The 72089-nt window shown below is 35.6% G+C and overlaps 2 pseudogenes across 1 annotated transcript; one reads left to right on the plus strand and one right to left on the minus strand.

Annotated features, from left to right (window-relative positions):
- The first annotated feature begins 4712 nt into the window (after window positions 1-4712).
- On the plus strand, window positions 4713-5572 carry LOC116538882 (annotated as a pseudogene). Its single transcript, XR_004263824.1, has one exon. The product of XR_004263824.1 is annotated as a 40S ribosomal protein S6 pseudogene (transcript).
- A 3367-nt stretch (window positions 5573-8939) lies between these two features.
- LOC116537696 lies at window positions 8940-39958 on the minus strand (annotated as a pseudogene).
- Between the last annotated feature and the right edge of the window lie 32131 nt (window positions 39959-72089).

A 72089-nucleotide genomic window follows, 5' to 3' on the forward strand; every position in this document is an offset into this window, starting at 1 on the left:
ATACAATGGTATGTGCTCATAATTTACATTGAGTTAACTATATCAAAATTTTAGAAATGCTGGAGAGATATTTTTAGTTCATCATCTTATCTTCAAACATGGTTCTTTATTTTCTCTTTTGTTCTACAATACCATACAATGTTTTTGATTTTACAAACACTGCTACATACTGATCAACTACAGAGGCCCAGATGCTTTGCTAATTTTTATGATACTGATTGAAAGAGAAGCATTCTCTATAGCCAGGACTTTTTCTTTCAGGTGGCAAATGTGGTCTAAAGATCTTATGGAATATACTGCACTATCAGAGCACAAAAGATCCTGGGGCCTTTCAACAAAATAGTCATAGTGGTTTTAACCATACTTCTTCTCCATTTAATTTTCTCCTAGTCAGTCTGAACACATTTCCCTTTTTTGTTGTTTTTTTTTTAGAGGGAGTCTTGCTCTTGTTGTTCAGGCTGGAGTGCACTGCAACCTTCGCCTCCCTGGTTCAAGTGATTCTCCTGCCTCAGTCTCCTGAGTAGCTGGGAATACAGGCTGAGCCACCACACTGGCTAATTTTTGTGGTTTAGTGGAGATGGGGTTTCACCTTGTTGGCCAAGCTAGTCTCTAACTCCTGCCCTCGAGTGATCCTCTCCCTTAGGCTTCCCAAAGTTCTGGGATTACAGGTGTAAACCACCACGCCTGACCAATTTCTTGCTTCCATTTCCTGGCATTGATATCATTTTATAATATCATTTCACATTATGATCTTCTGAACCGAACATGCTAAACTCATGTATAAAGTCCTGAAAAAAAACAAAATATTCAACTTCCTTAGTTTGTGCTTTTAAGCATTCAGTTACCAATCTGAAACAATTGTATTCATTTTTCATATCTAATTAAATACAGTTTCATTATGTTTTTGGAGACTCAATATTCATTCAGAATTAATTTCAATTGCTATAGTTTCATATTTAGTTCTATATAGTTAATACATACTCTTTATTTTAAAAGCACAAGGAATCGAAATTGTTTTTTTTCTGTAAATTTTGTGGCACAATATACTTTACTCATTTTTTAATGGAAGAGAAATGGACCCCAATGGACTCAGTGCTAAAAGTTAGAGACCAAAGGAGGAAACCATAGAGCCAGATATTTTAGCCTATTTAGACAAAGCTTTGAGAAAATTTATTAGGATAAGGCAGAGTATTATTCTCACTATGAGTTTGTGATTAACACCATTTTATTTTATGTAATGCCATGGGTACTGAGGACAGTTAAACATTTGTGACGGGGAGTTTATACGTGGGGAAAGAAAAAAATTCTGCAATCGAGATATTCCCAACAAAAAGAAAATAAGTCAAGACCTTTGAGTTAAATTATATTATATTCATGTTGGTGCAAGGTAGATCACATATGGTAGGTACTCAAACTTTGAAGAGTGAACAAATACAAGAATGTTAAATACTCTAGGTGATGAGGAATAAAATAAACCAGTATTTGACAGGTATATATCTTTTGTAAAACACTTTTGAATAGATAATCCACCCATTTTTATTGCAAGGACCTGTGAACTAAGTTGAATGACCATTAATTACTAAATCCCTTTCAAAAAAGAGAGAGTTAAACCTCAAAAAATTTAAGCAAAGGTACAAGATTCAAAGTTGCAAAACAGATTTGGTTCCACTGCCACAACACCAAATTCTGTTTTTAAAATAGCCCCAGGTGCCTCAATAAAACATGTGCTAAGTATTTCAAACAAAAATGTGTTCAAGATAAAACAGTGGTTGAAAATATTATTTAGAAATAGTTTTAATTTCTGGTGTAATTTGCATAGCACTAGAAAATCTTTTGTAAGAAATTATGTTATAATTTTAAAAATATAGTTGTTATACATTAAATATAATACAACTCACATACTATTGTGTTGTAAACTATTATTTATATGCATAAATGTTGCATTCTCATTAGTCACAATGCAAGTAATCTTGTCCTTGAATACAAATTATTGGAAAAAGTATTCACATTTTATCAAGGTCATTTGTAAATATTTTTGAATATATACATAATCACTTTTAAATATATTTTATTAAATAAATTTTATGGTAACTCATTAAAATATTTAGAAAATATAGCCTTTCTAAGAAGAGGCTTTATGTTTATTGGAGAATGAATCCATTTTACATGAGAAAGCTTTCAGTTCAGTTCCATTCTCATAGCACAATAGGTTTAATAATGTGAACTGTTTTTTAAGTGGATCTTTTGGTCATTGTTTATCATCATTCATTCATTCCATAATTTTATGTTGAGAAAATACTATGTACAGGCAGTTATCTGGTTATTAATAATACAGTGGTGAAGGAAGGAGTCAACATCTGTGCCATCATATAACTTATCACGTGAAGAGGACATATCAGAAATACATAAATAATAACATGTAATATGTCCGTTGATACGAGATACATAAAGATCTAAGGAGAGAAGACAGGAAGAGGAAAAAAAAAAAAGCAATAATGGTACTGGGGGTTATTTGAATTTGTAGAGTCAAGAAATTCTCACTGTTTGAGAAACTATTTGGAGCCATGTAGGGAAGAGAACAGACAGTGTAGTATGTAGTACTGTAAGGAGAGGGAGATGGTGGTGGTATTCTAGGTACCTGCAAATGCAGTGCCTTGAGTTTGCATTATGCTGGAGAAAAGAAAGCAAAGATAGTTGAGTAGAAGATGAAGTCAAGAGACAGGGTGGGAATAGATCACCTAGGACCTTGCAGGTGTGTTAGTGACTGCATTAGTGGCTAAGAAGGATCTTTATACTGTCTTCCCTCATTTTATTTTATAGGTAATAATGAAGTGGTCAAATTTAATATGAATAGTGAAAATGTGGATAAACATGTGCTGCTGAGAGTGCAAATGGCTCAATCATTTTGGAAGGCAATGTAATACTATACTTTGAGGTTGAACATTTATATACTATATAAGGAACTAATTCTGTTAATAGGTATACTCCACAAAGAAACTTGCAAATGCATGTTAGAATACATGTACATGCTGTTTCTTATCATCACTGTTCACGGTTGCAAAAAATCTGAAAAAACATAAAATATTCATTGACAGGGAAATGCATTATGATGTACGAATTATTATGCAGAAGTGAAAATGTATGAGCTAGTTGTCAATGCAGCAACATACATAGATCTTATAATCAGTGGAGGGTAAAATCAGCAACTTCCAGAAGATTACACAGAGTATGGTAGTATTTTTATAAGTATCTGTACAAATAAAGAGTTTATTTGATAACTACATATGTAACCAAGCTAAATCAAAAAAAGTAAACAGAATGGTGAACAACACACAACAATTAAGGGGATGAGATGACTGAAAAATACATATATACATGCAATAGTATTGAACATTTTCCAATTCATAAAATTGAGGGTAATTTAAAGGTGTTTGTTCATCATTTATATATTTTATGTATCAAACATTTTATAAGACTGAATTAACTAACATATTTGCTTTGAAATATTAGCAAAATATTAACTGATGCAAATAATTTTAGTACAATAAAAATTAGAAACATGCCCTCAGTATATAAAAAAATTGATCAGGAAAATGCACATTTGGGATCTGAAAAATAATGCCAAAATGCATGAAAGGCACTGTATAGTTTTGAGCAGAATAATAGGGTCAGACTTTCATTTCAAGGTATTGTGGGATTGCTATGTAAAAAAAAGACCACAGGTAGACAGAGATTGATGGGGGGAAACTAATTAGGCGAGTCTTTCAGATGAGGGATGATTGTAGCTGGAATAAACATAGTGGTGAATATGGTGAGAAATGTTTGGATTCTGGATATTTTTCACAGTTATATCTATGAATGTCAACATTAAAAGAAAAGAGATATCAAGGTTATGGACCTTGAAATTGGAGTAGAATGGAGTTGTCATATAATGAAATGGGGAAGACTGTAGGTAGGGTAGTTGATGACACAAAAGAGTGTGGTTTTAAACATTTTAGACTTGTGATGTCTATTACACAGAGAAGAAAAGAGAGATCAGTGTCTAAGTTCAAGGGAGGCATTAGAGCTCCAGCTATAAATGTGGATGCCATCAGTGAGGATTCAATATTTACAGTCAGGAAACTACAGTTGAAATGATTTAGAGGTTAAGCCTTGACAACTCAAGGAGACTGAACTCATGAGGCCAGAGAGTGAATACATAGAGGGAAGGCAGTCCTGATGTCCAAAAAGTATACTATTTGAGAAAGAGTAAATGACCAGTTCTGTTAAATGTGGCAAATATTATATCAGAGAAAGTTGAGAACCGATAAAGGGCATTGATTACAGTGACAATGGAGGACCACATACTCCACCTAAGTATTCACAAGTTATAAATCAAAGCAGTCAATTCTTAAATCTCTTCATTTCCAGCTTTAAAAATGTATCTTCTTAATAAAAAAATACAAAAATATATGAGTTTATTTGGTCAAATTATTGAGGAAGAGTCACAAACCAGATTATAAAGAAAAAAGGAAAAGTAAAGGGAAAAAATGACATGGTGTCACTAAGAAACTATACAATTTTCTACAAGAATCTACTGTATTCATTCTGAGAGGAGGGATTTGTGAAGCTAACTTGACTTTTCTACAACTTAAGTACTGTGTTCAAATCCACTATTCAGTTCAGATTATCTGAGTCAGTCACTGAGGACAGCAGATTCAAAAGCCACAGACTCTCTTTTCCGTGGCGCCTGGAAGGCGTATAGGTGCTTCAAGATGAAGCTGAACATCTCCTTCCCAGCCACTGGCTGCCAGAAACTCATTGAAGTGGACGATGAATGCAAACTTCATACTTTTTATGAGAAGCGTATGGCGACAGAAGTTGCTGCTGATGCACTGGGTGAAGAATGGAAGGGTTATGTGGTCCGAATCAGTGGTGGGAACGACAAACAAGGTTTCCCCATGAAGCAGGGTGTCTTGACTCATGGCCGTGTCCACCTGCTACTGAGTAAGGGGCAATCCTGTTACAGACCAAGGAGAACTGGAGAAAGAAAGACAAAATCAGTTCGTGGTTGCATTGTGGATGCTAATCTAAGCGATCCCAACTTGGTTACTGTAAAAAAAGGAGAGAAAGATATTCCTGGACTAACTGATACCACTGTGCCTCGTCGCCTGGGGCCCAAAAGAGCTAGCAGAATCCGCAAACTTTTCAATCTCTCTAAAGAAGATCATGTCCGCCAGTATGTTGTAAGAAAGCCCTTAAACAAAGAAGTAAAAAACCTAGGACTAAAGCACCCAAGATTCAGCGTCTTGTTACTCCACGTGTCCTGTAGCACAAACGGCGGCGTATTGCTCTGAAGAAGCAGCGTACTAAGAAAAACAAGGAAGAGGCCACAGAATATGCTAAACTTTTGGCCAAGAGGATGAAGGAAGCTAAAGAGAAGCGCCAGGAACAAATTGCGAAGAGACGCAGACTTTCGTCTCTGCCAGCTTCTACTTCTAAATCTGAATCCAGTCAGAAATAAGATTTTTTGAGTAACAAATAAATAAGATCAGACTCACAAAAAAAAAAAAAAAAAAAAAAAAAAAAAAAAGCCACAGACTTTCAGGGCATCTGGTTGCTGGCACATAGTTTTTTGAAAACAGAAAGCAGGAGATGTGGAGAAGTATTCTTCAAGGGCTGAAGAGTGTTTAGTATGTGAATGAATGTTTTAGGTCACAGTGTGCCATACCAAAGATCAGCTGCCAAGTGATGAAGGCATCCATATGTTCTTTTTTTTCCTGTGGGTAGAAGTGGTAAGCTTTACTACCTGTATATCCCTCCATGCAATAAATACGATTATTCCTAAAGCTTGTCATCTGTACTTCAAGGTTGGCATGGCGGAAGGTGAGAATCAGGAGTACTGGAGCCTTTGCTTCCTTTACTGCATTCTCTCATTTCACTGCTTCAGAACAGGGAGCACATGGAACTCAGAGGTTGTTTGTGGGCGTGAACAGCTCCAAATGCCATAGTTGAAGCTGGATGCTTTTTTTTTTTTTTTTTTTGTCTTTAAAAGGATGTAAATATTAAAAAAAAACTCACGGGCTTGTACGTTAGTTAGTTCCTTCCTTCTTTACTTTATGACACTTTGTATTTCCTAGCACTAAACAGATAATCTAGCGTGATTTCTATGCATGATTTCTATGAATTGAATCAAGACCTACTTTCTAAGGACTGAGATGGAAAAACTGCATATTTTGTTAAGGTTACTTCTCAGTTACTTATTTTTTTTGTGACAAGTGAAAAAACTGAATTAGAATGAGGAGATTTGAGGAGAAAAATAATTTCTTTGCTAAGTGGAATTCAATATAAGTGCCACTTAGAATTTAGATATTTTCAGATAACTTACTTTTCTATGCGTGCGAAGTTAAATATTATGCTGAATATGAGAGTCAAGAAAATATTTTTTAAAAGGAATTTAATCATTTTTAGTTTGGTTGCATAAAAATATGTTATCAGATGCTATGGCAAATTGATTTTTGGATGGAGAGGGATTTCCAAGACATTAAGCAATTTGCCTTTGCTTGTCAGCAACATGGAAGCACGAAACATTTTATCTCATTTGGGCTAGTTCTTGTCTGGTTCATTAGTTTTCATTCAAGTTCATCTACTTGCCACAGTTAATACACTAATGCTTTAATGAGTGTGTATAAATAAGCTGAGGCTGAATTTGGCCTATAAATTCCTAAGATGTAATTGCCTCTAGAATATACATACATCGTTTTCTTTCTTGTAATTATTTCCAATTAGTATAGAATATAAGCCAAAGTAGTACTTTTTACATACAAATGTGTGTGTGTGTGTGTGTGTGTGTGTGTGTGTGTGTGTGTGTGTGTGTCACTGCATTATTCAGAACACTGGAAATTGGTTAATTAGAGTTTAAGTACTTGAGAGTTTAACGAGCATGAAATCTAACTATTATGAAATTAGAAAACTTTCAAACACAGTTGATCACGTATCAACTTCCTTCTAAAAATTTTTAAATTCTTCACCTCAGCACAGGTACAAATATCTTCTTCATTCCATGGAAACTTTACTAACTTTTCTATTTTAACAGACACATCATGTTTACTATAATTTTAATGTCATTGTCACAAAGAAAACATGGGCTTCTTGCGGGCAGGAACAATAAAGCATTCACTGATGTTTTCAGTAAAGAACTGCAATGGATAAAGCCAAGTAAACATAGCAAATATTTATTGACTCATTATAATCCTCTTCCTCTTACTCCCTCCTTGTAAATAGTTTACCTCTTATTTCTTTGTCCCTCCTCCCAATATTTAGTACTAAAGCTTATAGCCTTATCCATGTTTATTATATCTGTCAGAGTTCATCTCTTTTCCTAGCTACAGCTGCTACCTCTAAAGCAGAGAGCCATGTATTCAGCCTGTCCTCTCAATTGCATCTTCTCTCATATTGAGCTTGTCACAGAAGAATTCTGTATCTGTCTGATACATTCCTATGTTTTCTTCAATGCTTTTCTTTCTAAAATCTGGCCTACTGGTGTAACCGCCTTTTAGTTTGTCTTCTTCACTTTAATACCTTTCCTTCAGTCTATCTTTATTGTTTGTTTGGAGATTATAAAACTGATTTTATTAAGATAAAAACTGACAGCATGGTATGAAATTTACAATGAAACAAGGTTTTCACAGAAACCTAACAAATGACTAAAAATTTTTTACAACGTAGTAGTAGATTCAGGTCTAAACAATGTCAAGAGCTAGTTGTTTCATGATTCAAGACAGAGCATTTTGGGTATCAGCTAATTCTTAGAATATTTTTAAAAAAATGTTTTTCTGGTGTGTGTGTGTGTGTGTGTGTGTATTAAAGTGAACCAGTAACCCAGTATGAAATTTTAAACTTCTCTTGAGGACAGAACTTTTGAAATTATTCAACCTTTGAGTAGAATTAATGAAAATTGTGCTCTCTGTGGCTGAACCCTTCCACCAGTGGTTAGAGTTTTATATTAAAAAAGCAGAGAAGCCTCAAGAGGTCTAAGAGTGTGGGGTTTTCCTTTTCCTGCTCTTCCGTCTCCTATGCCACTTTTTCTCCTCCCCAAATACCTCAGCCAGTGCGTTTGATGAGCAAGCTAAAACGTATAACTTCATAATTAAAAATCAAGGATCTTCGTGTCTAATTTCAAGAATTAGCACCTCTAAAACAGAAGGATACACCTATTTACACTCTCCAAAGACTTTCCCTCCACAGGAAGTTATTATCTTCAAAACAGCAGCTTTGGTAAATTAAAAATGGTCTTTGTGGAGAAGAGCATTAAGCTTAGGCAGGGAACACTTTGGCTTATAGAGTTCAGGTATTTACAGCATCTAAACAGTCTATCATAGTCCTCATTTATGAAGCCAGTGACATTTTTTGAAAAGATAAAGTATCATGACCATAGAACATAGTTATCTGTTCTTTCCATTGTTTTACCATTTCCCCAGTCAGGAACCAAATTTTAACCCAAAAGATCCTATCCAGCTTCCATTCTCCGTCCACATCCTTCCCAACCCCAAATAATACACTGGTAATGGCCCCAAACTATACACACACTGTACTATAGAAATGCATAGTTAACACTATTGGGAAGAGGACTGTGGGTCGTAGAGACACCATTGAAGATGGACAATGCCATTTTTGCTCTCCCACACACCCACATCTGCAAATTTTGTTCATCATCAAAGACCCTTTGCTTTTCTCAGCAAAGTGCAAAACTGCCTTGAAACACATATCCCCTTTCCCTTTCACTGGGATGGGTGTGCACACTATATAACTTGGAAGGATGTTAAAGCACTGGAGCTGCTTCCTTACTCTTCAAAGGACAGCTTCTCAACCCACTTCTATGGTGTCAAGACAAATAGAACTCTTTCCCTTCCCTCTTGAAACCCACAGTAAGGTGTGTCAGACTCTGGTACTCAGAAGAGTTAGTTCTTATCATCATTCTCATTATCACCCTCTGAGGAGTAGAAATGCCACCCTGACCTTTCATCATATGAGGATATGTCAACCTGTGAGCACTTGACTTTGGCTTCCTTGGCAGAAGCCAGGTCAGCCTCATCAGAGGCTTTCCACTTCATCAGGAACATGAGTGCTCTTTCTACTGGAGTTGGTAGCTCCATAATCCTCTGTGACTCAAAACCCGGGGAAACATCTCTCGGCTTTTCTGACTCACTTCTTCTTAGGTCTGCCCTCCTCTCCCTTACTTTCAGAATCAGAAACAGCTCTGTGCTTGCCTCCCTCTGACTCATCTGTCTCGTGCTGTTTTTTGTGACTGCAGAAACTCAGCAATGAGGTTCTCATCTGAGAAACCCTCCCACTTAAGTGGATATTCCACTTTACCCTTTACCACACAACAGTGGATAACTTCTTCCACCACATACTCTTCTTCCTCATTCAGCAACTCTACCACATTTTTTTCTTATTTAAGTTTTTCCACATGGTGCCTGCCAGCTTTCTGGTCATGCTGAAAGGGTGACGCTGCTCAGAGCAGCACCCAAGAACCAGAGAAGAGTCGGTGCTGTGCTGTTGGCTTGATGCGGGGCTCACTGGGGACTGGCGCCCAGGAAAGCAACAAGCCTGGTTGGTTGCAGTGGAGCACCTCACTGAAGCTGTGAACCGCAGGCCCTGGACAATGGCTGTCTCGTCTGCTGAGCCCCTTCTATCTACCTTCTATCCTAACACAAATATTTTTATCTAAAATACATAATATACCTGTTCTTTCATAGCACCATAGGGCGACTATCATCACTGATAACTGTATATTTTTAAAGTAACTTAAGAAATATAACTGGATTATTTGTACCTCGAAGGATAAATGCTTGAGAGGATGGATACCACATTCTTCATGATGTGTTTATTTCACACTGCACATTTGTAGCAAAACATCTCATGTACCTCATGTATATATTTCTCATGTACCCCAATTAAACATATAACACACTTTGTACCCATAAAAATAATAAAATGAAGTATTCAAAAGAAAAAAATAAAATACATATGAAATTATATCACTTTTCTGTTTCAAAAATCTACCACAGATAGCCCTCTGACATCCACCATGAAACTAAATCCACATTTCCTGATTCATATCTCAAAACTTTAATTCACTATTCTCTAAATATTGTCATGTTATTATTTCGCTTGATGTATTTTATTATGATTTATTTTCTATTTCAAAAAATTCTCTCATCTATTAGTGATTTTTAATCAGCTAGCTTAAACATGAAGACTTTTCTGCAGCTGGATTTAATCTTTTTTTTTTTTTTGAAAATCACACTTTCTTTGAGCTTCACATTATACCTTAAAAATAATCATTTATGTTAATATGTATCTTTCTTACTGTATTGTAATCTCCCTAAAGACAGGTAAGGCAATGCTTATTGGAACATTGGCCCAGTGTGAGTGATGAAAATGTTATTAGGTGTAACAATATAAGGTTATAAATGTTATTAGATTGTATTCAAGTAACATAACATTTAGATATCCTAGCAAAATGAGGAGTCGTCCACATGAACATGTGACATTGGGTAATAACAATGTTGTGAGTGGATATCCTTGCTCTGTTCCAGATCTTAGAGGAAAGGCTTTCAGTTTTCCCCCATTCTGTGTCATATTAGTTATATGGCTTTTATTGTGTTGAAGTATTTTTCTTCTAGACCCCTTTTTTTAGAGTGTTTATCATAAAGATATGTTGAAGATTTTAATGCTTTTTCAGCATCAATTAGAATCCCCTTATGGTTTTTCTTTTTTTTTTTTTTTTTTTTTTTTTTTCATTTTATTGGTAGGGTGTATCACACTGTTCAATTTGCATATATTGAACCATCCTTGCATCCCTGGGAAGAATCTCATTTGGTCATGATGGGTTCTCTTGTAGGTGACCTGCCCCTTCTATCTAGTTGCCTTTAAGATTTCTTCTTTTGGATTTATCTTAGAGATATGATGGCTGTGGGTCTAGTGATGGTTATCTTGTATGGTATCTCAGAGTGATTCTCTGAATTTCTTGAGTTTGAATGTTGTCCCCTCCATTGAGGAGGAAATTTTCTTGGACAATATCCTCAAATATGTTTTTGAAGTTGCTTACTTTCCCTCCATCTCTTGCAGTGATGTTAGTGAGTTGTATTTTGTTTCTTTCTGCAATCCCATTATTTTTCAGAAGTTTTGTACATACTCCTTTCTACTTTGCTTTTGTTTGACTGAGTTGATTTGGAGAACTGTTCTTTGCTCTAAGATTCTTTCCTCATCTTGATCTATTCTCATGTTAATTCTTGATTCTGTATAAAATTCTTGTAATCAGTTTTTAGCTGTCTCAGGTCAGTTTGATTCTTTCTTAAAATGACACTTGTGTCTTTCAGATCTTGTATCACTTTATTGGATTCTTTAGATTTCTTGGATTGGGTTTCAACTTTCTCCTGAATCTCAATTTATCTTTGTTTTCTTCCAGATTTGAAATTATATGTTTGTCATTGGAGTCATTTCAGCCTGATTAAGAAACATTCCTGGTGAGCTAGTGCAGTCATTGGGAAGAAGACACTCTAGCTTTTTGAGTTGCCAGAGTTATTGCACTGGTTCTTTGTTATCCATGTGATCTGATGTCCCTTTTAAGTTTCTGTTCATGGGCCTTTTTGTTTTTCATATTATTTGATGCCCTTTAGGATTTAACTCTGGTGTAAGTTGGGTACAGTCAATAGGCTCCATTACTGGATGATTTTAGGGAGTAAAGACTCAGCTCAGCACTCCTGGGCTGTGTGTTCTCAGCCTGCAGTGGAGCCAGGCCCACAGGTTGGTTCTCTGTACCCTCTAGGTTAAGCACCTGCTGCACTGGAGGGTCTGAGGTGTTCCTGGTCACTACCAACAACACTCAGATGGTAGCTGCCAGCAAAAGCACTTTGTTGTGACAGTGGAAGTGGGGTACACTATCATGTGTGAATGTGCCAGTGGGGGTTGGGCAGTGGAAGCAAGGCCCATGCAAGCATGTATTCCAGCCAAGCAGAGGGGGTAGTGGTGGGCAGGTGCATTCCAGCAAAGCAGTGGATATAGGCTTTTGGTTGAGCGTGTTAACAAAATAATGGCAAGAAGCTGTGGGCAGGTACATGATGGTGGGGGGCTTGTCTACAGATGCTATCTGATGGTTTTGTCTGCTGGCAAAGGAGCTATGGTGGTAGTCATGGTGAAACATGCTGATTGGCCATCTGAAGCTATGCTGCAAGTGGCCATGGCCAGGCAGGGATCCCAGCAGAGGACACCAGACGGAGGAGTGATTACCTAGACTGGCACCATCCCAAGTGCAAGACAACTCTGCTCTTTCTAGGTCTGACAATCAACCAAAGACCAAAGCCATCTAAAGGAACATGGCAAGCCTCAGGTGATAGGTGTTCCTGGCTTTGCTCCACTGCAGCTGTTCCCGTGAGCTTCACAAAGCCTGGAGGTCTATCCCTGTTCCCTTTCCAAGTAGCTCTTGCTGCCAGCTCAGATGTTTGTGGTGATTGTGGGGTGTCCTGCAGCTACGGTTCCAAAGGTCTGTAAAGACAGTGGGCCAATGCTCTTCTAGTTAACTCAACCCTCCTCCAGGAGCTCCTGGCAGACCAGGAATCAGTCCGGGTACTAGAAAGCACCTTGCAGGGTTCTCAACTTGCTCTCCAGTCAGCTCATGGTCTGTATCCTCCCCATCTGTCTACTCTCAATGCCTTCTCTTTGAAGATCCGGTTGCAATGTGCCAGTATTTTTGATGATATAGTCTCTCAGTGGGAGATGCTCTTCCTGGCTGCATCTACTTGGCCATCTTAACTCTTTACCAGACTTGTTTTAATGCCACAACATTGTTCACATTTTATTTATTTATTCAATTCTTTCTTTGTCCCTCCACGGCCATTTTTTCTCTTCTCCATGTGCTCCATACATTGGGAAGCTAAACTGATCTACTTTAAGAATTTGGTATCTTCCTGGCTTAATCTTGGAAGGTTGTATGTTTCCACAATTTTTTCATTTCCTCTAGATTTTCTATTTTTTATATATAGAAGTGTTCATAGCGATATGTGACGATCTTGTGTATTTTGGTGGGATCTATAGTAATATCACCATTGTCATTTCTGATTGTGCTTAAAGTCTTTTATTTTAAAATAATTATGAATTTACAAAAGTTGGTGAGCTAGAATAGACATGTCCTTTGTACTCTTTCCCCAGTCCCCACTATGAGCAAAACATTCTAACTTTTTATGAAGTCCAACTTATTCATTTGTTTTTCTTGTATGAATGGTGCTCTTCATGTCTTGTCCAAGAATTTTTTAGGAATCCTTAGGTCTCAAATACTTTCTAGAAAATTTTTTCCTAAATGTTTTGTACTTTCCATTGTATATTTAAACATTCTAATTTAACTTTTGTATAAGATAGGAGGTTTTAGTTGGGGCTCATTATTTTGACTACAAATAAGTTGTGACATAAAATGTCATCAAAATAATTACACATACATTATGTACATAGAGGATTCTATGTAAAATATCATTAAGTAAAATGTAGAATTTGTTAAGCAATAAATAGAATTCACAATGATATAGTTACCTTGAAAGTAAATTTACTTTACTAATTAATTTGTTTTCTAACTTACTCTTTTCATGAGAAGATCTCATACAACTTGAAGTCCAAAAATTGTTTGATTATAAAAATTAGAAACCTTCAAAAGGATTTGTAAGCAATATGTTTTCTCATGACAGTTAAATGTACTTTATCACTAAGCTGCTGTTTTCCTCCTTTTCAGAATTTTCTTAGAAATATATTTTATATTTTTGTTTATTATGATTCAGAAAGAAAAGATAAATTTAGAAAGGGAAATTAAAAACTTGTATTTTATATATAAAGACAGTTCAATAATATTAACCAGGTATAGCCAAGTAATTACTTTTATGGTTGTAATATTTTAAGTGACACTGTCGACTTCTAATGGTGAGTCATTCCTGTAAATAAGAATAACACTATCAAAAGTGTACCTAGGATATAATTTATATAAATCCCATTAGTATTCTTTCAAACTTTAAAACTTTTAGTTGTGAAATGGTTAAGGCAATTTTGTCACATGTTCATGTGGACTGTTCCTCATTTTGTGAGGATATCTAAATGTTATGTTACTTGAATACTACTTAAAAACATTTTCAAAGATATAGGCATTTATCAGTGTTTCTTTCCCAGTGCTCAATTATGTACAAACACAACTAATTTTTTTATTAAAAATATAAATAAAATGTTATAAAAATAAAGAATACTTCATAATTTTTAAATTCCTGAGAATTTCTTAGAATTTTAATTCCTCATTCCCAAATGCTAGTAAATAATAGCAGTTGGGGTTTGAAAAGAGGACATTTTTAGTTAAAGGATTCAATTAAAATTGCACACATTAGAATATAAAATTTTTAAAATAATGATTAATATATTTTAAAAGGTGTAAGTACATATCTGGGACAAAACCATAACCTCATTGCAAGACAAACATAATTAAAAAGGTAAAACAAATAAATTTAGATAAGAAATACATAAATTAATATGTAATATACATAATTATGAAATACTTTAACAGAGTTGAGTGGAAATCTATAAATTATATCAATAAATATGGACAGAGTTAATTCATCTATCTAAATAAATATATCTTATCAATTTTAATTACAAAGGAAAACACAACTCTGTGCAGTGTATGAGATGTACATAAAACAAAATGATTTGGAGAGGCCAAAACTGAAGAGAAAGATGAAGATACATCAGGCAAATAAAAAAAAATATTAAAGGTAAAAGGGCAACAAAATACCACTGCACATTTATTATGAATGGCTAAAATTCATAATCCTGACAACACAAATTGCTGGCAATGATTTAGAACAACAGAAACATTCATTCATTGCTAATAAAAATAAAAATTTGTAAAGTCAATTCGGAAAACATTTTGGTGATTGCTTATAAAGCTAAACATAGGCTTAATATGCAATACAAACTGGGACAAAACTAAATATATATTTTTATGATAAAAAACAATGGTCAGTCTACAAAAGCTACATACTATATAATCCCTATAACTATAATAATATAAATTATAATAAGTATATAGGAATTCCTATATTTATTTATTATATATGTGAATATATAATATATATTATATATAATGTATTAATACTTATAGTATAATATATAATTCTTGTATATATTTATTATACATATGAATATATAGGAATTCCTATATTTTTGTTATAATTTATTATATTTATAAGAATTATACAGTATGTCATTTATAGGAATTACACAGTATGTCATATAAGCTACATGACATTTTAGAAAAAGCACAGTTTTAGAATAAGTCAAAAGTTTAGTATTTCCAGATAGGACTAAGGGAGGGATGGTTAGGTGGAGATAGATTTTAGGGCAGTAAATCTATTCTACATCATACTTGAATGATGAATACATGAGCAAATGCTTGTCAAAATCCATGGAGTATAAAGCACAAAAAGAGAGCTCTAATATAAACTATTGATTTTAGTTAATAATACTTAAATACTGGTTCATTAATTGTGTCAAATATATAACAACAATAAAACATATTAAAAATAAGAGAAATTGTAGGCTGGAGGAAACAAGTTATGTAGTAACTCTCAATACTTTCTGCTCAATTGTTCTGTAAATCTAAAATTAATTTTATTACAATGCTATCAGAATGGTGTTTGCAATGTTTCTATTCATCAGTGTTACCTTTGTGACCTAATGTAAGTTCTCTGTTCTGAATATTTGGCACTCACATGCGAAGTTGCATTTTTCTTTTTCGGGGCATAAAGTTAAGATATATAATTACAAGCGTTACATCATTTTTTTGTTATATCTTTACATGTCTATTTCTCCTGCCTCATAGCAAGAGTGATGTGTTAAAAGTTTTCTGTTTTTAATATGGTTATGGGTATTTTTCATGAATCTCCTTCAATTTTTGTTTTATAAAAATAGCTAGTTTGTTATTTGGGGCAGATATATTCATAATTGTTCTATCTTTATTTTAATTCATAGGTTTAAGTTTTACCTTATAGTCCAGGAAAATAACAAAGAATTGTAAGATATTTAAAATTTAGCTTCAAAGATCACATATTATTACTTTAGTTACACTTTTTTATACAAGGCAGCCACAAATCCACCTACATTCAATAATATGGGTATAGATATCACCACTTGATGAAGGGAATTTTAATATACTGTAAATAAAGCACTTTTAAGAGATGATGTGGTGGGTAGAATCATTGGAAAATTCTATCTGCCATAGATGGCTACTTACTCTTGATAATAAATAAAACCAAGATTATGATGGATGAGAAAACACTAGAAGCACTACACTTAAATATAAGAACATCCATTATCTTCACTGCTATTCCACAAGGCAGTAGAAGTATTAGCCAATAATTTTGCCAATTAATAGGCAAAATAAATCAATTGGAAGTGTAATTGTAAAGGTGAAATGAAACAAAATATAAAAACTAAATAAAAGATACAACTAATATCCCTAATAGCTAGAGAAATCACTAAAATTGAGGCAACAAGGACCAAAATTCAATACTACAATGGAAGATATATGTATATGTACAATGAATATGTATTGTAATATGTCAATAATAAAACATGTTACATAAATATATAGTATCTCTAGAGATAGGTTACACCTAAACATAGAAACAAATGTCCAATTTCTTTACTTATTAAAAAAAGTACGGATAAATTCTACTATCTGCTTAAAATGTGTCAATCTTCCCCTGCCCCCAGAGATAGGAAAAAGCTTTAAAGTCTACAAAATCATAATTTCTCTTAAACCTATGATAAAGCTGAGAACTGAGATTCTGTGGTCATCAAGTAACTTGAAATCTAAAGAAAGTTACCTTGAAAGAGAAAAGGGACATATAACACTCACTTATCATGGTAAAAACCCAGAGATAGGAATTCTGTCACTATGATAGAGTAACATTTCTGCTAAAATTTTCAATAAATTGCTAAAGACTGGATGTGGGCTAGTAAGAGTTTTTAGAGCCCTGGAAAACCATGGACACAAGGGGCAGTTCATATTCACTCTTAGGTCCTTCTTGATGGGTTTTCCTCCAAATCCTCACTAAAAATGACTGAAGGCAAGGCAGGTGACTGGAAAACATACAGGTCATGGCATGTGTTACAACTGCTTCTGCGAAAAGGCATAAAACTCCACCAAGATTATTTTATTCCTTTACAGAAGCTGGATGAGGGAAACAAAACAAAAAATGCATAAACATCTTTTTTTCTTGATGAAGGAGCAAGAAAATGTCCAGGGCCCAGATCATTGGAAATTTTCTACCATAGCCGGGAGGAGCAGGATCACTACAAGATCCTCAGCTCTGAGAGTGAGAGAAATAGCGCCTATCTATAACAAGACAACAGGAAATGCCCTCCATCTCACCAGTCCTTCTGCACTACATTGGCACCCTAGTCCCTAGTTAGGCACAAAATAGTGCTAGAGGAATTTGGAGCCAGTTTTGCACTAAAGATAATCATTGCAAAAACAAAATCCCTGAACTAGCTCAACCTCTACTAAATATTCACATAAATCCTAGAAAAAAAAAAAAAGCTTATTTCTAGACAAAAACATATTTTTTGGTCTTAGTATTTATTGTTCTACACGTGATGTCTAGCTTTCAGCATTCCCCCCGAAAAGGCAAACAAAAAAGCAAGAAACATACATATACACATATATAGATAGACATACATACCTACAGTATAGAAACAAAGAAATCAACAGAACAACTCAGAGATGACCCAGATCTTTGAACTACCAAATAGCGACTGTGAAAACTAAGATTAATATGGTTAACATTTTTAAAAGTAAAGGTGGAAAGCATACATGAACACCTTAGGAATCTCAGCAGAGAAATGGAAACCATCTAAGTCTAAAAATACACAAAACACCATTTATTGCCTACTTTATCAGATAATGTGACATGCTTAATACATGAAAGCTAAAATAATAATATATTCTCTCAGTATATCTGTGATGATACAGGCACTCATACACTTGTGGTGAAGAGGTGCACTCATAGAACTAATATGGAAAGGGATTTGCATATCTAACAAAACTCCCAATTGATCCAGCAATTCCTTTTCTAGGAATTTATCTTGGTAATAAATTTCAATAAGATAAAACACACATGGTCAAGTGTATTTTTGAAGTACTATTAATAATTGCAAAAATGGGAAACAACATATATTCATATGTGGACAGGGTGATTAGACTATATTATTCACTAGTCAACTATGGCAAAATAATGATAAATACTTCTATGAACTGATACAAAGTGATTTTCAGAGTATATCCTGCTAATTATTCTGTGACAAAAAGCAAAGTAAGAAAGATTGTGAACTAACACAATAGAAAGTGGGAGAAGCAAGATTACATTACATGAAATAAATAAGAATGGTGTTATCTATGGGGGTGGATGGATATGTGTCACAAAGGATGGAGGCATGGAAACATGGTAAATGAATTGAGGGTTACATTTGTTTCAGAATACTTACTTTTTAAACAGTGCCAATTTTAAAATCTAGATTCATATTTTATATACTTACCAAATAAGGAAATTATAATAAATAAGTGTGAAATTGTAAGTACGGGAAAGAAAAATACTCATTTGTAAAAATAAGATGGTCTCAGCTGGGTGCGGTGTCTCATACCTGTAATCTTAGCACGTTGGGAGGCTGAGGCAGGTGGATCACAAGGTCAGGAGATTGAGATCATCCTGGCCAACATGGTGAAACCCCATCTCTACTAAAAATACACAATTACTGGGTGTGGTGGTGGGAGTCTGTAGTCCCAGCTACTCAGGAGGCTGAGGCAGGAGAATTGCTTGAACCCAGGAGGTGGAGACTGCAGTAAGCCAAGATCATGACATTGAGCTCCAGCCTGGCCACAGAGCCAGACTCTGTCTCAGGAAAAAAAAAAAAAAGTCTCTTTTCTTATGTCATTCTCTGTCTCTGTTCTTCTCTCTCTCAATACTGTGAAAGAGGAACGCAGTATAGACAGTTTCTATATAATCTTTATAAATTTTTTGACCAGCCATAGGGAAATATCATACATAAGTAGAGAAAGAGCTAGATTTGATTTGGAAGCTTTAAGTTCAGTTTTAAGAAAGCCATAACATTTATGATCTTCAGAGTCTATATTTATATACTAAGGATACTAATTCTTCTTTCTGAAAAATATGATTGAAAAATTTGTAAGATAATACATTTAAAAATAACTCTTTAGAGAATAAGGTTGTTTGCTGGCTGTTTTTGTCAGAATTATTGAATAATTTAATATATAATCAGGCTTATTAATTCAGAGAGCTAAAATCAAACAACAAAGAATTGTTGACTTTTTTATTTGTCTCAATAATATTTAGCTAATTTTAGGCTAATAGGCTCAGTAGTCTTGAAAAAGTTTCTCAAATAGGATTCCTGATTTTAGTCAGGCGTCACATTCCTATCTATGCTATATTCTTCCTGTGTAGTGGAGTATATTTTTCCTAAATTTCTTAAGCTTCTTGATTTCTTAAGCAGCCATATACTACAAGATTAACAAAATAAGAGTACCTTCTTAGCAGCGTAACATAACAGTGATTAATTAACAGTAAGCACTCAGGGAGTTTTGACTATTTATTACTGAATAAACTAGGAGGTAGGTTATTATTTTATAGTGATTTAAATCAATAAATTTAAAAACAGAAAAAAGCAGGTCTGTTAAATACAAAAACAAGATCTTCAAAAGAAATGTAAAATAAATCATCCTACTGTATTAGGGGATGAAATACAGAAATAACAATGGGGAAATAACTAGTTAGAGAGTTATTTCAAAGAATCAGGAATTCTTTGCACATGTTCTGAATACCTGGATTTAATCTGTGGTTTTTAAGAAGATAAATGTACATGCCAAGAATTGATTTTATTAACATGGAAATCTAAGCAGAAAATTACCATAAGAGAAATAGCTAAAGCTGTCAAAATACAATATTTCATTTCCTTTAGAAACAAAGCACTTGAATAAGCAGTTTCATATGATAATAATACAATGAATTTAAGTGAGGGATAATTCTAATGTCCTTTTAACTGTTTCTGAGAAAAGAGAAAAATTGCAAATTTTTTCTATAATCTGGCTCATTTTCTGCTTTTATCTTCATGAAGTTTTATTAAAGTTTCATTTTTCATTGTTTCTATATTTTAAATTTGGATGCTTAAATCTTTTATAGCAAATTTTTAATACAATTATATCGGGTAATGCATTTTCCTCCCCACTTCTTTGTCTATATCTTTTTAAAAAATTTATTGATACATAATAATTGTATACATTTCTGGGATACATGTGATATTTTGATACATGCAAACAAACTGTAAGGATCAAATCAGGGTATTTAGAATATTCATCATCTCAAACACCTATTTTTATTTTTTTGCAATTGAATAGTCTTCTGTCATGTGTGTATTTATACCACATTTTCTTTATCCATGCACCCATTGATAGAAACTTAAGTTGATTCTACGTCTTGGCTATTGTGACTAATGCTGCAAGAAATATGGGGATACCAGTAACCCTTTGAGGTACTGATTTCCTGTTCTTTGGATAAATACCCAGCAATTAGATTGCTGCACTTTATGGTAGTTTTAATTTTAATGTTTTGAGAAAACTCCATACTGTTTTCCACAATACTCCCTCCAACACTGTGTAAGAGCTCCCTTTCCTCTGCATCCTCACTATTATTTGTTACTTTCTGTCTTTTTCACAATAGCCATTCTAACTTGCATAAAAGGATAACTCATTGTGGTTTTGATTTGCATTTTCCTGATGATTACAGATGTGTGTCTTTTTTTTTTTCTTAATAAAGCTACAGCCCATTTGTATTTCTTCTTTTGAAAAATGTCTACTCAAATTCTTCGCCCATTTTATTGTGATTATTCCTTTCATTTTGTTTTGTTTTTGCTGTTCTCTTGTATATTTTGGATATTATTTCATCGTTGGATGAGAAATAGTTTGCAAATATTTTACCCCACTCTGTAGGTTGTCCTTCTTTCCACTGAGTATTTTCTTTGCTGTGCAGAAGCTTTTTAGTTTAATCTAGTTGCACCTGCATTTGTCTATTGCTGTTTTTGTGGTCTGTGCTTTTGATAGCTTAACCATAAAATCCTTGCATAGATGAATGTCCTGAAATGTTTTCTCTGTTTCCTTCTGGCAGTTTTAGTTCTTGGTTTTATATTTGTCTTCTTATTCCTAACAAATAACATCTTGCTTTTGGTGATTTTTAGAGCATGTCTTCTTTAAATAAGAATTAATTGGTTTTGTGTCTATTGTTTGAAATTTGAAATAGTGGCTACAAATGTATTGCAATTTAAATGTTATTCTGATACATTTGAAAATTATATGGATTGCTAATTTAACATAGCTTATACTATGGCATGCCATTTTTAAGCAAGATTCTTATGCTACTGCCATATAGAAGATATCGAGGCTTCTGGAATGTAATAGTAATTTTTTGAAATAGAAATTATTATGATGAAGTATGCACCTTTCTCATTGTCTTTATATTGAATATATTGTCATGGGAACTTGGATTTCATTTTTATTAAAATCATATGCTAATATCCATCTGCTCTCTTACATTAGAAATTTAATTTTAAAAGAGAAAGTATTTAAATTCAATTTTAAAACAGTAATGAATAGTTTGAAACTCTTTAATATTTGGGGTAGTGAAGAACAAAATATGCCTATGTTTAATAATATAGGCAATTCATGAATGCACATCACTTTGTGTAAGTTCTGTATGCAGACATATATCACAAATCTCTGAAATTTTCATTTCTTATGCATTCATTTTGATGAAGCAAAATTGAAATATCATGCAAAAATATTTAGTTTACGCCAAATACATGACAGTGTTTAAAAGCAAGAGGTAAAACAGATTGGCTAGTGAAAGGCAGGCTGGCTTAATGTGATCTGATTCCTTTGACAGTTTCTTTTGAGAAAATGGAAGCAATCCCACTACTGGGTAACTACTGAAACAAAATGGAAATTTATGAAAAAGACACAGGCTCATATATATTTATAGCAGAATACTTCCTAATTGAAAAGATATGGAACCAGCCTAAGTATGCATCAGTCAACAAGTGGTTAGAGAAAATATGGTGGATATATATACTATGGAATACTACTCAGCCATAGACAGGAATGAAATAACGTCTTTTGCAGCATCTTGGATGGAGCTAGAGGCCGTTATTCTAAGTGAAATAACTCAGTTTTGTAAAAACAAGTATTGTATGTTTTCACTTAAAAGTGGGAGCTTAGCTATTAATATGAAAAGGCATAAGAATTACATAATGAAAATTACATAAGTAATTACATAATAAGAATTACTTTGGGAGCCAGTGATAAATGACTACATTCTGGGTACAGTGTACACTACTCGGATGACAGGTGCACTAAAATCTCAGAAACCACTGCTAAAGAATCCATCCATGTAACCCCAAACCACCTGTACCACAAAAACAATTGAAATAAAAATAAAAATTTTAAAAAGAAACATTGAGTATTCAATTGATGTAAATACTCTAGGTCAGCAGAGGGGTCTGATATTAACCAAAATGTAGACTAGGCTTAGATAAAGCAGAGTAGAAGACAATCATTTTTCCTGGGAAAGTTAAAATCATGATACCAAGAACTTGGACACATGTTACATTTTTAGATTTTACTTGTAGTTTTAAATTGATATTATGGGGGAAAATAATATGGATGAAACAAAATTCTGCTTTATAACTGTGAAGAAGCACACTTTGATGAGCTTAAATAGATTTTGTTAGGTAAAATGATAACTGGAAGCTTATAGAACAGAGAGAACTTGAAAGAAAGAATAAGAAAAGCTATTACATACATAAGCAACCGTGTATTCCAGAGTGCACACACTAACAAAGTAGGATAAGCAATATGATATTCATCAAAGAGCAGAAATTTCTGTTTAATTCTATCAAATTATGCTATTTTATGATAAATTGTAATACCTGATGGTATGTTGAGTTTGATGATATTTACATTCCAATAGAGATGCATTTAGTAATTTATTTGTTCTTTCCCACAAAATATAATTCAATATTTTAAGTAAGCGGAAGAAAACTGACTTATGGGCATGGGCTATGGAAATCTTTGCTACTCTCATTTTAGCTACCTATTCTACCTTTTGGTTTCTGCTTCATCTTTATAAGAGATCCCAAAGCCTTTTAGTATATCAGAGACAGACTTTAATTTGATGTTTTGATGCTTACTAAGTGTCATGATGGAGGCTAGGCACAGTAATTCATGCCTGTAATCCTAGAACTCTGAGAGGCTGAGGCAGGAGGACTGCTTGAGTCCAGGAGTTTGAGACCAGCCTGGGCAATAGAGTCAGACTTGGTCTGTTAAAAAACAGGCAAACAAAAACAAAAAGTGTGAGACTGGAGAAACATCTCTGACTCTCAATTTTCTCATTAGTAAAATGTAGAATTAAAAATCAATCCAGTATGGTATTGATATTAGAAATAATACTAGGTAAATTTTGGTGGCTTGTTTTCTCTTTTTTCAGATTCTGTCCATTCTGTTTATATTAATTTCATGAAACTTGATTATGCCACTAGAAAAAAAGATACTACTCAACAAAAAAGCTCAACATTAATATCTCCCTTCAATATATTCATAATGTATATTATAGTCAATCCCACATAGTGTTATTTCTTTTTCAAGATTATTGATGAGAATTACACCTTCCTGACCAATGCATTTATTATGTGTAATGGATTAACTTCTTTCCATGCACATAGAATGCTACTGATTGTATGACAACCTTACAAGAACTAAAAAAAGCAATCTCTTGATCATTTTTTAAATGTTTGATTAGAAGAGAAACATCAGTCAAGACAAACATTGGAATGTGTATTTATTTTGCTAATTTTAACATTTTTCTAAATTTCTGTAAGATGCATCTAGAGTCATCACTGGACTAGAAATAATGTCTCTGAACTCTGCCATAATTCTGTGATTTCAATTTAACTGCTCAGGCTCGTGAGGTAGAATGTGTAATTGCCAACAAAATAATTATATTTCTTACTTTAGAGAAAACAAAAACAGTCTGAACTGCATATTTTACAAAAAACACTTGAAAATTTTCTTCAGTTTGGTCATGTGCATTCCATAAAACTTAGGGTAAAAATGTTAAAATATAATATTTCTTTAGTTCAAAATTTTTTAAATTCATATAAACTATGTTACCTTTGAACAATGCAATACTATTTCACATTTGAAAAATGAGGCAAACTGCAAGTACTGATGTGGAACAATTTTCATAATATACTTAAAAAAAAAAGGTAGAGATGAGTATTTTAGATTGCTACTTCCTGTAATCAAGCAAAAAAGAAACTGGTAACCTGTGATTATGAGCCTGGGGAGCACATTTAGAGATGAGGGATATCATTTTATCATAACACATTTTTTGCTATTTTTTTTTACTATGTGCATCTAGTACTTAATTCCTAAAAATTAAAATAGGTTGTAAGAAATGAAACATGAAAAATAGTATTCTTTTGTTGTGACTCATCAATCTAAAGCATAATAATTTAATTCCTCTTTATTAAATAGCTTTATGATCTAGAAATTCCACTTCTAAGTACAAAGGAAATGAAATCAATATGTCGAGAAGATATCTGTTCTCCCATTTTCATTGCAGTATTGTTCACAATAGGCAAGATACAAAACCAACATGTCTGTTGATGGATGAATGAATTTTTAAAATGTGGTACATGGACAATGGAATACTATTCAGCTTTAATAATAAGGAAATCCTGTCATTTGAGACAACATAATGAACCTGGAGAACATTAGGCTAGGCTAAATCAGCCAGCCACACTATATCAAATACTACATGATCTTGCTTATTTTTGAATTGAACTTATAAACGCAGAGAGAAGGATGGTGGTTGCTGGAGCTGTGAGGAGTAGAGGAAGTGGTCAGTTGTTGGTCAAAGAGCACAAACTTTCAGTTAGACAGGAAGAGTAAGTTCTGGAGATCTACTGTACAACATGGTGAGTTTAATTAATGATGTATATTTTAAATTGCTAAAAGAGTGTATTTTATGTGATCTCACTACAAAAAATAAGTATGTGAGTTAATAGATACGTGTATTAGCTTGATTTAATCATTTCATGATGTACACATTTTAAAACATGTTGTGAACCATAAATACATACAATTCTCATTTGTCAATTACACCTTTAAGCAAGGTCCAGCCGTGCTGGGTCTAGAGGGTGTTCTCTACAGGTGCACAGATGAGAGACTGTAGAAATAAAGGCAGGATACACCAAAATTAAGAGAAAAGGATTTGGGTCCAGGGGACCACTACCCCCAGTACTCAGGGACCGGTAGTGGCCCCGAGTGCCTGGACACTCTGACTTTTACTGGGTACAAAACAGGGGAGCAGGGTAAGTAGGGTGAGTCCTCCATAGTTATTTAGAGGGTTAAGCAAATCACGTGTCTAAGGAACAGGGGCCCAGGGCTTGCAAGTAGCCGAAGCAGGGGACAGCGAAATACGTCCGCACTTTATGTTATGCCCTTTAGTAAGAACAAAGGCTTCAAGAAGTATGCACCTTCTTGCTAGCTGCAAAAGAGGAACAGGTGCAGAAGTAGGGAGTGAAAGCAGACACAGATGTAACCAATACAGCACAGCACCACGCAGAGACAATTAAGCCCCAGGGTAGCTTCGGGTTGGGCTGACTGACAGTCCTCCCACAAAAGCGTGGGGAGTGGAGCGTTTTCTGACTCGCCCAAGGACAGGGAAGTTCCCTTCCAAGGTCAGCTAGGAGGGGTGCTTCCCCAAGCACCGGAGCTACCGCAGAGATTTTAGATGCCCTCCAGCAACCCTTATGCGGTGTGACAGAGGGTTTGGTTTCGCATTCAACAGGTTGTCCCTGCTGATGGCCGCCAGTCCATGTTGGACAGGTATTAATGCTCTTGCCTCGTGGCCACATTCCATAGTGTCCCCTATCAAGAGAAATAGCTAATGTAGATGATGGGGTGATGGATGCAGCAAATCACCATCATGGCACGTGTATATCTATGTAACAAACCTGCACGATCAACACATGTTACCAGGACTTAAAGTATAATAAATAAATAAATAAATATAAAGAAAAACAATAAAAAAATAATTCTTAGGAGTTTTACAAGCCAATTGTTAACAAACATCTATTACTAAAAAGCATATTAAACTTACAATTAAATGAAAGTTATTTACAGGTTATATTTAACCACATATTGCCTTCTATAGGATAACGGCCACTATTTTGTTGGTATCTGGCCATACACATAAAATAAATCTAAAGTCAAAGTTGTCTATCAGCTCACTCATTTTAAAAGTCTAAGTACAAAAGTAGGAGACATTTTAAAAACGTGAAACCTAGATAAATTCAAACTTACACATTAAATAAAACGATTATTGTTGTTGAATTCTATGATATTAAGAACAAATAGAAACACATGTTATAGAATCAGCATTAGCAGGTGCAGTATATAAAGAAGCAAGATTGTTGGTGCATTGTATATTAAAATTAAATTTATAATGGACTGAAAAGCTAACTAAAACATATTATTCCCAGTGCTTGTGTCACAGATTTATCCACAAGTTTTATATATTCTGTGTCTGTATGCAAAGCTTTGATCTTTTAATTATCACTGTCAGAACATTAATTGAGAAGTTTATTTGATATACCTACAGGAACCCTTAAAATGTTTCTTGAAATAAGAATATAATCACATTTTTATAAAATGACAGCACTTGTCTGTATAAAAATTTTATCTCTCTTACCAATATCTAACTAGAATTGGCTCTCTTGTCCCCTTTATTATAACAGATTTTTGAAGTCTATGAGCCTCATCCTAGCTGACAGTGAGAAATTATCTAACTCCAAGGTAGCAGTTCTTACTTTATGTATCCAGTAGCATTGGAGTCCTAAACTGTGCCAACTGGAATGTGTCTGCATAAGAACTTGATTTGGTAAATTCTTTTATGCGTACTTTCCCATTTTGATTTTTTTAGGATTAATTTTTTAAAATTATATTTTAAGTTCTGGGGTGCATGTGCAGATTGTGCAGGATTGTTACGTAGGTATACACATGCCATGGTGGTTTCCTGCATTCATCCCTTTGTCATCTACATTAGTGTTTCTTTTAATGTTATCCCTCCCCAACCCCTCACCCCCTGTTATTCTCTAGCTCCCCCACACCCCAACAGACCCCGGTGTGTGATGTTCCCTTCCCTGTGTCCATGTGTTCTCATTTTCAACACCCACTTATGAGTAAAAACATGCTATGTTTGGTTTTCTGTTCTTGTGTAAGTTTGCTAAGAATGATGGTTTCCAGCTTCATCCATGTTCCTGCAAGGATCTAGAAATAAAATACCATTTGATTCAGTAAAATTTATATCAGTAGTCTGAGTGCATAAGATAATCAATCTGTCTAGGAATTTCCCCAAGGCAAATGAAAACTTACATCAACACAAAGACATGTGCACATTGTTTTATAGTAGCTTTATATAAAGTAGCTAAAAAACCAGAAATAATCTAAAGGGTCATCGAAAGATGAATGAATTAGCATATTGTGACAGTCATGTGGGAATGTAAATTAGTTCAGCCACTGTAGAAAGCAGTGAGGAAATTTCTCAACTTAATGAAAACTACAGTCTGACCCAGCAATCTCATTCCTGGGTATATACCCAAAGAAAAATAAATTATTTAAAAAAATATACATATACTCATATGTTCACCACAGCTTTTCACAATAGCAAATATGTGGAATCAATCTAGATGCCCATCAACAGTAGACTGGAATAAGGTATGTGGTACATACACACCACAGAATACTACACACCCATAAAAAAGAACAAAATCATGTTCTTTGCAGCAGCATGGTTACAGCTAGATATTTACCTTAAGCAAACTAATGCAGAAATAGAAAATCAAATATCATATGTTATCACTTATAAGGAAAAACTAAACATTAGGTAAACATTGACATAAAAGTGGGAAAAGTAGACACTGGGGACTAGAGGGTAGAACGTAGGAGGTGTGTATGGATCGAAAAACTACCTATCTATCTGTATTAAACTCACTGGGTGATGGGACCATTCTTATGCTACTAAACCTCACCAATGTGCAATTCACCCATGTAACCAAACTACACCTGTATCTCTTCCACTTAAAAATAAAAGAGAGAGAGGAGATTCAAATTTACTACAGCTATATAACAAGAAAATTATACAATATTACTTGTTTATTTAATAATTTTAACTTATTTTCCTTGGGGTATATACCCAGTAATGGTATTGTAGGGTGAAATGAAAGTTCTATTTTAAATTCCTTGAGAAAATCACTGCTTTCCACAGTGGTTGAACTAATTTACATTCCCACCAAGAGGGTGCAAGTATTTCCTTTGTTCTGGAGCCTCACCAGCAACTATTGCTTTGGACATTTCAATATTAGCCATTGTGACTGGTGTGAGACACTATATTATTATAGCTTAGATTTGCATTTCTCTGATGATTAGTGATGATAAGCATTTTTTTTCATGTTTGTTGGTCACTTGTGTATCTTCTTTTAAGTTTTGAGATCTGTGAAGAGGCTTTAATAACCACACAATAATAGTGGGATACTTCAACACCCCACTGACAGTGTTAAACAGATCATTGAGGCAGAAAACTAACAAATATATTAGGGACCTAAACTTAACTCTTGGCCAAATGAACCTAACAAACGTCTACAGGATATTCCACCCAAAACAACAAAATATACATTCTCTTAATCTTCTCAGAGCACATACTCTAAGATCAAGCACATGCTGGTACATAAAACAATTCTCAACAAATTTAAAAAAATAACTCATGCAAACCATACTCTTGGAATATAGTGCAGTACAAATGGAAATAACTACCAAGAAGAGCTCTCAAAACAACACAATTATACCGAAATTAGGTGAGCAGCTCCTGATTTACGGGGTACATATTAAAATTAAGGCAGAAATAAAAAATCTAAACTAATAAAAACAAAGGTTCAATATAGAGAATATTTTGGTCACAGCTAAATCAGTGTTAAGAGAAAAGTGTATAGTGATAACAAACTACATCAAGAAGTTAGAAAGATCTCAAATTAACAACCTGCCATCACACCTAGATGCACAGGAAAAACAAAAGCAAACCATTATCAAAGCTAGCAGAAGAAAAGAAAAAACCAAAATAAGAACTTAACTGAATGGAAGTAAACAAAAATCCATACAAAAGATCAACAAAATCAAAAGTTGGTCATTCAAAACAGTAAATAAGAGTGACAGACCACTAGCTAGATTAATAAAGGAAAAAAGAAAGAAGATCCAAATAAACACAATCAGAAATGACAAAGGTGACATTTCCACTGATCTCACAGATATATTAATAACCCTGAGAGGCGACTATGAGGGTTTCCAATTCTGTGAAAACTGATGTTGGTAGTTTTATAGGAATAGTATCAAACCTGTTATTGCCTTGGGTAGTATGGCCATTTTAGCAAAATTAATCCTTCCTATCCATGAGCATAGAATGTTTCTTCATTTGTTTGTGTCACCTCTATGCACACAAACTTGAAAACCTAGAAAAAATGGGTAAATTCCTGGAAACATACCACATCACAATATCGAATTTGAAGAAATTGAAATCAAGAGACTGATAATTAGTTCTGTAATTGAATCAATTAAAAAAAAAAAACAATCAGAAAAGACCTGGAACATATAGTCACTGCTAAATTCCATCTGATGTAAAAATAAGAACTGGTACCAATCCTACTGAAATCATTTTTAAAAAATGGAGATGAGAGATTCCTCCCTAACTCATTCTGAGAGGTATCATTCTGATACCTAAACCTAGCAAAGACCCAACCACACCAAAAATCTTCAGACCAATATTTATGATGAAAATAGATTTTAAAAATCCTAAACAAAATACTAGAAAGCTGAATTCAGCAAAACATTACAACTTAATCCAACATGGTCAAGGAGGAATTGTTCCTAAAATGCAAGATCAGTTCAAATACACAAATAAACAAATTTGTTTCATCACATAAACAGAACTGAAAACAAAACTCACACAATCATCTCAATGCAAAAAAAAAAAAGGCTTTTGATAAAATTCAATATATTTTCCTATTAAAAACCCTCAATAAACTAGGCAGCAAAGGAACATACCTCAAAACAATAAGAAATATCCACGTCAAACCCACAGCTAGTATCATATTTAACACAGAAAACTTGCAAGGATTCTTACAGCTTTTTCCCTGTAAGGGGAATGCTTACAGCTTTTTCCCTGTAAGGGGAATGCTTCCACTTTTCAAGAGGAATGCTTACAGCAAGGAGGTGCTGTTAGCATTCCTCTTGAGAAGTGGAACAAGATAAGATGCCCACTCTCACCATTCCTATTCAACATAGTACCAGAAGTCCTACGCAAAGCATTGAGGCAAGAGAAATAAATTTTTTAAAAATCCAAATAGGAAGCAAGGAAGTTAAACTATCTCTCTTTGAAGATGATATGATTTTATATTTAGAAAACTCTATAGTCTCAGCTCACAGGCTTCTAGAACTGATAAATAACTTCAGTAAAGTTTCAAGATACAAAATCAATGTATGAAAATTAGTAGCATTTCTATACAGCAATAAGTTCCAGCTGACATCCAAACCAAAAACACAGTATTATTCACAGTAGCAACAAAAAGAACAAAAAATATCAAGGAACATCTAATCAGGGAGGTGAAAGACCTCTACATCTAGAATTACAAAAGGCAGCTGAAAGAGACAACACAAACAAATGGAAAATGCTCCATGCTCATGGATAGGAAGAGCTGATATTGTTAAAATAGTCATACTTTCTAAATCAAATACAGATTCAACATTATTTCTATTAAACTGCCAACATTAGGTTTCACAGAATTAGAAAAAAAGTATTCTATAATTAACTTGTAAAAAAAAAAAAAATGAGCCCAAATAGCCAAAGCAATCTTTAGCAAAAAGAACAAAGCCAGAGTCATGACACTACTCAATTTCCAAGTATACTACAAGGCTATAGTAATCAAAACAGCATGGTACAGGTACAAAAAGAGACACACAGAAAAATGTAATAACATAGACAATGAAGAAATAAAGCTACATGCTTAAAACTACCTGATCTTAGTCAAATATAACAATAAGAAGCAATGGGGAAATTATTCCCTATTTAATAAATGGTGCTAAGATAACAGACCATCCATACTCAGAAGATTGAAACTAGACCCCATCCTTTCACCATACACCAAAATTAAGTCACAATGGATCAAAGATTTAAATGCACATCCTAAAACTATAAAAACTCTAGAAAACATGGAAAATACCATTCTGGACATAGGCCTTGGAAAAGATTTCATGATTAAGGTTTAAAAACAATTGCAAGCAAAACAAAAAATAGACAAATGGGACCTAATAATACTAAAGAGCTTCTGCACAGCAAAAGAAATTATCAACAGAGTAAGTGGACAATCTACAGAATGAGAGAAAATATTTGCAAACTATGCACCTAATAAAGGCCTAATATCCAGAATACTTGAGAAACTTAAGTCAAAAAGCAGAAAACAAACAATACTCCCATTTGGACATGGGCAAAAACATGAGCAGACACTTCTTTAAAAAAGGCATAAAAGAGGCCAACAAGCATATGAAAAAATGCTCAACATCACTAGTCATCAGAGAAATGCTAATCAAAGCACAATGAGATACTTTATCACATCAGTTAAAATGGCTGTTGTTAAAAACTCTAAAATCACAGATGTTGGTAAGGTTATGGAGAAAAGGGAATACTTACACACTGCTGTTGGGAATGAAAACTAAATCTGCTACTGTGCGAAGCAATGTGGAGATTTTTGAAATAACTTAAAATGGAATTAGCATTGACCCAGCAATTCCATTGCTCAGTATATAACTAAAGGAATATACCTTGTTCTGCAAAAAAGATGCATGCATGCATATGTTCATTGCAGCATTATTCATAATTGTGAAGAGGTAAAATCAATCTAGATGCCCATCAATAATGGACTGGATAAAGAAAGTGAGGTACATATACACTATGAAATACTCTACAGCCATAAAAAGAAATGAAATCATGCCCTTTGCAGCAGCATGGATGCAGTTGGAGTCCATTGTCCTAGGTGGATAAATTCAGAAACAGAAAACCATATGTTCTCACTTGTAAGAGGAAGTTAAACATTGGGTAGAAATAAACACAAAGATGAAAACAACAGGCACCAGAACCCTATTGAGTGGGGAGGGTGGAAAGAGAATGAGGTACAAAGAAACTAGCCATTGTGTACTGTGCTCACTACCTGTGATAACATCATTTGTACACTAAACCCCAGTGACACATAATTTACTTATGTAACAAACTTGCACATGAACCCCCTGAACCTAAAAAATAAATAAAAACAACAACGACAAAAATTAAAAGACCACATGGATATAATGGTTTAATGCTTTATTTTTCCTTCTTTCCTTTAGTTATAATTCTGATATGCAAATATGTTTTTATAATTAAAAATAAATATGATGAAATATTCCCAATATTTACCTCTGTAAAGGTTGGAATAAATTATATAAGTGGTGAGGAGGAAAAGTTTTTGGAGATTTTTTTTTTGCTTGTGGTTTTTACATCAAATGTAAGGAACGTTGACCAATCTAATGTCCACAAGATTTATGCATATCTTTTCTTCTAAGAGTTTCAAAATTTTAGCTTTTACATTTAGAAATTTTATTCATTTGGTTAACTTTTGTGTGTGGTGTGATATAGGGGTTGGACTTCGTCATTGTGCATGTGGATATTCAGTTGTCCCAACCCAGTTTGTTGAAACATTTTACTTTACTGAAGAGTTTTGGTACCTTTATCAAAAATCAGTTGAATGTAGATCCGAAGGTTTATTTCTGAACTGTCAATGCTGTTTCATTGATTTGCATGTTTATCCTTGTGCCAGCAGCACACTGTCATGATTACTGCGGGCTTTAGTATAAGTTTGGAAATTAGGAAGTAAATGTCCTCTAATTTGTCCTTTCTTGCAAGATCATTTTGTTTGTTCTGGATCCCTTGAATTGTCATATATTAGGATTGGTAAATTTTTGCAAAATCACCTAGGATTTTCATAGGGATCACATTAAATCTGGGGATCAATCTGGATAATATAGCCATCTTTAATATTTGTGATCTATAAATATGAAATGTCTTTCCATTTATGTATGTCTTCCTTAATTTCTTTTGGCCATTTTGGACAGTAGGTTTAACCAAAAATAATGAAAGCAAAATTGGAAAGATTAAGCATCTTCTAAATTTTACTGCCTGTTTATAAAGTTTGAGTTTCAACCAATAAAAGCTGTTATTGAAGATCAAAATAATTTCATAAAATTTTAGAAAGTCCTCAGAAAAGGAAGAAACACTCAGGACATTTTCACAAAGTATCTTAGGCATGGGGTAAAATGATGGAGGTTAAGTATTCAGGATATGTGCCTCATTAAATAGTATGAAAGAGTAAGCCATTTCCAAAAATCTAGATGTGTGTGCTGTTTATTTTCACTGCCACAATTTCAACTCCATTTCTTTGAAAATTTTACTGTATTTTAGATATTAGACATGATCAAAATGAAAATGAATGTATTTTAGGTTACATTTCTGGTAACATGGTATAATTGTTAAATGCAATTTTTAAAAATTGTATTGAGGCCGGAGCGGTGGCTCACACCTGTAATCCCAGCATTTTGAGAGGCCAAGGCGGGCAGATCACAAGGTCAAGAGATGGAGACCATTCTGGCCAACATAGTGAAACCCCATCTCTACTAAAATACAAAAATTAGTTGGGTGTGATGGGACACGCCTGTAGTCATAGTTAGTCCGGAGGCTGAGGCAGGAGAATTGCTTGAACCTGGGAGGTGGAGGTTGCAGTGAGCCGAGACCCCACCACTGCACTCCAGCCTGGCACCTGGCGACAGAGTGAGACTGTCTCAAAAAAAAAAAAAAAATTGTATTGAAAGTTTTTTGGAAATAGTCTAAATTTTTATCTTTTATGCATCGGGCAGAGTTTGTATTGTTCTGTAGTCCCAAAGCTTTCTGTGCACTTAACATTATTATCTTCATCTAAAATGAGGATGTAGCCTCATTGCCTTTACAACATTGAGACTTTTCCACCATGTACTTGTTACGTAATTCTGATCTTTAGGCTAACAAGTTATTTTACCTTTTATAAAAGTTTAGATGTCACAGTAGTTGTGGACTGTTTCAGAGATCTGACACATTAAGTGTTTTATACCACTTTTAAGTAAAATCTGATGTAATTTATATGACTAATGACAGCAACAGCTACAAAAGCATATCTAAAATCCATTGAATTCAACATTATAGTATTGAATTTTTAACTATACAGAAATATCTCATTAATATTTTCTTTCATTCTTCAACTCCTAACATGACTTTTCCTCTCTGCGTCACGTATCTTTTGATAACGATCACATCTACACATAAGTATATGGTTTTACACAGATACTTATATGATACAAAGAGGAAAAGTCGAATCATGGGGGCAGGTCTTTCCCATGCTTTTCTCATATTAGTAAGTAAATCTCAATAGATCTAATGGTTATAAAAAGGAGAGTTTCCCTGCACATCACTCCTCTCATTGCCTGCCACCATCCCTGTATATATGACTTGCTCCTCCTTGCCTTCTGCCATGATTGTGAGGTTTCCCCAGCCATGTGGACCTCTAAGTCCAATTAAACCTCTTGCTTTTGTAAACTGCCCAGTCTTGTGTATATCTTTATAAGCAGCTTGAAAACAGACTAATACAATAAGCTAGTACAATCTGGAAGTGCAGCTAGGGAGGACGTTCCTTTTACGTTTATGACCTTCAGGTAACACATGCTACTTCTTTTCAGCTCTCATTGGCCTTACTTAAATTACACGGTCACATCTAGCTGCACTGCAGGATGTGAAATGCACTTTAATGTTGAATGACCATGTTTCCACCTAAATCCTGCAGCCGTATTTTCTTTTTTCTTTTCTTTTTTAAACGGAGTCTCACTCTGTCACCCAGGCTACAGTGTACTGGTGCTATCTCAGCTCACCCCAACTTTCACACTCCCAGGGTTCAAATGATTCTCTTACCTCAGCCTCCCGAGTAGCTTGGATTATAGGTGCCCACCACCACGTCTGGCTAATTTTTGTATTTTTAATAGAGACAGAGTTTCACTGTGATGTCCAGGCTGGTCTCAAACTCCAGACCTCAGGTGATCCGCCAGCCTCAGCCTTCCAAACTGCTGGGATTAGAGGCATGAGCTACTGTGCCAAGCCTCCAGGAGTATTAATAAAAGAAGTTGGCTAAAAAGAATATTGATAAACAGTTCTACTTATAATATACTTTTTTAAAGACAGGTTTTAGAAAACATATTTTGAGAGAAAAACAAATTAATATATATATACTATGTAGTAAATTATGTATGTATTTATATATGTGTGTAGGTATATGTGTGTGTCTTTATGTGCATGTGTGTTTATGTATATTCTGATTTGGTAGTTGGATCAGAAATAAAAGTCATCTGCACTTATTTCTGATCTAATTTTCTTGCCACTAGGAAAAAGCATTGTAAGGTAATGAAGTAACAGTTGGTATAATGTTCGAACACTCCTTTGATATATCAATCAGAGTGTCTATCAACAGATGAACAGATGACTAGCCTAACATTTCCTAAACATCATGGTGCTGCTATGAGGACTTATTGAAATACGATATATGAAAATAACTGTCACACTGCATATAAATAGCAAACGTAAATTAATGCCTGCATTTAAAATGATGACTTCCAGGTTTCTAAGTCCAATGGTCAATTTTATTATTAATCACAATGAAATAGTGCATAATATTTGATGCAGATAACTACTTCCTTTTACTTTTGTTTCTTTGCTCACTTCTTTGATTACACATTTATAATTTTCTTCCAACTCATTGGTGTTCATTTTTTCTCTTGTAATGCCTTCTTTTTCTACCATACCTCTTAACAGAGGAGTGCCCAGTGCCCATTCTTTCTCTTTTCTTCTCAAATGGCACTTACTCTCTTGGAAATATTATCCAGATATGAATTTAAATATTATAAATTAGGGTGATGATTTCAGAAATTCTTACTGAACTTCTCAAATCCAGACTTCATACCCAATTCTGTAATAGATGTCTTCACCTTGATGTTTAATGAACATGCCACATCCAAGTGAAGTTCCCAATCTACCTCAAATCTCCTCTATTCAGTGTCTTCCACTTCTTAGGTTATAATAATCCCATTCTTCTAGGGTTTAGACCAAAGACTATGAAGTCATCCTTGACTTCTCTATCACAAATTCCATATCAGCAATCAGCATATCTATTACCAATGCATTTTTAATGGTACTTAAAATATGACCTCTTATTCTGCTTTTGAAGGCTACCACTTTTTGTCAGATTCCCACTTCTTACCTGGATTACTGCTATCATTTTTAACAGGTTTGTTGGCTTTTATTCTTGGCTTTTTATAGTCTATTATCAACACAGGAGCCAGAGAGCTGTGTCAAAAGGCACTGTAGCTGAAGGAGCACATCTAAGAGACATTGCTAAAAGCAGATCACAAGATACTAACCTTGAACCTGATCCTATAATTGAATGAGACTTCATGCTGTTTGGAGATAATGGTTTTATTTTGCCTGGAGATAAATAGAAATAACTGAAGCTATAGGGAAGACCAGGCCAAGGTAATTTGCAAAATATGGTAATAAATATGGGCAATTATATATGTCCCTTTGCAATGTGACTTTCCTACTTTTCCCATCAGAAGATGGAGTTTATTTTCCTACCCCTTTCAATTAAACTGGCCTTGCTTACTTAGATGAATAGAATATTATGAAAGGGATTTTACATGATTTCCATGGCTAAACTATTAAAAATTATCAGCTTCCTTTCCTGCTATTTTGAGATACCGCTCTTTGACTTCTCTATAATAAAGTCAGTTTCATCTCCTGAAGCATAACCGAGTCATTCCTGTCAGGAACTATGGCCTGTGTTGTGAAATACCATGTTGGATGCTCCAGATCACCATCCCTCTATCTAAGTGCAGCTGTGTAAATGATCTTAGGCAAAACCAGCAAAGGAAGTGCACAGGAAACAGGAAAATAATAAATACAGGTGTTTAAAACCATTAAATTTAAGGATGTTTTAGAGTGCAATGAAAAAAAAAAAAAAAACACAAGAAAGCCCTAGTTAAAATAAAGTTATAACCTGTTTCCAATACTCATCGCTGCTTATTATATTCCTTTTTTTCCCACATCATGCCAGTGATCTTTAAGAAATTAATTGGCATTGATAAATTTTATTGTTCATCTCCTCTACAAAAGTGTCAGCCCCACAATAGCATAAATTTTTGTCTGATTTGTCTAATGATGCCTGACATACATCAGGGGTTAATAAATAACTGAACAAGTAAATAAATCTGAACTATGATATAGCATTATTACATTTAATATTCTGAAAAAATGTTAAATAATATTCTTTCTCACTTGTATAATTGCATCATACATGGAAAACATTTTTATTTATATGGTATTTAATTTTTAAATATTTTAAATATCCTTAATTTTTGCATAATAGTTGAAAAATTTTGAACTTTTTTTCTCTACTATGTCATATTTATATAATGAAGTTTACATGGGTGATCTCTACAGGCCTTAGTAATCTGAGTTGAAAGAATTAAGAAATATGAAGACTCAAATATAACAATTGCTATATAAGAAGCACTTTGTTTAATATTTGGAAACCTAGAACTCTATTCTGCTTCCAATGTCAATCCGAAACCTAACCCTTGCCACCCACTTTAAACAGCAAGTAAAAAATAAGTTAGGGAAAGGCAGTTTTCAAAGAAAAGGGCCAACCTGTTTGCATAGCTTTCAATGTCAATGGATCATACATTTCAAACACTGACTGGGAATACCAAATTTGTTTTAAAGAAATCCTACACTTGTGACACTAACCTCTCTAGTTAACTCCCCAAACATCATATCAATAGATTAGTTTTAACGACATAAAGTGTCCTCAGCAGGGCTGATATTGACTTCCCCATGATTTTTCTGTTTTATGATTTAACAATCCCTCAGAAACTTTTAACATTTCCAGAGGTATAATTTTTACTTTTTTAGTTACTTACTTATGAACTGATAGATTCCTCCCAAAAAATACAAAAAAAATTTTTGAAAAGTCCAATGTAGTAAATAATGCAAAATATGATTTGAAACATTAGAAATTAAATACTCCATCTCTCCCACTAAGTTATAGTGTTTATATTAGTCAAAGATGGAACCTGATATTGTTTGGATATTTGTCCCTGCCTAAATCTTATGTTGAATTGTAATGTCAAATGTTGGATGTGGGTCCTGATGAGAGGTGTTTGGATCATGGTGAAATGGGAGCTTTTCCTGGTTTTCCACGCGGGATGTGTGACGGGGTGTTCCTTGCCTGTTCTGTCACCACAGCTGCTCAAACACAGGGAAGGTGTTCTCTTTCCAGGTTCCACAAGGGGGCGTAGTTTTAAAAATTAAGAATTTCCCAGCTCCATGCCCCCCCTCCCATCTCTTTCCATCCAGATTTAACGGTTTATGTTTTATGTTTGAATTTCACGGGCATGGGAAGAAACTAAAAATCACTCCAGCAGAAGTTCTAAGGAACTCTTTTCATTGGCCAGGGGTCTTGGAAAAGGTGAGTGTTCCTCCCAGGTTAAAAGTCCCCTTCGTCCACACGCCTTCAGACTCCATGTTTGGATCACCTTCAAGGAACACTCCCTTGGTAGAAGCCGTTTTTCTCTCTCCTGGATTTCCCCTATGGGGTCCCCTTCCACACTCTCATGGAAGCCTGTCTTTTCCTCCTAAACTCCATCTGTCTCTATTCCCTTCCACTCAGTGTGGAAGCTGCTTTCTTCCCCTGAATTCCATCTTTCTGGATTCTCTCACTCAGCGTGAGAGTTAGCTGTTTCTTTCTCTCTCTTTCTGTTCCTTTCTCTAAATAAATCACTTCCTACAAACACTTTTGAGGCTGGCATTTACTGCGCAATGCCGGTCCCCTCATTCTTGAGAGGGCAGGAGGCCAAGAACCTGCAGAAACATCCTTTCAGGGGAGCTGAGGGCACCCTGAAGCCCTGAACCCCGATATTACATTTTGGCAAGCCATCCAGGAGAGGGGTACACCAGAAGAGGGGTACAGCCAGGAAAGGGGTACAACCGGAGCAGGCGACTTCAAAATTATGAGTAAAACCGGCCCCATTCTGTCCTGTCTCTTTAAGCACACCTGAAGCAGCCACAGCCTGACAGGGCTGCCGGTTCCCTGAGCCCTGAGCGGTGGCGCCTCAGACCCCACCCAGCCCGTCTTGAGCGGCATGGCCCAGCCAGAATTAAAAGCGAAGTTTTTTTTACCTTCAAGCTCTCTCTCTGCTTTCCATCTCCTTCTCTATCCTTCGGATGTTACCTCTGGGACCAAAATCTGAGGGAGCCTGCGGGGCGGAGCAGGTGAGCACGTCCCCGCGTCCTTTCGCTCCTAGCCAGCCAGGAACAGCGCAGCCCCAGGCGCCGAACCCAGTGCGCAGCCGCGGGCTGGAGAAAACGGCCCGGAGGGGTGAGGTCCAACTGGAGCCTGTGGGGACCGGCGAGCACAGCAGCCTGGCGTGGCTCTGGCAGGCAGCAGGGTAAAAAGGCTCCCCAGGGCGATTGCCTGCCGGCCACGGGTCCCTGTGTGGGCAGTAGCTCGGGAAGTGGCCCAGGCGTGCAAGTGGTTCTAGCGGGGTCAACATCGCTACGGAAAGCCGTGGAGGCGGGGGAACTCACCGCGGCCCAGCAACGGCTGCAAACACAGCTTCTAAACTGACCCCGCAAGCAGCTTTTTCCTCAGCTGGTGTGGCTCTGAGGTAAATGAAGCAGCTGAAGGGGCTGTTGGCTGTCAGCCCCACCTGGCTTTTAGGCAGGCCACGCCGCCTCAGGGTGCAGCGTTCTTATTTAAAATACGGCTTCAGAAAGGTTTCTGCCTTCTCTTAACGTAAGTGGCCTGTTTGTACAGTTGGTTAAGGGGTAGGGCCTGCCACTGCAAGGTTGCTGGTTTAATTCCCTGGTGGAGTCAGCCTTAAATTAGTGAAATGTTTTGGAGAAATTCAGAAACCGAAGACTATGGGACTTTGTGTTTGGTGTATAATTTGTTTAGGATTGGCTCTCTCTCTGGCAAAATGTTTCCATCTAGAAGATCATAGTTAAACCAGTTTCAGGGCCAAACAGTCCATGGCAGGTCTCACAACCTTCAGAGCATTTTCCTACAATGAAAAATGGGCTAGGGTAGAAAAGGCCCAGGTCCTGTGGGTACGATTCCAGCCTCAGCCACGTCCGACCTCCCTTCTTTGCGCTGTGTACTCTAATGGCCCCTTCCTAGAACTTTACCCTTCTGGGGTAGTTTTATAATCTGGCTTGTGTAAATTGAACTGTTGCTGGGAAATATTGGTACCCATCTCCTGACCCTTACGGGCCTCACTGCCATTGTTGGGGCTCGTTGGTACACAAGCACTAAACCCAACAGCCCTCTCATTCCGTTCCTCTATGGTAATCACTGGAGTTTATGCAGGCAGTAAGTGGTCCCATAACACTGGTAGGTCGTAATTGGAATCCAGTCCATGGGAGGCCCTCTAATAAGATGAATCACACATCTTGGGCACACGAAATTTCGAGGTACTAACTGAAAAACGTTTCATTTTCAGTGCCATTTTACCTGGGTGTCGCCTCAGGTCAAAAGGGCTGTAATTTCTTTAACCGGGGATGCGGACATCCCTTGTGTTCAATTTCAAATGGATGCTTCTATTCCTAAGCTCCAGTCTCCATTAAAATGGATACTGAAAAACTGGGACCCATTCAGCACAGTCTTTAAAAAAAAAAAAAGCAGTTTATTTTTCTCTGCCAAACAGCATGGCTAAATTACCCTCTGCCAAATGGAAAACCTAACCCCCAAAGGGAAGGGAAGAAAATGCAACAGTTTTCCTTGAGTGTGGGAGGCTTAAGAAAATACACCCCCCTGTCACCAGACTCCATAGAGGGTCAGTTAATACTAAAGGACAAGTTTATTACTTGTTCAGCAGCAGATATCAGGAGGAAGCTCCAGAAGCTGGCTTTGGGATCAGACCAGAGCCTAGAATCATTACTGAACCAGGCAACCTCGGTGTTTTATACTAGAGACCAGGAGGAACAGGCTGAAAGAAATATGAGTGCTCAGACTTAGTCATGGCTTTCAGGCAAGCAGACCCCAGGGGCTTAAATGAGGGAAAGGCTTGGGTTGGCCGCCAGTCTCACAGAACTGGTTACCAGTGCAGTCTGAAGGGACATTTTGTAAGAAATTGTCTCCAGAGGAATGAACCACCATCTTGTCCATGCCCACTGTGCCAAGGGAATCACTGGAAAGCACACTGTCCCAGGGCATGAGGTTCTCAGGGCCTGAGGTGTCTGACCAGATGACCCAATGGCAGGACTGAGGGTTCCTGGAGCAAGTACCAGCACGAGCTGTCACCCTCCCAGAGCCTGGGGTAAAGCTGGCCATACAATTCCAGGAAGTTAATCTTCTCCTGGACACTGCACGGCCTTCTCAGTATTTCTCTCCTGCCCTGAAGACTTGGTGCTTGTTAATTCTCCCTCCTCAGACTCTCCCTCTCTAGACCCATTCTGGGAAGGACTATTTTTGGTCATTCTGTGCACTCCAACAGCAGTTAAGGTAGTGAAAATAAACTCATAAATTCATCACACTAGACTAAAGCCTTAAATATATCCTAAGAAAAGTCATAAACCCTCTACTCCAGAGCCTGAAGTTCCAGAAAACAACCATTCAAATCCCTGCAAGCCATTAAAAAATCTACATCTGCTTTTCCCACAAAGTCCTCAGGAAAGTGACCACCCATGTCTAATTTATATTTTGGCATTAATAGAACTATAACCCTCAACTTTGCTACCCCTCAAACTACAAGTATCCTTTTCATAGTGAAAAGAAAACCTGCCTCTTTCTAAAAAAATGCTGCCATTTTGTAAACCAAACCATAAGGTCACAAATAATCCTGTTGCTGGAACCCTGGATGTCCTTGGCTCGTGAGCTCTACTGTGAACCTCTAAATCAACCTGCACCCCTAAAAGGCTTCCCTCTGGAAAAAAACATCAACTACAGGGGCCCTTCTATGCCCCATTTCAACAGAAAGTAGTTAAAGAAAATCAACGCCCATGTTCCAGTATAAGTTGGGCTTTCCTGTTCAAAGGGAGGGAATGAGGGAAGGTGTTCTCTTTCCAGGGTCCACAAGTGGGTGGAGTTTTAAAAGCAAGAATTTCCCAGCGCCATGCTCCCCTCCCATCTCTCTCCATCCAGCAGATTTAATGGTTTATGTTTAAATTTCACAGGCACGGGAAGAAACTAACAGTCAATCACTACAGTGGAAGTTCTAAGGAACTCCTTTCATTGGCCAGGGGTCTTGGAAAAGGTAAGGGTTCCTCCCAGGTTAAAAGTCCTCCACACCCCTTCGGACTCCATGTTTGGGTCCCCTTCCACAAACACTCTCGTGGAAGCCGTCTTTCTCTCTCTTGGATTTCCCCTCTGGGGTACCCTTCCACACTCTCTTGTGGAAGCCTGTCTTCTCCTCCTAAACTCCATCTGTGTCTATTCCTTTCCACTCAGAGTGGAAGCTGCTTTCCTCTCCTGAATTCCATCTTTCTGAATTCTCTCACTCAGTGTGAGAGTTAGCTGTTTCTTTTTCTCTCCTCCTGTTTCTCTCTCTAAATAAATCACTTTCTACAAACACTTTTAAGTCCGGCATTTACTATGCACTGCTGGTCCCCTCTGTCATTCTTGAGAGGGCAGAAAACCATGAACCTGGAGAAACAACCTCTCAGGGGAGCTAAGGGCACCCTAAACCCCAATATTACAAAACCCCTGAGGGGAGGGGTAGCACACAGATAGGCAGGTACAGGAGGCTAAGTGTGCGTGTGTTAGAGTGTGCTCTTTGAGCCTTGCAATTCGCAGACAGATTGAGTGTTACCCAGCTCAGTGGACCCTCTGCCTTATTTTGCAAGGGCAGAGGGCCAGTGTTACCACTTTCTGTATCCCAACCTCTTGTCCAGCCTTCTGAAAGAACTGGGTCACACAGGGACTCAAATGAATGAGGAAGTTTTATCGAAAGGTGGATGCTGCTCTCAGCAGGATGGATGAGGATCCGGAAGTGGGGATAGAATGGGAAGATGATCTTCCCATGGAGTCTGGCCTTCCAGCAGCAGAAACCCTCTTTGAACATCCCTAGCAGAACTCCTCTTGGGGCTCAGACATTCCTCCTCTTATCTCTTTCTCTTTCACATTGTTCCACCGTTCGTCTGCTTATCTCTGCTTCTAGAGCTTCGGGTTTGAGGTTTATATGGGTACAGAATAGGGGGGCATGGCAGGCCAAAAGGCAACTTTTGGGGTGCAAAAACAAGAATGTCTGTCTCTATTTAGGGCCACGAATCTCCAAGCTTGAGAATGGGGCCATTTCTGGGGAACCGCCCTCTTCTACCCAGTATTTCCCTGTCTCCTGTCTGTATCAATGTGGGTGAATCACTTATGAATGCCTTGGGCCATCTCCTTGGTGGTAAGTGAGCTCTCACTCTGAATTCACAGGATATCTGGGCCTTTAAACGTTTGCAGCATTTTCTCCCCATTCACTCTCTCTCTCCCCTCTTTCACCAAGTGACGTGCCTATTTCCCCTTCACCTTCCAACGTAATTGTAAGCTTCCTGAGACCTCCCAAGAAGCTGGCCAGATGTCAGTGACATGCTTTCTGTAAAGCCTGAAGAGCTGTGAGCCAATGACATCTCCTTCCTTTATAAGTTACCCAGTGTCAGGTATTTCTTTACAGCAATGCAAAAAGAGTCTAATATGCACTTTGTCTTACACTTTATATTTATCTTATTCTATTGTAACTCTAAGTCTGAAAACAGCACTTTCAGGAAGTTTTAATCACCTGAAAAAATGCACTTTGGATATAAAGGAAACGCATATATATGCCTCCAACTCTACAGTCTTTTCACCATACTATACTTCTTCCTGTTTGTGCAAATAGTAGTGTTGCACCTTGGGTTCTTTGGAAGCTAATTTTGGGATAGAGCATGGTTTCAGGATAGTCTTTAGAGGTAAACACATGTAAAAGGAAGGGGGAAGAATTGGGATTAGGTATTGAAAAAAGCCTGACTGTCATGTAGACAGGACAAACTCTGGGAAACCAGCAGAGGGTTTAGGAACAATTATTGTCTGTTATAGTAGTCTCAGATTGGGTGAGGATGACTTTGCCTTTATACCCCTGCCTCGGTCACTATATGTGGGCTAATCTTAGGTGAATCCTGAAAGAGTTGACAGCTACAGGCTGTCTGTCTGCTGCCTGAACACTCCACAGCCAAAAGGCAGCAAGTCTTTTCTTGAAGGGGAATTTGAACAACATATTTTGTGTCTAATACAGATATTACTGTAAAAACTGCTTTATCTAGAATTTTCTACAATACTCCATATCTTTTCTGTCCTAAATATGAGCACTTGGGACAGAAGCAAATCCCTTAGAAATGACTTTAGTTATGTAAAGCCTATAAAATCTCATGGATTTTAGTGATAAAAATAAAGGAAGTACTTGGGAAATAAACAAAGTACAAGGTAACAAATTTTGATCTTCTATACTAAATGTTTCTTAATGCTTTAATATATTCCAGTTGGCACACAGAACAATTCCTATTATTTTATATGCCACATTTTATTGTAGTTTTTAAATATTTGGTGTTCTTAGAAGTTCATGGAGGTTGAACAGGATCTTATTCAGTTTTGTAATACATAATACTTACTAGGATGTCTAGCACTTATTAGACAACTGATTAATGTTTTCTGAGTTAATGTAAAAATTTCATGCCTGTCTGGGCGTGGTGACTTATGCATGTAATCTTAGCACTTTGGGAGACTGAGGCAAGAGGATCACAAGTTCAGGAGTTTGAGACAAGCCTGACCAACATGGTAAAACCCTGTCTCTACAACAAAATACAAAAATTAGCCAGGCATGATGGGGTGCACCTGTAATACCAGCTACTCAGGAGGCTGAGACAGGAGAATCATTTGAACCCGGAGGCAGAAGTTGCAGTGAGCCAAGATTGTGCCACTGTACTCCAGTCTGGGCAATAATGCAAGACTCCATCTCAAAAAAAAAAAAAAAAATTTACCTCTTTCTCTCTTTGCGATTCTGACACTACTTTCTCATTCCAGCTTTTTCTTATTGACTATGTAGAGTGTTTAGTAAGAACACAGAAACAAAAAGATGTATAGCAAATTAATATTAAAAGTCACATAAATATTTTGGCAATTCTTAATAGAGACAAGGTGTTAGGTATTCAAACAATAAAGTAAGTCATTTACTTTATCTTAGCAATAAAATTTTTAAACTTCTCAAAGTAAATAATTTCTTTTTCTATTTTGTTTCTTCTGAAAGCAAGTTGTTACTTTATCTTTTTATTGGTCACTTGACAACTCACATATAAGAAGCAATAACTGTTACCTTGTCACACATATCACATTCCTCTGAAAAATTGATAACTTTAATATAGAAACATTGAATAGAAATATAAAGAGTGGAAGAACTTCTCAAGAATATTGTAAAAATGAAAACTACATTTCTAAGAACAGACAAACAAAAATACAAGTAGTGTGAATTTTCTTGCGATTTGTCATCATTTGAAGGTTTTTATTCTTTGCTACATTATTTGCATTAGAGCCAGATATGTTTCCATTCTCCGGGACCACCCTCACTATCTCTAGATTGTTTTTACAAAATCACCTCAAATCCTCTTTAATTCAATCCTTGATTTATTTCTGTTATAACACCCTATGGTCTAACTCTTTAGTTTTTATCTTCCACCAACTGTGGTACACTCTTTTTCTGAGTCAATTTCAACATTCAAATTGATGAGTCATCTTAATTCAATATCATAGTATTTGATCTTCTTTATATTTTAGTCAATATTATGTTAGATACATCTGTGTAAATGCATTTAAATAGAGGGTTTTTTTTTTTTTTTTTTTTTTTTTCCTGAGATGGAGTCTCGCTCTTGCTCTGTCACCCAGGGGTGGCACGATCACAGCTCAGTGCAACCTCTGCTTCCCAGGTACAAGCAATTCTCCTGTCTCAGCCTCCTGAGTAGCTGGGACTACAGGCTCCTGCCAGCACACCCAACTATTTTTTGTATTTCTAGTAGTGACAGGGTTTCACCATATTGGTCAGGCTGGTCTTGAACTCCTAACCTCAGGTGATCCGCCCTCCTTGGCCTTCCAAAGTGCTGAGATTACAGGCATGAGCCACCACACCTGGCCTCAAAACATGTAAACAAATAAATTTTGAAAAGGATGTAGAAAAAAAAAAAGGAAGATAGGAGAAAAATTAAAGAAAAATTATTCTCTGGTGCTAGAATGCAAATTCTCTAGGAATAAAATTATAAAGGTTAATAGGAGACATTAAAAAAATTCAGACCATCACACACTGGGGCCTGTTGGGGGGTGGGGGAGCTAGGGGAGGGGTGGGGCGATTGGTGAGGGATAGCATTAAGAGAAATACCTAATGTAGATGACAGGGGGATGGATGCAGCAAACCACCATGGCATGCGTGTACCTACGTAACAATCCTGCCTGATCTGCACATGTACCCCATAACTTAAAGTATAATATAAAAAAAAAAAAATACATAGTTGCAATACATTCCACATTCGTAGAGAAGAAATCCCAATATTACAAACACTGTAAGTGTCTTTAAATCTATCCCTGTATTTAAAACACTCCCACCCAAATTTGTTTACATGTTTTGTTTTGTTACATATAAATACTCTCAGTTTTTAAATAGTGCTCTTAGGTCTCTCAAATCTTACTAAATTTTGCAATTGTTTTTACCACTATGGCAATAAAAAATTCACTGGTGATGTGGACAAAGGTATTAATAAAAGATTTAGTGGTGTCCTGTGACCTTTTTTATAAGCTGGAATTGACAGAAGGTGATGCTGCCCTCAAACTAGGATATCCAGTTTCTATGGTGTAAATAGTATCTTAGAAAAATGGAAACTACATGGGAGCAGTTAGCTGTTAGAAAAAAATGAGGAAATTACCATAACGTATAGCAAGATTTAAGGCCATTTAAAGTGCCTTGATCCACAGATACATGCGATGTTTTTAGGTACAAGATGTGTAGAATGTAACAGGAATTGCTTCTATAGCATGAAAAAATTTCTTACATCTGGATTTCAGAAGTCTGATATCTGCTGAAATAAAAAATCATGATTTTTTTTAACCTTTATTCTAGATGTAATATAATACACAGACCCAGTACCCACTAATTAAATAGCACTCTGTCACCTTAAGGAAATGTTCTGTGGTGTCACCACAAGTCTATACAGTAATTATACCCCTGAATCTTTTCTGAACAAAAGAATTGGATGTGACATCTAAATATAAAAGTCACAGGGGACAGAGATATAGCCAGACAAACAGAGTTACAAAATAAAGTGTTTATGTAGACATTAAGACAAGGATCTCAGTTATGCCATCATTTCCATTGCTCTAGTTGGGGTTTATGAATGCCAGGGGATAACATAGTCCTGGCTTAATCCCATCTCACAGTGGATCCAGTGGGTTCACAGATGTGACCCATGGTTATTTTTCTTATGCCTCAGTGCATAATTCGATAAATTATTTATCAGCTGGCTGAACCTTTCTATAGGTTATCTTACATGTGAAGTAAGAGCCATTTAGTTACTATCATTAAGCTGCATTATTTAAAGAAATAAATGTTCTGAGTAATAAAACTATTTACTTAGTAGGAATCCTTACCTTTTTTTTTTTTTTCTTTTTTGATTCAGAATCTCACTCTGTCACCCAGGCTGGAGTGCATGATGTAATCTTGGCTCACTGCAACCTCTGCCTACCAGGTTCAAGTGATTTTCCTGCCTCAGCCTCCACAGTAGCTGGGATTACAGGTGTGTGCCACCATGCCCAACTAATTTTTATTATTATTATTTTTTAGTAGAGATGAAGTTTCAGCATGTTGGCCAGGCTGCTGTCAAACTTCTGAGGTCACGTAATCCACCTGCCTAAGCCTCCCAAAGTGCCTGGATTACAGGTGTGAGCCACTGCGCACAACTGGAATCCTTACTTTAAAGTTGAACCTGGTCTCATGTGGAGATAATTATGGTCATAACTGGCTGTTGTCATTAGGCCAGCAGAAATTAATATATTCTCTGGAAGAGAGCTGATTCCATGGTGACAGTGTTAGGCTTTGTGTCCCCACTCAAATTGAATTGTAATACTCATATTCCCCATGTGTGAAGAGATACCAGGTGGAGGTAATTGAATCATGGTGGAGGGGGTTTCCCTCGTGCTGTTCTAATGATAGTGAGCAAGTTCTCATGTAATCTGACGGTTTTATAAAGGGCTCTTCCTGACTTTGTTCAGCACTTGTCCTTCCTGCCACCATGTGAAGGAGGTGATTTGCTTTCCTTTTGCATTTTGCCAAAATTGTAAGTTTCCTGAGGCCTCTTCAAACATGAAGAACTATGAGTCAATTAAACCTTTTTCCTTTATAAATTACCCAGTCTTCAGTATTTCCTTATAGCAATGTCATAATGAACTTATTTGGTACATTTGTACCCAGGTAGTGGGGCATTGCTATGATACCCAAAAATGTGAAAGCAGCTTTGGAACTGGGTAACAGGCACAGGTTGGAATGTTTGGAGGGCCCATAAGAAGACAGAGAGATGTGGGGAAGTTTGGAACTTCCTAAAGACTTGTTGAATGGCTTTACCCAAAATGCTGATAGTGATATAAACAATAAAGTCCAGGCTGAGGTGGTCTCAGATGGAGATGAGGAACTGCCTAGGAACTGAAGCAAAGGTGACTTTTAGTATGCTTTAGCAAAGAGACTGGTGACATTGGGGTGCTGCTCTAGGAATTTGTGGAACATTGCACTTGAGAGAGATGATATAAGGTATCTTGTCAGAAGAAATTTCTGAACAGCAAGGTGTTTAAGAAGTGACTTGGATGTTTTAAAAATCATTCAGTTTGTTTTTTTTTTTTTTTTTTTTTTATGAGACGGTGTTTCACTCTTGTTACCCAGGCTGGAGTGCAATGGCGCGATCTCGGCTCACCGCAACCTCCGCCTCCCGGGTTCAGGCAATTCTCCTGCCCCAGCCTCCTGAGTCGCTGGGATTACAGGCACACGCCACCATGCCCAGCTAATTTTTTGTAGTTTTAGTAGAGACGGGGTTTCACCATGTTGACCAGGATGGTCTCGATCTCTTGACCTCGTGATCCACCCGCCTCGGCCTCCCAAAGTGCTGGGATTACAGGCTTGAGCCACTGCACCTGGCCCATTCAGTTTTATATATTTACAAAAATATGGTTTGGAATTGAAACTTATTTAAGAGGAAAGTAGAGCATAAAAGTTTAGAAAATTTGCAGGATGAAGATGCGATAGAAAAGAAAATAAGCATTTTTTGAGGAAAAATTCAAGCTGGCTGCAGAAATTTGCATAAATAATGTGGAGCCAAGTGTTAATTGCCAAGAAAATGGGAAAAATGTCTTCAGGGCATGCCACAGGTCTTCATGGCAGCTCCTCCCATCAGGCGCCCATAGGCCTAGAAAAGAAAAGAAAAAATGTTTTCATGGGCTAGGCCAAGGGCCTTGCTACTTTATACAGTCTGAGGACTTGGTACCCTGCATCCTCCAGCTCAAGCCATAGCTTCAGAGGGTTTACAGGGCTCCAAGTCTTGGTTTCTTCCACATGGTGTTTGACCTGCAGGTGCACAGAAATCAAGAATTGAGGTTTGGGAACCTCTGCCTAGATTTCAGAGGATGTATGGAAATGCTGTATGTCTAGGCAGAATTCTGCTGGAGAGGTGGTGCCCTTGTGGAGAACTTCTGCTAGGGCAGTGCAGAAGAGAAATGTGAGGTCACAGCTCCCACACACAGTCCCCACTTGGGCACTGCCTAGTAGAACTATGAAGAGAGGGCCACAGTTCTCCAGGCCCCAGAATGGTAGATCCACCGACATCTTATATCATACACCTGGAAAAGCCACAGACACTAAACATTTCCTCTTGAAAGCAGTTTGGATGTTGGCTGTGCCCTGCAAAGTCACAGGGGTGGAGCTGCCCAAGACCATGGGAACAGTGTGACCTGTATGTGAGACATAGGATCAAAGGAGATTATTTCAGAGCTTCAAGAGTTGAGTGCCCTGCTTGATTTCAGACTTGCATGCAGCCTGTAACCCCTTTGTTTAAGCCAATTTATCCCATTTTGAATGAATGTATTTACCCAATGCCTATACCCCCATTGTTTCTAGGAAGTAACTAGCTTGCTTTTGATTTTGTAGGTGGAAGGGACTTGCCTTATCTTAGATGAAACTTTGGACTTGGACTTTTGAGTTAATGCTGTAATTAATTAACAGTTTGGCAGACTGTGGGGAAGGTATGATTGGTTTTGAAATGTGAAAGGGACATGAGATTTGGGAGGGACCAGAGGGGGAATAATATTGTTAGGCTTTGTGTCCCCACCCAGATCTCATCTTAAATTGTAATCCCTACAATCCCCATGTGTCTAGGGAGAGACCAGGTTGAGGAAATTTGATCATGGGGGAGGCTTTCTCCATGCTTTCCCCATGATACTGAGTGAGTTCTCAGGAGCTCGGATGGTTTTGTAAGAGACTCTTCCTTCTCTGCTCACCACTTCATCATCCTGATGCCCTGCGCCTACGTCTCTTTTGCCTTATACCATAATTGTAAATTTCCTGAGTCCTCCCCAGCAACGCATATCTGTGAGTCAATTAAACATCATTCCTTTATAAATTATCCAGTCTCAGACAGTTCTTTAGAGTGGCACAAGAACAGAGTAATACACTGAACATGAAGAGCAAAATTCAATCATGAGATGTTAATCGTAAGAATAAAGGAATAATTCTGACTATTTCGTGATTTTGATTTGTCTCTGTCTCCCAAAGATTTACGTTTTAATGCAAAGGAGAAAATGAAATCTAAAATGACCATTTAATTGCGAATTCCTATATGATCCTGAGAAGCAAAGTGGTGATTTATTGATAGGCCACAGTGTTAAAAATATTATAAAGTAGAAGGTGGCCATACCTTTATTTTACTATGGAAGTGGTTCAGAAAATTGAAGGTTTCAGGGCATCAGTTACCCACGTGTATGGCAACCAGTGGGGAAATTCTTAAGCACAAAGTTAACAATAAAGGACGGTGCTTAGCAGAATAGGCAGTGGTCCCTGTGAGTACAGGGATATTCGCAAGTGCTCAGCAGATGTAGTGACAGTGCCCACGAAGGCCTGCAACAGTGTTTTGACAGGGGTTCTTTAGAGATGGCAGGGAAAGTGGAAAACTGAAAGTAGAGATGGTCTAAAAAAGTTGTTACAATTTACTCAACTGCAGCTTAGAAAACATAGATTTACATCACATAAATGTCCTACCTGCTAGATACTCTAGTGTAAGAATTATTATTTTTTCCATTATGTCATCCAAAAACTCTTATTCTGTTCTGTTCCTTTACCATTCCTTAAGAAAATATATAATTTTGCTATCTTGTGGGCTATCTGAGAGTGCTCTTGATGATGTAAAGAATAAAGAAAACCATTAGAGGCATGTGACATCCTTTTAAGGCATTTTCTGGAATCAGTCTTTATGAATGTTCTCACATGTCTTTTGTCAAAGGCTAATCATATACCTACTCCTGGTTGGAAGAGTGCCAAGTGAAAGAAGGTTACATCTACTTAAAACAAAGTCTTAAGAGCAGTTAGTACTCTCAACTCAAAAAACAGTGAATATAATAGTGCTTAGAAAAGATATAAGGGCCCAGAAACAGAGAGGTGGCAAAGTAGAACAACAAATAAAAACAGAGGCAGGAAAGCATGTCCCATGATTTTGGTTTATTTTATAGATACATTAAAGTCACTCAAGGATGTATTTGACAAACTTTGCAATGGCCTCTGGCAAAAAGCTGAGAATATGCATTAAAAATAGGGATAAAATATAGTAAAATAAGTATATAAAAATATACCCTCGTTTGTATGTTTATAGCACCAGTATTCACAATAATAGCATAGATGTGGAATCAGTTTAAAAGTCTCCCAGCAAATAAGTAGATAAATAAATTGTGATATATATATACACAATGAAATGTATTCAGCCTTAAAAAGAATAGAATCATGTTTTTGGCAGCAACACTGATGTAACTGGAATCCATTATCTGACGTGTAACAACTCAGAATCAAAAAGCCAAATGTTCTTACTTATGTGTAAGAACTAAATGAAACATATACATAGACATACAGAGTGGAATAACAGGAATTGAACACAAGGAAAGGGTGGTAGGAGGGTGAGAGATGAGAAATTACCGAATGGGTACAGTGTACACTATTTGAGTGATGATTACATAAAAAGCTCAGACTTCACCACTACGCAATGTACACATGTAAGAAAACTGCACTTGTACCAAAAAGAGAGAAAAATATATATTATCTAATTACTAACTAGCCAATAGAAGTTATTGAACTCGAACTTATTTATAGAAACTTTATGACAGAGTTGTATTTATGACCAAAGGAATATAGGCTTTTTTTGTGAACAAAATATAAAGCTGGAATTAGAAATAAAGTATAAAATGTTATATTAGTGAATAAGTTTCAAGTTCAAAATAGACACTAATATTCCAAAAAAGCAAGTGATTACTACACATTTTCAAAAACATAATAAAATATATGGTAATAAAATTCAAATGTTGTATGTCTTCTATTAAGAAACATTGTAAATCTTAAAGAGTAGATAGTGTATCTGTTCTAATTATTTTCTCTTCCTGACTTCCTGTTCAAATCTACCTTGCACAAATAACTTCTCAAATTGTATGAAAATTATATGTATTTCTTTTTTATCTAAAATATAATCTTCCTTATGTAATTTACTGCATTATTTTTTCTTCTTAGTAGAGAAAAATAAATGACATAAAGTATGAAACATTGAAAAAACAAAAAGATGAATTATGAAATACTTAATTATTTACCATAAGTTATGTCACCCTGCCACGTTTGAAAAATTATATCACCTACTTTGGTTTATTTTACTCATTGCTAATATTTTCAAGAAACCACCCTTTAAAAAAATGTTTTACAGTTTATTATATCCTTAAATTTTTGAAGCTGGTTGTCAAATAGCTCAAAAAGTTTAGAAATAAATTGTCATTTTAAATGGAAGATTATTTTTATGCATGGTTAAACAAGCTACTTATTTGAACCATAAGAGAAATGTTAATAAATGTTACTATCATGTTCCTTTTGAATGTAAAACTCACAAAGGTCAGAAACTATGTTCTTCTATTCCTCTGTACAGGACTTGGTACACTATGTTCAGTTTTGTTCAGATAACTTTCTTTTCTTGCATTAAGATTGCTACAGAACCTATAAGTAGTAGGATGATTGGAAACATTATACAAAATAATGGAAAGCTTTTTCGACACTGTTTTATGCAGGTATCCATGCATAAACATAATCCTCATATTTGGAATTGTACAGTGATCCTATGACTTCAAATATACCAATAGTAATATTAGTAATAACAATAGCTCATCAGGTGTGATAATCTTACAAGTATATTTACATAAATTTCTTAGTTTCATACAATAATCCTACAAGCACTAATGTCATCCTTTTACTTGGATAAAAAAACTGAGACTTAGGATAATTATCTTGCACAGTCATATAGCTAACAGACGAACAAGCCCAGATTTAAAAATACTGTCTGTAGAACTAAGACTTTACACCTTCATGCTATAGTACAGCAATATGACTAAAACAAAATGCTGTACGGAGCAAGCTATCCAATATTGTAAGCTTTTGTCAAAACAAGCTACTTGTGTTCTTTCTCAAAGAAATATATCCCTTAGCTTTATTATTTCTGCCTCTATTAAGATATTGGTCTTGAAATATTAATTGCTGTGTTTTAGTTCATACTATTTTTATTTCTTTAAATTGTTCCTTAACTCCGTCAATTGAATCAATTTCAAGCTGCAAGAACAGTTTCATGTTTGAAATTCACCTTTGCTAAGTACTTCATTGAAGCAATTATTCTTAAAAACATTTGGCTGAGGAAAAAAAGAGTTTGTGTTTGTTTTGTTTTCTATTTTTAATTAAAAAAAATCCTTTAAAATACAGTGTGTCTAATTTAGACCGTAAAGATTTAAAACAAAACAAAAACAAAAATCTAGTTATGTGGACAATGCAAGAGAATAATGAAACAGTTTACTTCCGACGAGCCAGAGGTCCTGGGGCAGACACACAAAACACAGAAATGTCTTTACCTTTTGCACATGTATCTATAATTCTAGTGACATGCGCCCGCCACCACTTCCTTGAGGGTGTGAAAAATTCATTCTTATTACCAACCATTCTCTGTTAGTACCAGAAAGGAAGTTAAGAATTGAGGAGTATAAAACAGTGTGCTTGTCGGAGGGAAACGATGACTTTGGTTGAAGGGAGGACAGGAAAGGCTGTGAGATAAATAACCAAAGCCAGAATCTAGATGGAAAAAAAAAAAAATGATGGAGCCAAGTGATCAGGTGGATTGACTCTGAGTTCCCCGGAGTGGCCATTGAGAAACGACTACAAGTCACACTGCCTGGTAAATTACAGCAGAAATAGTGGAGATTAGTTATATATTTCAGACTAATCAAGAGAAACTATATTTACTTTCAAGCACAGAAGCCACTCCCCTGATGGCAAGATGATTAGTAGTTCTCTTCCTTTACTGCAAATACCCGGAGAAATGATTAAATAAGTAACAAAGAAGAACCATGGTTTTGTCTCAGCATAAGTCTTGAATTAATCACCCAAAACTTACTTTTACCTACAGGCTTTAGGGTTTGTTTTTTTTTTTTTTTTTTTTTTTTTTTTTTTTATTTTTATTTTATTTTTTATTTTTCTTTGTTGTTGTTTTCTGACTTCAGTGTAAATGAAAAATTTTGAACTAAGTTGAATTTTATTATGGAGAAATAAAGCTATGATTTTTCATACCAAAGTGTAAGTTAAATTTTAAAACATCTAAAATATTTTCTACAACCAAATCCTGAAAAATTTTACTCCTTCACTCTCACCTAATACACAGTATTAAATTAATTACATATTATTGCCCATTTGAAACTTTTTAATCCTTATTTTTTAATATTTATAACTACCTATTTCTACAAGATAATTTGATTTAGGAATTAAAATTGTAGATACTGTAGATGATACTCTAAAAAAATCCCATGAAATAATGAAGGAGTATTGGGAAAATTATGCTGTGATATGGTTTGGCTCTGTGTCTCACCTTCAATTGTAGTAATCCCAGGTGTCAGGGATGGGACCAGGTGGAGGTAATTGGTTCATGGGATAGTCTCCCCCATGCTGTTCTCGTGATAGTGAATGAATTATGAGATCTGATGGTTTTATAAGGGGCTCTTTACTGTTTGCTTAGCTCTTCTCCTTCCTGCTGCTCTGTGAAAAACGTGCCTGTTTCTTTTTTGCCTTCTGCCAAGATTTTAAGTTTCCTGAGGCCTCCCCCCAGCAATGCAGAATTGTAAGTGAATTAAAACTCTTTCCTTTATAAATTACCCAGTTTCAGATATTTCTTCATAGCAGTTTTAGGGCAAACTAATAAATATTAGAAATCAAAGTTCAAGATAAATGCACTTTTTTTTTTTTTGGCCAGGTGTAGTTGCTCACATGTGTAATTCCAGCATTGTGGGAGGTTGAGGTGGGTGAATCCCTAGATGCAAGAAGTTCGAGACCAGCCTGATCAGCATTGTGAAACTCCATCTTTACTAAAAATGCAAAAAATTAGGGGGCATGTGGTGGTGCAGATCTGTAATCCCAGATATTTGGGAAGCTGAGGCAGAAGAATCATTTGAACCCAAGAGGCAGAGGTTGCAGTGAGTCGAGATTGCACCACTGAACTACCACCTGGAAGACAGAGTGAGACTCAGTCTCAAAAAAAAAAAAGATAAATGCATTTTTGTGTGTGGCTTCCTGATCCTGAATTGAAATGTGCAAATATGAAGATGTAAAAAGTTATTAATCTAAAAATATAATAGTTTATAAAGCTAGATAATGCCTTTTCTAGTACATAAAACTAAAATGAATTCACCTCAGATATATGTCTTTATATTTATTCAAATGTATGTTTTCTATTGCTAATATAAAAATTACCACAGATTTACTGGCTTAACACAACACAAATTTATTACTGAGTAGTTCTTGAGGTTAGAAATCCTACATGGGTCTCACTGGGTTAAAAGCAAGGTGTTAGCATGGGAATATTTCTCCTGGCAGTTCTAGAGGACAATCAGCTTCCTTGATCATTCTAGCTTCCTTAGGTCATCTCCAGAATGATGACTTGTGACCTCTCCTCCATCTTTAATGCTCACAATTGCAGCACTCTGACTTCTGCTTACTTTATCACATTTCCTTCTCTCACTCTGACACTCTTGGCTCAATTTCTCACTTATAAGGATTTTTGTTTTTATATTAGAGTCAATGGGATAAGAAATATTCCTGGATAAACTTCCCATGTAAAATTTTTACTTTATAATAAACTTCCTTTTGCCATATAAGATATTCACCAGTTCTGGAGATTAAGAACTGAACATCTGCGAGTCCCGGTGACTAACGACTGTAATCCCAGCATTTTGGGAGGCCGAGGTGGGTGGAATACCTGAGCTCAGGAGTTTGAGACCAGCCTGGGCAATGTGGTGAAACACCATCTCTATTAAAATAGAAAAAATTAGCTGGGCGTGGCAGCGTTCACCAGTAGTCCCAGCTACTCAGGAAGCTGAGGCAGGGGAATCACTTGAACCTAGGACCAGAAGTTGCAGTGAGCAGATATCGGCCACTGACTTCAGCCTGGGCGGCAGAGCGAGAAATTTGTCTCAGTAAATAAATAAAGAAAGAAAGAAAAGAAAAGAAAAGAAATGAACATCTTTAGGGGCCATTATTCTGCCAGTTACACATAGATTCATAAAATTATTGCATGATATGTGAAAACATTGTCAACTGAGTTGTTTTTGTATTAATGCACTATTGCACTAATAGATTTGAAGAGAACCTTTTAAACGTCCTTCTTAGCAGGATTTTATAGATACAGATAGATTATCAAGTTTATGTAGATAAATTATATTTTATGGTAACAAAGCTCAACACAGGTAGCACATATATTCAAATGTCTAAAGGCAATTATTTAAAAATTATTGACTTAAAATTAAGTTTTGTGTATAGTAATACATGAAGCAAAGTTGGCATATTTTTATGAAAGTCATTGAATCTTTGTTGGTATGTGAGAAAAAAAACTATTATATGTATATGGAAGATTTTCTGTTTTTCTGTCTCTCTATCTCTTTCTCTTTCATAATAACAGCTATATTGAGATATAATTCATGTGCAATTAAGTCCATCTTTTAAAGAGGACAATTCAATGATTTTCAGTGCATTAAGAGAGTTGTACAACCATCACTTATACCTAATATTAGAATATTTTCATCAACATTCCCCCAAAAAACATTAGCAGTCACTTTTCAGTACTCTGATCACAGCTCTTGATAAACATTACTCTACCTTCATTCTCTATGGATTGGCCTACTCTATTCATTTCATTTAATGAAATTGTATAATATATGCCTTGTTTCCTACACTTAACATAATTTTTCAAGGCCCATTCATATTATAGCACATATCTGTACTTCATGTTTTTATCTTTTGAAGTGTGTTATTTTTAAATTGAAGACTTTATTTATAAAGATGTACTTTTTTAGGTTTACAGAAAAATTTATTGTAAATACACTCTAAGTATAAAGTTTTCATATACCCTCAATACTTCTCTCTATAATTTGCCACTTCCCATATTATTAACATATATAATGCTAGCTGTAGTTCTTTTTATAAGATTTTTCTTTTTGAAATTAAGAAAGTTCCTCCTTTACTCCTAGTTTGCTAGGAATTTTTATCTTGCAACATAAATGAAACATATATGTTTCATCAGATAATTTTTCTGCCTCTATTTATATGGTCATATGATTTTTGAATGCTGAGCCTTGCAAATGTGAAGTAAATCCCATATGATCATGATATATAATCTTTTTATATAATGTTGAATTTAATTTGCTAATAGTGTGTTGAAAAATTTTGCATATGTGTTCAGGAGAGAGATTGGTCTATAGTTTTTTAAAAATTTTTTCTTCATGTCTGTGTCTGGTTTTGGTATTACAGTTATGTTGGGTTCATAGATTCAGATAGGTGGTATTCCTATCCACTGCTTCTATTTTCTAGAAGATATTGTAGAAAACTGGCATAAGTTTTAAAAATGAGTTTTCTAGAACTCACCAGTAAAGTTATTGGAGCCTGATAATTCCTGTTTTAGAGGTTCTCACATATTGATCTAATTTTGTAAATAGATATTTGTCTATTCAAATGATCTATTACAATTTAAGAAGAATATTGCTCTCCTAATATTGATATTTTGAGCTTTTAGTGTTCGTGGGATCAGGAAAAATAGCCCCTCTTTTATTTCTGATATTAGTAACTTGAGTCTTATCTCCTTTTTAATTAGATTGCCTCTTGGGAGTTTTATCAATTTATTGATCTTTTCCAGGAATAAACATTTAGTTTTCTGTGTTTTTCTCCATTGATTTCATGTTTTCAGCTTTATTGATCTTTTTAAAGAGTAAACTTTTGGTTTGTATATTGTTCTCTATTGTTTTTGTGTTTTTAACTTTATTGATTTCTACTGTAATTTTTAAATTAATTTCTCTTCTGATTGCTTTGAATTTTATTTGCTCTCTTTTTTCTAGTTAGCTATGGTGAGATCTTAAATTATTGACTTTAGGTATTTTTTATTTCTTAACATATGCCCTCAATGCTACCAATTTCCCTATACTAACTGCTTTTCCTGCATCCCATGAATTTTGAGAGGTTACATTTTCATAATTATTTAGTTTTTTTTTCTATTTATGTGCTATTTAGAAGTGAGTACTTAAATCTTCAAAATTTTGGGCTTATTCAGCTATTTTTTAGTTAATAATTTCTGCTTTAATCATGTTCTGGTCAGAAAGCATCTTTTATAGTATTTCTACACTTTAAATTTGCCAAGGTGTATTTTATAGCAGACGGTTGGATATGACCGCTCATTTCTTATAACATTATTGTTATTTATTTCCCTTATTCATAAGCTATAACCATCTCTTAGATAAATTAATATTAGGCGTAATAAAATATTTTATTTTCATTTATTCTCTTATCCTCTTCATTTCTTTATGTAGATCCACATTTCCCACTATATTACTTCTCTTCTTTTTTTTCAAGAATTTCTTTCAATATTTATCTTAAGTCAGGTCTATGACAAAGTATTCTCTCAATATTAGTTTGTGAAAGTATTTACTTATCTTCAGACTTGAAGAATGATTTTGCTGAACATAGCATTCTAAATTGGTAAACATTTCCTTTCACTACTTCAAATGTCTACTCTTTTCTTGCTTGCATTATTTCTGAAAATAAAAGTCCTAAAACTCTTATTTTTGCACCTCTGTTGGTAAGGTGTTTATTTTTTCCTTCCTCTGGCTTCTTTCAAGATTATCCCATTGTCTTTGATTTCTTGCAGTTTGAATATAATATGTCTGGATATGGTTGTTTCAATATTTTGTCAGATTTTTGTTCTCTCAGTTTCCTGGATCTATAGTTTGATGCCTATCATTCAATTTGGGAAGTTTGCAGTCACTATTGCTTCAAAATTGTTTATGTTTCTGTCTCTTTTCTTCTTCTTTTCCTACTGTTATTAACAATATATTACCTTATTTCACAGTTCTTTGATATGCCGTTCTTCCTTTTAAATTTTTTTTCTCTTTGAAGTTCACTTTTAGAATTCTTTATTGCATTTCTCATTTCTTCAAACTCACTCATACTGTTCTCAGTTGTGCCTTTAGTGTAGCAGTGAGGTTTGAAGGAAGGGGAAACGTTCAAATTCCCATGATCAAAAAACTTAAAAAGAAACAAAAAACTGAGCAGCATTTAAGAAGGTCACAGTCTTTTATTCCCATCACTAAAGGCTGTGAGTTTCTTAAATGCTGCTCAGTTTTTTTTTTGTTTGTTTTTTGTTTTGTTTTGTTTTGTTTTCCTTATATATGACAGGAAGCATACAGGGAGCTGAGGTCAGGTATTTTTCTTCCCTAGGTTGGTTAGGCTTTGCCAGAACCCCAGTTGATTAGGCTTCAGTAAAACACTTTCTTTTGAAGGCAGGCACTGTTAAAAGGAACAGAATGCTATGAGCATATTTCAAAATGGCTCCCCATAATGACAGCAAGAAGGAATTTTACTCTGATCTTCATTGTGAGAATAATGGTAGGGTTTCTATAGATAAACTTCAAAGACATATCAAAGCCTACTAAAACTGGGCACTCCTGGCATTTTTTTTTTTTTTTTTTGAGACGGAGTTTCGCTCTCATTACCCAGGCTGGAGTGCAATGGCGCGATCTCTGCTCACCGCAACCTCCGCCTCCTGGGTTCAGGCAATTCTCCTGCCTCAGCCTCCTGAGTAGCTGGGATTACAGGCATGCGCCACCATGCCCAGCTAATTTTTGTATTTTTAGTAGAGACGGGGTTTCACCATGTTGACCAGGATGGTCTCGATCTCTTGACCTCGTGATCCACCTGCCTCGGCCTCCCAAAGTGCTGGGATTACAGACATGAGCCACAGCGCCCGGCCACTCCTGGCATTTTTAACTCTTAAACTTACCTACATTGAGCACTAAACAATTTTTCAATTGCAACTTCTCTTTCCCTACCCTAGTACTGGTTTCCCCAGAAGTCTCTATTCATGGTCTTCTGCTTCAGTAAGCTGTGATTCTCTGTATCTGCCTCTCCACCTTTACAGTTTCTGGGACAGTGGTTTTGTTACCTGACCTCTTTGATAAATCTCAGAGAGTTGCTGATTTATTCAGTTTATTCAGTTTTTTGTGGTATTATGAGGATCACAATGATGACTTCCAAGCTGTTTACATGCAGTGTTAGAAAGAAATCAAGTGTCACTTCTTTTGTTTTTATTGCTGAATAATATTTCAGTGTATGTATCTGAGATTCCAGCGTACATATATTAGATGCTGGAAGATTTCTAAGTCTTAAAAATTGATAATTGTTTATTAAATAACATTCTCAGTTTGCCTTGGATATATTTGAAATCAAGCATCATTATTTCTTGCTTGACATATCAGAGTAAATTGGCTATAAGATCTGATGAATTTTTCATCACTCTCACCCTCAGATTAAAAATTCTGAAATGACAGGTCAGTGCTGCATTAGAGAGTGGAAAAAAATGAAATTTAGTCTTGGGTGATTCTGTAATGGAAGGTAAAACCTGTATCTCATCAAAGCTCATCTTGTAAGGAAACTCTCAAATAAAACGAAGAGTTTGAGATGATGGTCAATCCAAAATAATAATAAAATTTAATCGACCAGTATCTACATACTGTTCTCCCAATACTTTTATTTACATATGTTAAAGTTAACTTTGGATAAAAAGATGATGTAATTTTACTGCAAAAACCTCACACATCTCGGTTATTGAAGATTCAGAGTGAGATGTGACTCTAATATCCTCTTTTTATATAGGCTATTAAAATTCTGTTATATTGTGCTACTCATGAAGTAGATTTTAAATTTACTCTTAATAATAGTACCATAATTGATGAAATAAAGGGAACAGAAAGAAAAAGCAAGATTAAAAAATATGTGTAGATTATACTCTATTTTGCGGAGGGATGGGTACACTGCAGCATAGAGAATGCTGTGGTCCACATATAGGTTTTTAATTTTTAAAATTATTATTCTTTCTTGTCATACAGGAAGCCTATTTTCTCAAGCTCCTTTGTAATATTATTTGGACCCTTGGTTTATTTTCTAGCCAAAAGGATGTAATCGAAATTTTTAAATGTTTCTTCTGGGCCTGTCTACAAAATCCTTCAACAATAAGGCTTATTCTATTTTTCCCATCTGCAGCAAGTTTTGGTGCCAGATGCTTAAGATTACAGTGACACAAAGATGGAATAATTTGGATTCCTGAGATGTTGCTTGAAAGATAGCCTCCAAGAAGAGTCAAGCATCCTGTGTTGAAATATGACATAAGCAAGAAAGCAATACAAAAATGTGGTAAGTCAAGAGATATTTTACATTTATTTGTTGTGGAAGAAGAGCCTGGCCTACTCTGACTAATGCCTATATCATGATAATGCACAAAACAATCACTAAGTTAAAAAATAGTAGCCTAAATAAAATACGACAGGCAGGGAAAGAAAACCTAAATATTCAACTATTTTGGTATAAAAATTTTATGATACCCTCCATAATGGAAATAAGAAGTGATCTCTTAAACCAGCACATTGCCCTCTTGGATTATAGTACAAAATGGAGGACACATAATTTAGCATTGCTGATTAAAATTTGGGCACTCAGGATGGTCAGTAGCATGATTAGAGAGACCAAGGATGCATAACCTCCATCTTTTCTTTCATGAGCTTTTTGCTCATATGCCCATTAAGTAAGTGCTAAGGTGGCAGGGGAAAGGCTGACTTCCACGAAGTAGGCAATCTTGCTGATATTAGATATTGTCTCCTACTGTAAATTTTTTAGAAGTTATAATTATGGAGGGAGTTAGCAGTCTCCTCATTTGAGCTGCATGCTTCTGAGCATGCCTACATGTATGCCTAGGTGAATCTAGCACCAAAATAAAAACTAGTACTGAGTTGCTCAAGTAACATAGTCACTTGGTATCTAGTGGTCAGGTACGTAGTTTTCACCAGGGCCCGTTGGTAGGTCAGCAACTCTTTCTCAAAAGGAGTTATGTTTACTTCCTGGAGTGAGAATGGCTGTGCTCCAAAACCACATGGCCTCTCTGCTGTGATTGTGACTCTCTTGTTGAGGTTTGAAACATTGCCACAAGATCAATAAAGTATCTTGATCAGTCACAGACACTCTTCACATGTACTATTCTGTCTTCACTATGTTCTTTCCAACTCCTGAAATCTGTCCATTGTGCCGTTGGGATTCCCTGTTCATTATTTCATTATTAGTAAAACACATTAGATTCTCAACTGATTCTTCAAACACTTATTTTACTTTCTTCCTCCAATGGATACTTGGCTCTCTCTAAGTACATTGTTTACCTTGTGACATTCCAAAGTGTTTTTCTCATAAGCACGCACGTGCACGCGCGCACACACACACACACACACACACACACACACACACGTTTGGAAGAAAATAGGGGTAGTGAGCATACTGATAGCTCTTTTTGCTAATTTTAGACATTTCTGACTCTCTTCCTAACCCACTCCCAAAATTAACTTTCGTAGTATCAGATGGCCACTGACCCTCATTGTTGCAGTTATCTTCCAAGCCCCAGGTCATCTCCCCTCATTTCTTTACAATATTACCTTCTAGTCACAGTTAATCTTGCCAAACGTACTTCTGTCATAATTCTGCACTCATTTTGTCCTCTATTCTACCTTAAACATCAACTTCACTTCACTAGTGGATTGCTGCTTCCTATCTTTCCAGACCACTCCCCTTAATGTCTCAACTTTAATACTCTTTAATATTCTTCGGCTACCCTAAGACATACAATCCATTAATTATACCTCATTTTTACTGTTTCTCAAGTGTCTGAATTTTTTAACTTCTCTCATTAACTATGTAAATTTTGGCAGTTAATATTTATTTAGTCATTCCTTCAATGTAGCCTTCAGCATTGGACATGTCTTTTATTCTTCCTATTCTCAACAAAATTACAACTTTACAGAATCTGTGTTGACCATTTTATAACTGTGGTTGTGCAGCTAAATTTGGAGAATAATATCAAAGAATAATAAAGGAGTCTTATTTTAAATTTTAAACATTTTAAACTTAATAATGTTACATAGTCATAAATATTATTCTTCAGTTTTTCTTAATGTTAGTTTTTCTCTTTTCTGAATTCTTCATCCCTGTACACAGAAAGAAACTGGATTTACACTCTCACCTAAAACAATCCTCACCTATAAAAAATAGCAGACAAATCATATGGTGGAATAAAAGTTTTGAAGGCACTGTACATGAGGTTTAAAAAAAACAGCAGTCTCTGAGATACAAGCAGCAAATGTGTTTTTTGTTTATTTACCCAGTTTATAGCATTTAGTTTGTGGGCTGAGGCACAGAAAGGGAAATCTAGATAGGTCCTGGAAGATTCCTTGAACTGAGGAAGTTGAGGTGAGTGTCTGGGGAGACTAGGGGTGGGAAGACAGCTGTACAGAGAATTCCTGAGATCTGCAGAATATTCCCTTTCAGAACACAGGAGAATATTGACTGGAGATTAGGTAGGAAAACTACCTAAGGCCGGACAAGAAGCATTTGAAAGTATTAGAGGAAACTTTTCCTACTACTTAAGACTGGGAATAGCTTTTCTGTTGGCCAATTGGAAAACCACATATTTTGCAGGGCATTGGAGAGGATACAGAGAAGATTTTTTCTTGTGTAATGGAAGATAATTAGTTCTAGACTAAAGACTGCTCTGATCTAACACAATAATCCTTAAAGTTAAGACTCAAAGGATAAAGTGTTTCCAAGTAATTTAATAGTTTCACAGACAAAAAGGTAACATCTCAAGGTCTGGTATTTAATAAAAATTATCAGGCATGTAAAAAAGGAAGACATTAATACCTATTATGTAGAAAAAAATCAATTAAAATTGACTCATACTACTCAGGTATTAGAAATAGTCGGCATCAGCATATTAGAAAGTTATAACTGAAGTTCATATGTTTAAAAAGTTATAAATAGTTATCTAAGACATAAACGAGACCTAATTAAAGCTTCTAAAGATGAAATCAATGTTGTTTGAGTTAAAAAAATACAATGAATGGAATTAGAGACAGATTAGATATTGCAGATAAGAAGAGTAGTAAATTTGAAGCTACATCCACAAGACCTATCTAAAATGAAACACACCAATAAAAATCATTAGTACAAATGAAAAGTTCATTACTGAGCTGTTGGACAACTTCAATTGGCCTAATATAGGTGTAATCTGAGTCCCTTAGATATATGAGAGAGAGGCTGTAACCAAAAATATTTGAAGAAATAATGACTAAAAAAAATTCCAAGTTGTTAAAAAAATACACATACCTAAAGACCTAAAAAGTTAAACAAGCCCAAGCACAAGAATCACATACAAAATGCCAAGGCAGGTAATAATTAAATTGTGTTTTAAAACCAATGATAAAGATGAAACTGACATATGGGATCTTCTTAAACTTAAGAGCATCTGCACAGTAAGAGAAACTCAACAGAGTAAACAGACAACCTACAGAATGAGGGAAAAATTTTGTAAACTATGCATCTGACAAAGGTTTAATACCAAGCATCTATAAGTAACTTAAAGAAGTTTATAAGAGGATAACAAACAATCTCATTAAAAATTTCAAAAGACATGAATAGACATTTTTCAAAAGAAAATATGCATGCAGCCAAAAAGATATGAAAAAAAGCTCAACATCAATGATCATTATAGGAATGTGAATCAAAACTACCATGAAATACCATCTCACACTGACAAGGTTATGGAGAAAAACAATGCTTTTACACTGTTGGTTGGAGTGTAAAGTAGTTCAACAACTGTGGAAAGCAGTATGGTGATTCCTCAAAGAACTAACAGCTGAACTACCATTTGACCCAGCAAACCCATAACTGGTATGTACCCAGAGGAATAAAAATCATTCTACCATAAAGACACAGGCATGTGAATGTTCATTCCATCACTAGTCACAATAGCGAATACATGAAATAAACCCAATGCCCATCAATGACAAATTGGATAAAGAAAATGTGGTATATATTCATAATAAAATACTATGCAGTCATGCAGTCCTAAAAAAGAAAAAGATCTTGTCATTTGCAGGAACATGAATAAGACTGGGACTATTAATTTTAGCACACTAACATAGAAACAGAAAACCAAATACCACAGGTTCTCATTTATAAGTGGAAGCTAAATGATGCAAACTCATAAACACAAAGAAGGGAACAACAGACATTGGGATCTACTTGAGGGTGAAGGGTGAGAGGAGGGAGAGGAGTGAGCCAAGATTGTGCCATTGCACTCCAGCTTGGGCGGCAGAGCAAGACTCAGTCTCAAAAGAAAAAAAAGAAAAGAAAACAGAAGTAAGTACAAAATAAAAGTGAAAAGGTATCCTTCTTTGCCAAGGCAGGGAAAGGGAAAGCCCAGCAGAGATTTCTTTAGTGGTAAGTACCCTTTCTGACTTCTGAGTGAAGCCGTAAATATCTGCAGTCATTAACAAGGATGTGTATGAATAAATAAATAGATACAAAAGTAATTAAGTCAAGTATTTTATTACGTAATTGCATACCTATTACGTAAATATATGTCAGGAACTGTCTCTACCACATGATTTTTTCTTCAAGAAGTTTACATGATAGTACAGGAGACCTTGAGTAAGCAATTATGATCAGTGTACTAGAAGTCAATATAGGGCTCTATAGCCAAATGGTATTGGGGGTCTCAGACATGATTGAAATTATGTAAATGTAGGTATAGGATTTTTCTCACTGGGAATGATTCTTGGGCTAAATTTTAAAATACAAATAAGCGTTACTCAGGGGAAAAGGAGAAAGTGAGGTGTTCCAGGCAAAGGTGACAGCATTTGGGAATGTATTAAGATGGGAAGCAGCATGTTAACTGTTATTTTTCAGCTGTTACCACACCTTAGTAGTTTAAAAGACACTGGGGAAATAGATGAGTTCCAGAGAGGAAACTCAGAACACCTGAACAGAATAACATTGTGGCAACTGGGAAAGTAGATATTGGCTGAAAAACTCACCCAGAAACATGCTGAGAGTAATGTTGTGCCATATTTGCTGGCCATCTGGCAATACTTCTGAACTATGATGTCAGACCAAGACAAAAATTTGGCAAGCAATGTAAATGATGGCACTCAAAAATTAATGACCATGTCTCCCACAAGCAGTAGATCCAAATTACTGGATCAGTGTTATGTCTTCTCATAATGTTCTGTTAATTGAGTCTCTTTTCATTTGTGTCTTTTTTCCTGACTGTACTTTCCTCTGAAGGCAAAATTTTATTTTCATATATGTGTAAGAGTCTTCCCAAAGACTCTTAATGGGTATGTGTTGATCTCCAACATGTCAATTTTATATTTCAGATTTTAGAATTCACCACTTTTCCAAGATAGCTACAATTTTGCATTGCAGGTTCTTCTATGCATTCATCAAAAAGTAGATTTTACTTCCCCATTCTTAGGTTGCAGAGTAACTACATGCCTTGTTTTAACAAAAACAAAATGCATAGGCATTTGTGGTGTGCTAGTTCTGAACCTAGACCTCAAGAGGAATTGTGTGTGCTAACTCTGTCTCTTGAGATCATTGTGTAAATAAGCCGAAGGAAACCTGCTGAAGGATGAGAGACCATATATATAGTAGGGTCAGTTCACTTCAGCTGACACTATTAGACATCATTCAGCCCGCAGCCTATCTCTAGATTTATGCAGAAGTCTGACTCAAACTAAATTTCAAAGATGAATAAATATGTATTATCCTCTGTCATTGGATTTATCTGTGGTTTGTTTCACAGCATTAGAGAAGCAATATACAACACATAAAATACTATATTACCAAAGGTGAATAGTGATGCTGCAATATGATCTTATGCTGACTCTCCCTCTCTCCTTGCTAAAGTATACTTAACCACTTTTCTATTAGGTTGCATGAAAGTACTTAATTGCAAAGTGGAGATGCAATTAATTTAAATTTAAGTGTATTGAAATGTTTGCTGAAGTGCTATAAGTTATAAGTGTAAGAATCACCTTCATTTTATTCAGTTGAGATGCAATGCTCGTTCTCAATAATACCTCAACATAAAAGCCAAAATGTGGCCACCTGCAGAGGCAAGATGTACCTGTGACTTCATATCTAGTTTAGATGCCACACATATATCAAGAGGATATAAGAAGGTTTATCACTCATATAAGAAGGCTTTTTGGGAAATCAGGACAACTAACAAGCAGTTACAAAAATACCCTGAGAAAGCCAGGAAAGGAGGTTATTTTTTTTAAGGTGGCTGGGGATGCAACTGGGTGAGTATTCTCTTATGCAGTTTGCACTCCCCTCTGGTGCCAAAGGAAGGATCATCCAGGCTCTCCTATTAGCTTGTGCAGATATAGGATGAAAGGGCAAGAGGGAGGTATGAGTTAGAAAAGTAGTCAGAAATCAGACATCAAAAATGAAGTGAGGCCATGCATGGTGGCTCATGCCTGTAATCCCAGCACTTTGGGAGGACAAGGCAGGTGGATTGCCTGTGGTCAGGAGTTTGTGACCAGCCTAGCCAATGTAGTGAAACCCCGTCTCTACTAAAAATTCAAAAATTAGCTGGGTGTGGTGGCGGGCACCTGTAATCCCAGCTACTCGGGAGGATGTGGTAGGAGAATTGCTTGAACCTGGGAGGCAGAGTTTGCAGTGAGCCAGCATCCGGCCACTGCACTCCAGTCTGGGTGACAGAGCGAGATTCTGTCTCAAAAAAAAAAAAAAATTAAAATTAAAAAAATGAAGTGAAAGCCTTTGTTACAATTAAAGGCTGATGTTTACCTGATGATTGAAACATGGCATATTTCATTCAATTGAATTGGAACTTTTTCAAGTAAGCTGTTATGGATCCCTATGCAGTCTATTACCCCAGATCGATGAGGGAGGTGGAAGTTCCATTGAATGCCTGCTCAAGAGTTAAGCATTGTGTGTTGTGAGAATTGGTATGACTCCCTCATTCACTATGCCTGATATCTGGAGCTCTAAAATGAATAAGAGGTATCTTGATGAGGCCTTGTCATGTGGCTTATACTGTAGATGTAGAGACATATGTGACCTACTTTAAATATTTATGAGAGGGAAGATACTTCTACAGTTCTTTTTACCCCAAAAGGGGCAACCTTTGTAAGGAATTATTCTTGTTGCCAATGGATTGCCAGATAGACAGACTAGAAGGAGAGTTGAAGTTTAAAAGCAGTCAGCAGGGAACAATGAAGAGGAAGTCAGTGTATTACAAGGGCAAAAGTTAAAATGATATTTGTGGGAGATTATATTCATGAAACACTTGAAAATAGAAGGCACAGGTTTGCTTTAAAATCATGTATAATTCTTACTCTCTGCCAATAATGTCTATGAAGTATATGTGACTAAAGAGGTAAAAGGTGAAGAAGTAAAAACTAGTGAAAACAAAAACTATCTATGGGACAAAATATAGACGAGTAATTTTCAGAAGAAATGAGACACAGACATATAATTTTGAAAAGAAGGTTTTAGAAAAAGTAGTAAGTAATAAATGAGATTTGTGTGTATAATGTATTACCCATAGTTATTTTATATTTTGATAGTTTTATAGTTAAATGGTATGTGTTTGTGGGGGAAATAAAATGCAACATCACCAATAATCATAGCACTTCACATATTTTCTTTCAAAAATGAATACATAGAATATATAGAATAATAAAACAGCATATTGACAACAAAGAACTTTATAAATGTTAGATTTTTATTTTTTATAATATTGTAACAAGACTGATTTTATAAATGAGAAAAATTGTATTTACATTAACATTTTAAAATTTTAAATGCAATAGAATAAAAACCAATGTATAAAATATTTAATATAAATACATAAGTAGACTGTGGAAATATAATCATATAGAATATATTTTTAAACAGATGTATTGAGATATAATTAGTATAAATTTACCCATTTAAAATGTGAAATATAATTTTTTAAATTATATCAACAGGATTATTTAAGCATCATCACAATTTAATTTTATAACATTTCTTACTCTTAAAATGAAACACTTTGGTGAACTATGGACTTTAAGTGAAAATTATACATCAGTGTAGGTTCATCAGTTGTAACAAAGGTACCACTCTAATTGGGAATATTGATAATGAGGGAAACTATACATATGTTGGAGCAGAGAATATATGACATATCTCTGTACCTTCCTCTAATTTTTATGTGAAACTAAAACTGCTCTTAAATATATATATATATATATTTAAAAGGTGTATGAGTAATGATGATAAAACGTGACTTGGGAATCACAAAATATAAGAAAGAAGAACTATTTGCAGCCACTGGAAAGCATCCAACAGCAGATAGAAGCCTGAAGGTAGTTATCCTTTGAAATACTGCAAAAAGAAAGGGTTAAATTTAGAGCTGTAGATTGTCTTTGTGGCTGTCTTAACTTAGGGCACATCCCAATACAACAGTTATGGCAGCACAGAGTCACAGCCTTACATGCTCACTGTGGCAGAGAACAAAGTTCAGGAATGTATAAAAATAGCAGGAAAATAAAACAGGAAGCCCTAGGCTTAAGAGTACATAGAAAAACTAAAATAATGGGAGTAAAAATTTATATATACATCTCCCAAATCCTTCATTGATCTCTAACATATAACTGTCTAGGGGACACCCTAAGGTTTTCCTTCTTCCCAAAGTAGAAAGAAACCGGAAAGTGATCTAAACTTGAATGAAAAACACTCACGGTGTAACCTGTGCAAGTTTGCTGCTTTGTGGATTGTGCCTTTGTGAATCTATGAACAGCTTTGGGAGCTGAAAGCTGAAACACTACTGCTTTGTTGTATGGAAGGATAAAACACAAATGGCAGAGAAAGTGGAAATTTAGACAGAAAGCCCTAGAAGTACGACAACCACAGATAGGGTGAGGCTAAACTTTTGAGGATAAACAGCTCAAATTATCTGTGTAGACAAAGAGGACATCCAGGAGAGCCAGGCTAAAAAAGCGAACAAATAAAAGAAGGCAGCAGCAGGAACCGGAAAAAATTGAGAAGAGATATCACATTCCAGAGAAATGCAGTTTTTAGTATGAGCCCAGACAACATAATTTAAAATGAATGCAATATATTTTCTACTATGTAAAGTCTTTAGCCAACAATTAGTAGATATGAAAATTAAAAGAAAAATATGACCTACTCACAGCAGGAAAAAATGCAGTTAATCGAAAAGGATTCTGAGATATTGCTGTTTTTAATATTTCAAGTCAGCCAATTTATAAATATGGTCAAATAAATAGAGAAAAACACAATAAAAAATGTGAGATTTTAAAGAGCGAAAAGAGAATGACATCAAAAAAATAAGAAAAGTCAAAATCTGAAAATTACAATAAGTGAAACAAATATTCATCTGATGAACACAGCAGATTAAAGATGATAAAATTATGAGTAAATTTTACCACAAATTAATAGATGTTATCAACAACAAAGAACAGATAGCAAAAATAATACTACTAAAATGAATAAAAACTGGGTCTCAAAGATGCATCAAGTGGTTCAAAAGAGACATAGTGTCTCTAAAACAAAGAGAAAGAAATGAATACACAAAATATTTGAAAAAAGTGGCCAGAAATTTCACAAATCCAATTTAAACTATTGAATTTTAGAGCTAGCAAACCAAATAAATCCTAAATTGTATAAATTACAAGAACACACTGTCTAGCAACTTCATATACTAATTGTTCAGAGCCCATGTTTCTTTTGACAGGAGCAAAAAAAAACTGGTTTATTGCATAACAAGTGAACACAAGTATGATTAAGACCTAACTTCTCACTAGAGACAATGGAGGCCACCTAATGTTTAAACGGCATAAATGAAAGGCTAAAAGAAAAAAAAAAAAAAAGAAGTGATATCTCAGTGGTCTAACATTTGTAGGAATCATTTTGGCCTATCTCATTCTTA

Source organism: Sapajus apella, unplaced genomic scaffold (genome assembly GCF_009761245.1).
Source record: "Sapajus apella isolate SASKATOON/1434 unplaced genomic scaffold, GSC_monkey_1.0 scaffold4, whole genome shotgun sequence".
Lineage (NCBI taxonomy): Eukaryota > Metazoa > Chordata > Mammalia > Primates > Cebidae > Sapajus > Sapajus apella.